Source organism: Sprattus sprattus (assembly GCF_963457725.1).
Source record: "Sprattus sprattus genome assembly, chromosome: 4".
In the NCBI taxonomy this organism is placed as follows: domain Eukaryota; kingdom Metazoa; phylum Chordata; class Actinopteri; order Clupeiformes; family Clupeidae; genus Sprattus; species Sprattus sprattus.
This window is the reverse complement of record NC_137923.1, coordinates 47,975,314-48,047,402: the sequence shown is the minus strand read 5'-3', so window position 1 is coordinate 48,047,402 and position 72,089 is coordinate 47,975,314. Positions and strand designations below refer to the sequence as shown.

Below are 72,089 nucleotides of genomic sequence, written 5' to 3'. Positions count from 1 at the left end.
CACAGTTTGCCAACCTGAGGAATGAAAACTGGGGCGAGGTGCAGTCAGTCAGAGCAGCTGAACAGCACTAGATCTGGGGGCCAAATATGGGCCAAGATGCTGATGTCACATGTCTTTAGACTAGAGTAACCATAGTAACTAAAGATCCATAGTAAAGAAATGCCTCTCCCATCACAGTTTCCCAATTTAAGGAATGGACACCGGGGAGAGGTGCAGAGGTGCTGAGGTGCAGTCAATGAGAGGAGCTGAGCAGCACTAGATTGACTTTTCTGTGTTGTTCAGAAGAAAGGGTTGCAGAGAGACATAGAGGCAAATTAGGGGTCAGGATGCTTTAGAGTGAACCCCTTCATATACACGTCAATGAGGAGACACACAGACACACACAGACACACAGACACACAGACACACAGACACAGACCAATACCCATATATCACATCATCTATCAAGAAGAGAACCCAAAAAGAACCATAGCAAAACAACTTTAACTTTTCTGCCAATAGCTCTGCCTTGGTTCACAAAAGATATGCACTTCTCTCACAACTCTAAACACTATTCACACATTTTCTACTCTACGGTCATTCAGTAAACACATGCAGTGAATACAATTCACTAAAGGCTTCAGTAAACACATGCAGTGATTAAAATAAACTCAAGGCTTCACCATCTGAACTCATCTGAGCAAACCCTTTGCAAGGTGGAAACACTAAGCCACAAAAGTATATCAATACATCAATCAGAATTGCAGAATCAATAAATAAGGGACATGGGGGGGGGGAGACACGTGTAGTGTATGTAACTACTTTATCTACACCTTAATCTTAGTCTCACTGTGTTTGATTTACAGTATTGAGTGGCTTTTCTGTAACAACTGAACTGAATTTCCTTTGGTAGAACTGAAAGGCAGACACCATCTGGGGGTAGGCAGACACTTCTTCTGTTGATGTGAAAGAAACTGCTTGTCAGCGGTTAATATCAACAATGCCAAACCGTGCACTCCCATTGTGTTATCATTTGGAATAAGGTCAGTTTCCATCAGACTGCTTTGGTTTGCATCTGGTTCAGTGACCATCCCAGGTTTGACCATGTCTTTTCACTCAGTTGCATTTGAGGATATGTTCTCAACATAGATTACACACACCGGAGCGTAGTTACCACTGTATTTGGCCAAGGCAGACATCTTCTTTTACTGAGTCAGTCCAGAGATGAATTACATCCTGTGATCTGATGCAGAACAGAGAGCAGTTACAGTATTGACATTGTATTTATATATATAAATATATATTTATTTATATTTATACAGTATATGTATTTTCTGTATATGTACAATTGCTACATTTGTTTATCTTTTCATATAGATCTGTCAATCAGCACATGTTGGAGATAAAACATTCAGAAATAAGTGTGACATTGCAATGTTATTCCTGTAAGGGTAATCTTTATCCCGAAATAGTAAAGATTGTCTAGAAAATAACCATTTTTGACTGCTTGTGTGAGTCGTCTAAGAGCAAAGTTTCATTTTAACCTGGTAGTTAGATGATTGTACCGATGCGAGTATCGTTTTGATAATGTGTGGTGGCCACAGGGAGCATGCATTTATCAAATGAAGGGATCGCAAAAGGGAATCTTTCATCTAAACAATACACCAGGCATCAAGCATTGCCATTACCAGCAAAACAAAATCTTCAGAGAGATAAACTCCATTCCTCTCCCTAATTCAATACATTTGGGATCATTGTTTTTTTTTTCTTTACAATGACTCCATCTCTGTTGAAAGCACAGAACAGAGCAATTGTGTGTACTTTAGCTCAGTTGGCCAATTTGGTTGGTTATGAAACTGAAAGAATAAAGACTCTGTGGCGGTTCTGTGTGTTTGTGTGTGTGTGTGGGGTGTGTGTGTGTGTGTGTGTGTGTGTGTGTGCACGTGCGTGCGTGCGTGCATGCATGCGTGTGTGAATCATAGGCAGGCCCCTAAAGGCCGTAGTAATAACATTATCCACCAGCATTACAGTACCGCAGTGGAAGTCAACTCATCTGTCCAGCCACCCCTTTTAAAATTGGTCACAGAAAATGACTGTGATTACGACATGCCTTCTGAGAGTTTTTCACGTGTCAGATAAGAAATCCCCTGACATCGTCTGGGCAGTCATGCGTGACCGACAGACACCTCAAACTTCAGGCCTGAGTGAACGCAGGTGTTGTGTTAGCAGCCAAGAGCTTAGCACACTCACTCCTCTCAGAACTCCAAATCCGTGAAGTCTTCTTCTCTGTCTCATCAACTGACTTCACTCTTTCTATTTATAACCCTAACCCTAGATCTAAGTTAATAAATATTATTGTGAAAATGTTAGCAATCAATTAAAAACTGACTTCACTCTTTTCATTTATGATCTAAGTTAAGAAATATTATTGTGAAAATATTAGCATAGTTCTGTTAGCAGCGCTATCCACTCTGCAGGATTCTCTCTTCTTATTGACCACATGCTGCTTACATTATGCAACGCTAGTTAACAAGTATGCGAAACGTGTGTAAGAAATTATGTTATTATTTTCAATCATGGGTGGAAGGGCTTATTATGAGTAGGTAAAGTGTTAAGAAGAATCACACAGCTAAAGTCTTATACAGCTTTGCAGTATAGGATACATGTCTACAGACCTTGCTAACCTTTACTTGAGGAAAATAGTGGGTGTGTTTGGGGGTTGGTAAGGGCAGAACGACTCTGTGCTTATGCCGCGGCTGCCAGCTATTTTTACTGTCTGAAAATGTAAGAAAGCCTACTCCTCCGAGAGGCTCTGGCTCAATTTGTTAAGAGGAGTCAGAGTTGCAACTCCCTGCTGGGCCAAAGTAAATCAATGTCTATCTGAACCTCAAAATGGTCGCATCCGCACAGGAAACTGTGATGCCGTCAGACCCTGCCCTGAAGAGCACAGCTGACTCAAACAATTCAATCCGGAGTTGTTGTAATGTGAGCAACAGGGAGGCATTAACATATAGATGGTCTACATGTGTGTGTGCATGTGTTTGTGTGTGTGTGGATGTGTTTGTGTGGATGTGTTTGTGCATGTGTGTGTGTGTGTGCGTGCGTGTGAATGTGTGTGTGTGTGTGTGTGGGTGTGGGTGTGGGTGTGGGTGTGTGCGGGTGTGTGTGTTTGTGTGTGTGTGTGTGTGTGTCTGCTTGAGGACACACAAAATTAAGTTAGACTGACATGATTGGAAATAAGGTGCATTCGCCTTTTCAGGTCCAACAATTCTGTTACAATTACTACAGACGCCAGTATAGTGCCTGCAGGGTTAGATTCAAACACCCCTCTTGAACCTCCTCTAAACACGGAACTAAACAGCTAAATGGATGATGAAAAAAAACATGGTAAAGAAAAGGAACAAGTTGAGTCTTCATTAAGAGGAAGACCACTAGAACCATGGGGTTGCTAATTGGATACAAATTTGGTTGTGGTCCTGAGATAAAGACATCTATACTGGCGAATGCTCTCTTTTGCTTTCTTCGCCTGTTTTCCCTTAGAGACACACATACACACACACACATATATGTATATATTATATATATGTATGTTTATGTGTGTGTATGTGACTGTGTATCTATGTACAAGTGCAAAAACACACATACACATACTGTATACAGTACACACAAACCTTTTCTCCATCTCCAATGCATACACAAAAAGAGGAGAGAAAAGGAGAAATGGAGAAAAGAAATGTCATTCCACCTGAGCAGAGCAGTCTGGTTTCCAATTAAATGGGGTCATGTTCCTGGCACCGTGACTGTGCACTGGGTGGTAAATAAGAAAAATTAAACGGCCACGTTCTCCCATTGCTTGGTGGCCTGAAAAATCACGCAGCTTACATCTGCCGCTTGACTAATGCTGGTCATGTAAGGTTTTCTCTTGTATTTGTCGGCGACTTAATTAGATATTTTAATGAGAGAAGGCTGGCGAATGTTATAACTGTTGCCTGTGTGCACAGCATGTCAGGCGGAGAGCCACTGCATGTCAGAGAGATAAACTTACATCATAATTAATCCCACTGGCGTCCTCAGATGTCGCCAAAAGTGAGGGGCAATCAATTACCCCTGATCCATTTTGCGCGTTCTTTCAACGGGGCATTTTTTAGGTAATTAAAAATAATCATAACATAACCTTGCATTCCTGGGATGTTTTCAGCCATTCTTCGGGGCTCTTGCACAGACTGCAGGCAGGGGGAGATAGCTTATTACATTTGCAATTGAAATGTGATGGTGCTTTGGTAATTACAGTATGCATGTCTGTGTTTCTGGAAGACCCATGGCGGTTGTTCTGAAAGCCCATGCAGAGACATCTGGAAGGATATTCTTTTATAGTGGGCGGCATGACGAGAATGTGTGACGACCGAAAGTCAAAGGACCAGCCTTCTGTACACTGGGTTATAGCAAGTTGTCCATCTTCTTTACTCCTTTCACCGTGAATATGGATTGCTTTTGATTGTGTGGCTTGTGGCTGACAGCCAGATGCTAAGAGTAATTCTAAATGGAAACGCTTTGTGCCTGCTTGTCTTGGTGAGACCAAACAAAATCAAAGGACACTTCTGGAATCAACGTCTTAGTGGTGTGCAGGACTAAAAACACTTAAGTAAAAACTCAAGTAAAAAGTATCCACAATTAAAAATATCAAAGAATATTGTTGATTGCATTTTAGAACATTGTGGAATATTTCATATGGGGTTTGGTTCTTGGATGCTTATACCAATATGGACTGCTAAGTGTCACTGTATTGGCAAAACCGATGTTGAGATATTCGAATGTGTCAGTTGCAGCACCCTGTATGGAGAAAATTCACCAAATTTGGTGTTTGTCCAATAAAATGTGCCAGCAATGTAGCATGTCACATTTTGTCAACTTCGACAAGATATTGGCTATGGAGCACTAGATATTTGCATTGAACAGTAGTAATAAAGTGGCACTACTCCACAAATGCATTGTAATGAGCTGGAGTTATGTGCCTCCTAGAAGTCAACTTGAAAATTCCATAATTTTTGGTAAAAAGTGCTTTGACCCTCCCCGCCTTCAGGGGGCGCTAGCATAAAGGGACACGCCCACCTAGGGACACAAAACATATATTCTGTATTACCCATGTGATTACAATCATTGCAAGTTTCATGAGGATTTGTAAAGTGATATTAAAAAAAATGGTGAAAAAAAACCTTGACAAACTGCGGTGCATTGGCGGTCATGATGATTCTAACTCTGAAGTCATTTTAATGTAAATTGTCAGGCTACCGTATATTTTTTCAGATTGCACTTTAATTCAATTCCATACCAATTCAATCTGCGTGTAGCTGTGGGTGCATGGTCATATCCTCCTCTGAAAGCAGTTCATGCGTCTGAAAAGAGCAACCCAAAAGTGAATAAATTGGTGAAATGATGTGTTTTGGGTGAGTGGAATTTGCATCCTAACTTAAATGAAAGGAAAAACGGAATAGAACTTGCTGACATCCTCTCAGACAATTACAGTCTCGGTACGACTGCTGCCTTGTCTGGGAATTCCCTGCCCCTTCACTGCATTCCATTTGCTCAGTTAGTCTGGCCAACTACTCATTAGCGATCCACTTCACTCACGTAATTGGACACGCCTTTAACCAATCAGACCAACGATACTATACAACGATACAACGATCGGTAATAAAGCAAACACATATTTTTTCTGTATGAATTGTTCCAGGGCAAGTTTCTGTTCTGTTTTCAAAGAAAACTTGCCTTATCAAAGTTTTGCGGTGCTTCGGCGGCCACCATGTCCAATGTTTAAAAACTCTCCGTGCAGTAGATTTTGTAACGTAGCCGTGGTAAGTTTAAATCCGCCAATGGCGCGCCAGGTAGCCAAAAGCCAGTTTGTGATTGGCTCCAAGGATTCTGGAAATCTTGAAATGAACGGCTATCCGAAGTTGACCAGACCCACTGCAGAGGCAAAATCAATTTGGCCGGAAGAAGTGGGGCGGGACTTCCCAGACTAACTGCTGCCATGATGTAACCATATTTACAACCCCTATGGCTCATACCTCATCAGACTGTATGAAGACAGACTAAAACGTGTTTACTTGACCTGCCCAAAAAACCCAAATTGATTGATATATAAGTGGCAGCACGGTTATTTTCTGCCTTTGTATTTGTGTGGCTTTTCAGTGTTCCTCTCCTGTAAAAAAGTTTTTTCCCCCTTTTTGAGTGAAGTCCTTCAGACACTGCTCCCTCACCACTGTCAAAGGTTGTGAGGCAAAGAGGTGTATTCTGTGGCTCTCGGGCGATGTTTAGTGTCTAGGTGTAATTCTCTCAGCTAATAGGCAGGTGTGACAGCTGGTGTTATATTTGACATTCGCTCCATTCACCCGTGAGTTGAACAAAAATGGCAGGTAGCTGTTTTCCAAAACGGTATGTAGAAAATGCCCTAGACTGAATGCAGTTCTTAAAAATGTCTTAAATACGTTTTCTTTCTTTCTCAGAGACACCAGCAGGGAGATCGTGATAAATGCTGAGACTGTGTGTGACTCCTTTGTCAGCACACAGACATTGAGCTAACAGGTCATCTGTATGTGCAATCCGATCAATGGAACACTTCCTGTAAGGCACAAGCCAGCCAATTAAAAACTGCTGTGTCCTACAGGAGGAGTAGTATTTGGATTTGATGTTATGTGCCTTCTCACCCTTTTAAAGTTTTTATTGGGGGATGAGATTGCTTGAGTTTTTATGCTTGCGGTATTTTCTGTGACAGTACTGACATAAGTACCTTGGCAGTGGGTCTCCGGTTATTACTCAAGGCCCAGAGAACTCACAAGTGATACTGGACCTAAAGGTTCTGTCCCAAACAGTAGATTAACTTCCCTAGCATACCGCCAGCATTTAAACCCAGTATTCACATGCTGTATGTGTCAGGTTCTGTGCCCTGTGAGAGCAGTATACAAGCATGTGACATACTTGCAAGAGACTGTAATGTCACATAGCCCAGTTCGTACGCTTCGCAGACTGACAGGTTGCTTGCAGTTTAGTAGTGTTTAGATACAGCGCAGTGCGATTTGATGGTATACAGAGGATTAGACTGTGTGAATATGCATTATTCCATCCCATACCTAAGTGTTTTGGCCTGGATGGTGATTCAACTCTGTGGTTGTCAAGGGCATTAGACCTACCCACACTGATGTGTGGATAGTACCCTTGTGTACTCCCACAGCACCTTACATCTGCTGTCTCTCTAAATAGCCTGGGGCAGTTTAGACGCAAGGAAATAAAACAAGCAGACTTGGTTGCCTCGTTGTAAACACAATAAGTTACTTTGCAGTTTGTGGGTATGGAAACATAATGGCAAGAAAACGTTGAATCGGGGTCAAATTACGTTGATGCAAATTTGTTTGTCAAGAGCCCTTGAAGAACCAAAGGGGTAGAGCTAGAAGATTACGTGACTGTCTAAATCATGTATTTCCCTTTTAGACACAAGAAAGAAAAATACACAGCACTCTGTCTCAAATATCTGTGTGTGTTCAAACTCCACTGATGCATTTATCATACATATTTCATCATCATAGTCTTCAGAATCATGTTGTGATGGCTCAACTTAGTCTGTCTGATGCCTCTAAAACAATCCTGCTGATTACCAGAGAAGTAGAAATTCAATGTAACTCTATGACCGTAAACAACAACATAGCTATAAACATGCTTGGATTGTGGACTCATTATCACAGCATGTTAATGCCAGCCTGTGCTGTTGTGTCAGTGGTTAAACAGCTATCTTGTGGATAATTCATTCTTTTAGGCTTTCTTTCTGCAGATCCTCAGGAAGAAAAAAAAGTGTCCCTAAGCATTTCAAAGAGCAGACACAGATCAATTAACTATTCCAATCTGGTCTCAGTCTTTGAAGTGATATGGATCATTTTTTTCTTTTAATTGAATGCCAATAATAACCCAACCGCTCCCCATGCTATGAAACACACACACACACACACACACACACACACACACACACACACACACACACACACACACACACACACACACACACACACACACACTCACACACACACACACACACACACTCACACACAAACACACACACATACACACACACACACACACACACACATACACACACAGACACGCACGCGCATGCACACATACACACACACACACACACACACACACACACACACACACACACACACACACGCAGACACACACACACACACACACACACACACACACACACACACACACACGCACGCGCATGCACACATACACACACACACACACACACACACACACACACACACACACGCAGACACACACACACACACACATGCAGACACACACACACACTTACACACAAACACACACACACGCACAGACACACACATACACACAAACACGATCACAGACGCACACACACACACACACACACACACACACACGCAAGCACCAAACATCAATTTGCTGTTCGCCGGTACAAATACATTTTGGGGCTCTTTGTGGGTTCAGTCCTGCTTGTGGATTCAACATGTGCCTTTCATTTCACACAAAGAGAGGCCCACATACTGAGGGGGAGAAAGATTTGAGATTCAATTTTCCGAGTAGATTGAAACCCAACATAGATGTCAGCACAGAAAAAATCACTTTGAGAGGCAGTGGATGAGGTTGGAGGAAGTATGTGATGAGGGGATAAAATAGCCGTGTGAGATGGAGAACTGAATGGATGGGTGGGTAAAATGGCCGTGTGAGATGGAGAACCTAATGATGACAGAAGGACTGTTTTCACACTGGCAAAACAACACTGTGGCCAAGAATTGTAAACTCTGTTTGAACCAGTTAGTCTTTCTGTATCTGCGGCTTCTTTCAAATTCTTTGCCTGCAACACTTTTCAAACTATAAATCTGATCAGACATGTCATATACAGTGTGTTTCAAACTAACCCTTCCAACCATTTGTAAACATACACATTAAAGATCAAAGTGAAGATGGCATATCAAACAGGCATACAGAATATAAAATCACTAATTCAATTATAACTTTTGACCCCCCCCTGTGTGTACCCTGCATTTACAGTAAGTGGCATCTTGTTGACATGCTGAAATGCAGATTCCAGCACTAATTCTAGACAATGTGGATGGGCACCTGTGTAATTGCTGCACTGCAGAGGGAGGGGCTGAGGAGGCCTGAAAGCTCAAGCTGCAGGCTGACAGCTTAATCTCCAAACCTATTTCTGAGAGGACAATGGGCAGGGAGACGTGAGTGACAGCCACTGTGTACAGGAATAAAAACGAGTTCAAACTGCACTCTCATTTTCTAGTTAATTAATTCAAAGTATAGTTAAAGATTGGTGCTGGATAATTGTAAATGTTTAGAAGAAGACGACAGACATTTTGATAAAGCCTTATTAACTTGCTATGGATTTCTTTGTTTATCGTCAACCTCTGAGGTCTTAACAGCGAATCTCTTAACATTCTGTTTTTCTTGCGTAGGCACTTTCTTTATGCTTCTGTTTGCTGAGGTCTCTCTGTGCTTGCAGAAAGGATTTGATTTACTTTGACTGTCACGTCACAAACAAGTACAAAGTGGACGGCGTGATCCAGGGTGAGGCCTGCCTGAGACCTGCCTTTTCTTCAGCCATGTCAGGAAAATCACCGGCTTCATGCAGAGGGCTTTCATATCATTGTGTTCAGTTTTAGGTTTAATTTGCGATGCTTCATTGATCTGAGGAGGTATGTCTGTTTAGAATCTTTTTTTGTTATCTGATATTTGAATTAAATAAATACCCAGTCATCTCCTGCAGAGAAATAACTCACTTAGCACGTTTTTATTTTTTATAGCACGTCTCTCTTTCAGTCCCTCCCTGTCTCTCTTTCTCTCCCTCCCTCTATCCCTCTCTCTCGCTCTCACAGTCTCTCCGCACCCCTCTTTCATGTTTCTCATTTAATTTCAGAGATAATCAACCATAAATAACCAACATGCACATCGCTCCTCTCTTTATGAGTTTATTACAGTAAATTGCCCTCTGCATAATACGGTTTCTTTTCACAGCAGCAGCATAGATATACCATTTCACTTTGCTTTTCTGTCTGGGATTGTACTCAGCAAAGCCCATATGATGTAACCACTTCTTCACAATAATTACGTATAAATCCATGCAAGGTTGTGGTTAGCTTACTTTATAAAACAACACACCCATAGCTGCATTACTTTCAAACATGCACAAATGATTACTTAAATCTTTAAGTCCGATATTAACATAGCTAAGCATTGGTTACTTAAACCTTAAATCTTAAATCTTTCCGTCAGACATATGAAAAATTAACATAGCTATCAAACGCGGAATGGTAACTTAAATCTTTACATTAGACATCTGAAATATTACATACATACCTATCAAAGGCAGAACCACTATAAGGGTGTGGTCAACATGTACAGTGGGGAAAATAAGTATTTGACCCCCAAATGCAAATCAATTCATACCTTAATGCAGTTTTATGGATGTTTTTGTTGATATTCTGTCTCTCACTGTTAAAATAGACCGACCATTAGGAATATAGAACACGCATTTCTTTGCAAGTGGGCAAACTTGTGAAATCGGCAGGGGGTCAAATACTTATTCTCCCCACTGTATGCACTGGGCTTGTCTGAGACACTCTTTCTGCCGCCACTTCTGGCTTTTCTGTGGCTTTGCCCTTCACTGTCCGAAGGGACGGAATTATTATGTAAATGGCCATCTCCTTGGCCAGCCAACCACACCATCATCAATCAGGCACATGGGGAGGAGGGGTGGTGGTGGTGGGATTGGAGAAGTGGGTAAATAAGGCTAAAAGCAGGGATTCTCAATGGGCTTCCAGGACAAGTGGGGAAAGAGAGTGAGAGTGATGGAGGGTAAGAGATTGCCCGAGGGCCTTGAGAAAGAAAGGGAGATAGAGAGAAGGGGGAGGGGGGGTGGGAGAAAGAGGGTAGGAGTTTGTGATCTGGGAGATGACTTTAGCAGGCTCTGACACACCTGTCCCCCTGTGATTTAGAATGATCTTTTCAGACAGGGGATGAGGGTGTGTGTGTGTGTGTGTGTGTGTGTTTGTGTGTGTTTTCCCATTCAACTTTCCAAAGCAGAGAACAGAACAAATGCCTAGTTACCTAAAAGCCAAAAGTGAACAAATGCCTAGTTCCCTAAAAGCCTAAATAAAGCTAAAACATACAAAATGCTTTGTCCCCCCCCAAAAAAGTACCATGGAGGCTTCACATGTTACACTTTGTGAACTGATTGAACCTCGCCTTATGCGTAGCACTTTTCAAACGCTCTGGTTTGAGAAGAAAATAAGCCAAGAAGACAGCCGCTGACTGCAAACAACACAAAAAGGCAAGAGAAAAAGAAACTGCCAAACATTTCAGCACTGAGAGAGATCTCTTCTTTTGCAAACTGGCAGCCCAGGCCTCAGACAAAGACAAAAGCACAACCTCAGTGCCGCTGTCGTACCAGAAGCTAAATTAATTTTTACACACAGCCTATATGTTTCTCTCCGTCTTTCAATTAACAGCAGGCCCACTCCAGTCTGCCCCACTTCTCATGCACCTCAATGATGCTCTCGCTGCGGCGGAGTTGCTAACTAAACCCCTCAGGTTTTGTTAAAGCAGTCAACACACAGCTGCCACTCTCACAAGAAGACTTTTCAAACCATTGTGACCTTTTCGTGATTGCCCAGCAGTCCATGTAAGCACCAACCTCACAGTTAGGAACTGTTAACCCTTGATGTGCCATATACAGCACATGGAGCAATAGTGGTTAAATGTACATGGCAAATGTGGCAAAGAACAAGCACAGTTAAAACAATTATGAATTAACCATAACCTAAGTTGCTCTATTCAATTCAATTCAATTTTATTTATATAGCGCCATAAGAATACATTTGTCTCTAGGCGCTCTATAGTTATATTATATATATATATGAGTGTGTGTGTGTGTGTGTGTGTGTGTATGCTGTATAGGCTTCCTCCAAAACATATGTATTGTAATGGATGTGTATGGTAATGCACTTGAAGAGAAGAAGAGGGCTGAAACCCGTCCTAGTTAGCAGCTCCAGGAGAGTTAAGTCATTGGGAGGTCATGTCTGCAAGCTATAACCTCGGCATGGTTGAGCGATAATATTAATTAACCTTGAGATAAATGCTTGAGATAAAAAAGAAATCATGATATCCCCCACAGAAATCAGTTTGCCCTCTAGATAGTCCACAGGGACCTGCATTATTGAACGAACACTTGAAATTTGAGTTATGGGCCATAGTTATGTTTTCAGTTACAGGCCTTATGAATGCTTGTATTCTAAATAGTCAAAAACTGTGTAGCCTGCACTGAAGTTTCCATCACTACGGTTCCTTGATATTCATTCTCAAATGTCCTTCTTTTTGTGGCACATAATGTATCATGGACATAAACACGACTGGAGCGGTCATAACAGTCTGTCTGTCTGGACACGATGAGTGCAGTAAACAGTAAACAGTTTACCCAGAATCCTGCTGCTTCGTTGGATTGGCTGCGCTGAAGCCAGCTCCTCAGTTTGTAGGTTCCGTGTGGTTAACGAGCATGACCCAATCTGAGAAGCAATCTTCCATGGCTATCTGAAGCGCAATAACGCTGCTATCATCTAGTTATCTCTCAACAGAGGCCCAATTAGTGTCCATTGCGCTTATTTACGAGGTAATTGCTGAAGCGACACGCAATTGAGCGTAAATGAAGGTTAAAATGGCATGCGTGCATCTCGGTCGGCCTGTAACTCAGCAGCTGAACGAAAAACAGATTGAGAGAGGCAGAGAGACGAGACAGGAGAGAATAGAAGAGAGAGGGTGGGTGAGGGATGGAGTGAAAGGGAGAAGCCGAAATAGAGGGCTGTAACAATGGTGATGAATATCGTGAATAGAACACGATCTGAGCTTTAACAAGCCAACATTGCCGGAGCCAGGACCTCTTAGATAGGCTACTGAATAATGCTGTCATCTCTTTGAACCTTTTATTCATAGTTTAATATCCGATGGTTTAATGCACTCTCCCTCTCTCCCATTTGCGCACACACAGACACACACACCAATCAAACACACAGTAGACATACACAAACTCTGCACCCCCCCCCCCCCACACACACACACGCACACTGTTCTATTTCGTTTCTCTCTCTCCCTTTATTACTTAAGCATGTAAATTGATTGAGAACAAATTCCAACTGGCAACAAAAGCCTGGCTGAAGCGGATTAGTCAGTCAAATACTTGAATAGCCTCTCTAACGCAGAACACTGTCGTTATCTTCAAAGGAGATGGAGGTCTGTTTTCAAAAGGACTCACCTTGAGATAAAAGCATTTTTTCCCCCCACCATCACCTTATCTCCCAAGTCAATTTAAGCCGAGGATACATCCCTGACAAATCCCTTTTCATCTGAGAACACATATTTTCTGATTTTACTGGTGGCTGACAGGTTGTGGTGAAATGTGTTTTTAACACCGGTTGAAATTGGAGTTTTGCATCCTCGGAAATGCCAGGAGAGATGTGGTCCCGTGAAATTCAGCACAAACCTGCCTTGGAATTGTCTTAATCTGTTTTTATCTCTCTCGTGATGCACCGGGTTAAAAATGCATGGATGGCAAATTTGTTATTTATTGCCATGGTGATTTCTCAGTCAGGCAGCACATGTGACAGAGAAGAGAGTAGCCTGAGGAGAATAACGCAGAAGTAATAATAACATTTCCATGGCTACTTATCAGTAGCACTTCAGTTCCAAGAAGTTCCACCTCCTTCACCGGCCCTCTTTTAACCTTAGCTGTGTCTCTGAACATAGAGCTATTTCAGTGTCGACGTCATCTTCTTGGAAGGGAAGGCGCAAAGTTGTTTTGCACAGACTTCCATAGAAATGAGTATACAATAGCTGATTCGGGTAGTGGGTAGATTCGAGTGGGTGCTTTTTAAAATGTTAAAAAAGGGAAAATATTTTTGTCATGCAAAAGGTGTTTATCTGCAAATATATAAGAAAATATTTATTATTGTTATTTAACTATTTCCAAAGCAAACCTAGTTTCACTAGTAACTAAGTAAATGGTTAATTAAGCATGTTCTCTTAACTGCTTGTTCTTTGCCACATGTTGCCATGTGCATTTAGTCATTATTGCTAGTTCTGTGTTTTATTGCAGTTCATACTGTACATAGGCTACTATTCCACTATACTTTCCCACAGCGCAGATAGTGTGAAAATGTTTATTCTAAGTTAATTTAAGATTTAAGGCAAAGAACAATAAATTAAACATTAAAACAAGCAGCATCTCGACAGAACAGTTACAGGGAGCCAGCCTCACACTGTGTGATGAAGCTGGATGCAATCTTTTCTAGCCTCCTGGAGCGTGGCTCACGAGGTTCTCTTCTCGCTCTCTCGGAGCTAAGCGCCTGAGCGCTTCTCCGGCTGAGGTCATCCTCTCCGACAGGATGTTCCCGCTAACGGCCATGAATCATATCTGGCCTGTCACTCAAACACCCTCCTTCCCTTTACCAGACACGCTTCACGCCCTCACATACAGAAAGCCACAATCCCACCCCACCACACACACACACACACACACACACACACACACACACACACACACACACACACGCACACACACCCTTAACCTTTTCCCGGCAGTCCTCTTCATTTGAGGCCCGGGTCAAAAAAGACCAGACCACTAATCTGACGGGTGGGGGGTTCCATCCGAAGTTTCCAACCTTCCCACAGTGCAGATCCCACTCAACAGAAATGGCTTGTCCACAACCTTTCTTTATGATCATCTTGATGTGTTATTAGACTATCTGCAGCAATATGGCCAAACTCCTCGGAGGATCATCATGAATCCCTGGGTACTTGTGTGGCCTAGAATGGGAGCATGTGACGTGAATCATCCAGACTGGCTCACAGCATGCTGGGATACTGGAACTCCGTGTAGACGCAGTGAGAGGGCTCCCTGGCATTTTGGGTTGTTGGCCAATGACCAGGCAATAGTGCTGAATTCAACACCAAAGTCCTCATTTTACAATCAGAAAATGTGGTCCTACAGAGTTTTGATTAAAGATAATGTCTTATCAGTTAATACTTTGAATGATATCACCAAGTTAGTTAAAATCTGATAACCTTCTTATTGTTAATCAACTCATTTGGTATAGTTGCCATTCCTAGTTTTGTCCTGGCTTTTCAAATCAAAAGTTGATGTTTACCATAACAGCTAGAATGCTACATATCGGCTGGTGGTACTGATACATTACCTTATTGTGGTAATCAACACTTAGATTTGACAGATAATACCATAAGCCATTAGTCTGGGAAGTCCCGCCCCACTTCTTCCGGCCAAATTGATTTTGCCTCTGCACTGGGTCTGGCCAACTTTGGATAGCCGTTCATTTCAAGATTTCCAGAATCCTTGGAGCCAATCACAAACTGGCTTTTGGCTACCTGGCGCGCCATTGGCGGATTTAAACTTACCACGGCTACAAAATCTACTGCACGGAGAGTTTTTAAACATTGGACATGGTGGCCGCCGAAGCACCGCAAAACTTTGATAAGGCAAGTTTTCTTTGAAAACAGAACAGAAACTTGCCCTGGAACAATTCATACAGAAAAAAATATGTGTTTGCTTTATTACCGATCGTTGTATCGTTGTATAGTATCGTTGGTCTGATTGGTTAAAGGCGTGTCCAATTACATGAGTGAAGTGGATCGCTGATGAGTAGTTTGCCAGACTAACTGAGCAAATGAAATGCAGTGAAGGGGCAGGGAATTCCCAGACAAATAAGCCATGGCATCGTCTACTGCTCATCACTGACAGTGTGAAGACCACAGGTGCGCTGCCATACTGAGTTGGCATATGTGACATAAAAACTCACAGGAGCTTGTTTTTGAACAGCAGATGCATTTCTCACTTCCAATGGCAATGACCGTGCTCAGACAGTATGAGTGACATATCGCAGGACCAGAATGCCATTTTCACTATCAACACTAACACAAGGAAGAGCAGAGGCATCTGTCAGTCCAACTGTCTGTCAGTTTATCTTCCTGCACGTGGTATCAGAAGTCGGAATCACCCAGGAAATCCACAGGCACGCCAGCTAGATTTTTCGTCTGAGAAAGCCCCATATGTAAAGAGCGGAGCCTCCACCCAAGGTCATGGGAGGATGAGTGTAAGGATTCTGTTTCATATGCCCATCACTCAGAACAGCTTATCCTTTCAAAAAACCACAGTGCTCCACTCAGATCGTCGTAAAGCACTCTACCAGCACTGAGACGTGACCCATTCTTAGAGCAATGGCTATATTGATCTAGTCTTGAGGCCAGAGTCACAATGGGAAGCTGATTCTGGGAAGGATATCACAATGACGAATTTCACACACCAGACAAGATTTAAAGTAACAAATCAGATTTATGCTTCTGTCCCACAGCGGCAAGACAATAAATTGGCGTATCCCAAACACTTTGTTTTTTAATGATTTCCTATGTTTGAGGAAAGCCGTAATAATCTTTGACTGGTCTTGGTTTGAGAGACAATCATATTTATCTGGATACAGTAGATTTTTTGTTGTAATTACACCTTCACCTTTTCACATGACATGCACAGCCCCCAAAAGATCAGTGGGGTTGATTAAATGTTCAGTTCAGCTGTCTTTCAGGCACACCATTGTGGGGGATTTCTGAGCAGGTATCTGTGTCAATATCCTTACAAATGAAAAGCAACAGTTTTTGACACGTTACAGTTAACACAGAGCCACATTCTCTTTACATCATGAAGTTGGGCAGGAAGTCAATTTCCTTCTGTTAGTAAGTGCAAGTGCAACCTCTCAACCCTATTTAGCACATATTTCTTTGTTGACTTCATGAACTGTCTCACGTTATTTAATGTATTGAGTGTCTGTCCATGTAAAATGCTTTCTTCAGACAGGAAAAAAAAACCTGTCTTAGAGGTTTCACATTTTTAATTTGAAAGGTATTTCTGAGGTGGTTCTGAGGTCTTTTCACAGACGTATCCCTTGTCAGTGCCAGCTTGGTATCTGCTGTAATTGGGAGGATGTAGAGAGGTGTGATAAGACACACAGCTGGATAGGTATCAGCAGGTGCCTTGGGATTTCCACTCTCAGAGTCTCGACTAGAATGGAAATTAGTTTAGCAAATTAGCAAATTCCCACCATTGTAAAAATAAAAGACATGCAAATAAAAAAAAGGCATGCCATTTTTTTTGTTTTTTTACTCCACCTTCCAAGCGTTTTGCGGATCTCAAATGGAAAATTAGCATTTTGGCAAGCATTATCATTAGCAAGTTTTGTCTTAAAAACTAAAATTACAGGCAATACCGTGTTGAACATAACACTGACACCATGCTTGTTATCTAGTACATTTGGCTCTGAAGTTTCCCACTTTCATGAGGCGATATAAAGTTTCCTTTACACAATGTGATGTTTATGTTTTCCCATCCACAACCAGTATTTAACAGAAACACAAATCAATGAAATAAATATGTGATGGTTGTTGAGGGGAACATATATTATTACTTTTCACTGCCCCTTTTTTGAAACCACAGCTGCCTAATTAATGAATTTATCACAGTGCAACTCCTGAACCGAGACTGTTTTATCTCTCTCTTTTCGAAAGTTTTCTTGTGTTGCCTTTAATCTTCCTCAAGCCGAATGCATCTTCCCAGCGTTTGTGATTGGACTGCGTATCGGCAGACTCGGGGCTGAGGCAGCGGAGGAGGCAGCGGAGGAGGCAGCGTTGACATGCGGCAAGACGGGAGTTAATGGTTCTGCCTCGGCGACACAGGCTGTTGGTTTTTGAAGGGCTGCGGAGGCTCATCTGTTTTGACTGGTTCTCATGTCGGCGTCGCTTTTACTTATGCCAGGAGGCTGTTTACATGCTGTAAAACAGATCATTTACTTCCTTCGCCGCACCCCCTCCACCCACCTTGATGCTCCACCACCACGTCCCTGGCCTGAAAGAGGTAATAAGGTGTCTGTGGAAGGCAGGGGGGGGGGGAGGGGTTCAGCTCCTACGCCACATACAGGATGGCACTGAGAGGAGCAGTGAAATTGGCTGTGGGAATCACCTGTGGGTGCGTGGGTGTCTTCAGGTGTTTTTTTTTTTTGCTTTGGCGTGCCTGTATGTTGAGTGCCAATTACTGTACCCGTGTTCAGTGAAAATGTGAGTGTTTTAGGTAGACCAAGGTCTGCAGCAGAACTAAATGTCTGACTCTAAAGCCATTAACAAAGCTGTGGAACTCTATGTTTGTGCACTAGATGTTCTATATGGATATGCTAAGTGATTAAAACCAGGACAAGCTGACTCAGTTTGAGCTCAAAGTGTTAACACAGTAACAGTCTTCTCTCTTTGTTCTGAATCCTTGTTTTGAGACACACTCCTGACAGACTCCTTTATGAAGCACCACAGAGGAAATGGCTAGAAGTCTCACTGAAACTAAACATGGAGTGAAACATTCCTCTGCAAATGAGAGATGAATGCTTCAGGCAGCTGGCCTCCTCAAAGAATAGGTGCATTTCCACAGCAGGAATTCAGGGCACTTCCCATTTGTGAGCCATTTGAGCCTTTTTTGCTGCAGTGCAGGATCTACAGATCTAAAACTGTCATAGCCGAATATCTTGCTCTTCAATCACAATGTCAATTCCAAGCACGACACAATAATGACATATTTCTCCAGTGGCAGCACCAATACACAACGTTAAACTAGACATTTTGTACTCTCCATCGTTTTAAATTAGAATAATCTCACCACATATCCTATGGTAAATTTTTTTTTAAATGACGCTTGCTACTGTCTTCTACTCATGTCGTGTTTAACCAATTAGCATCAACAATCACTGCAAGAGCCACTCAGCAGTTTCAGGGCTAGCAGAAGTCCATATCCTGTAGTAGATACACATTTCACCCCCTTAAAATGGCCCTGAAAGAGTTCCTACGGGGCAGTTCTGCCTAAAGGTGTCAGCCCCCCTAAAGCGGCCCACAAATTCCTGCAGTGGAAGAGCGCCCTTGAGGTGGGAGTGTCTGAACTCTGAGCACAGATAACACAAGATAACACAGATATCCCGTCACGGACATGGCAGTGTGTGCTGGAATTTCACATGGGAACAGACCAGCACACTGCATAGCCCTGTCTGTCAAACACCTTCATCGCACTGATCTGACCAGGGAAAAATGTCCCACTCGGCAGCTGAACAGGCAATTTTACATTAACACACACACACACACACACACACACACACACACACACACAAACATACACACAGACACACACACACACACACACAGAAGAGAGAGAGAGAGAGAGAGAAAGAGATTGTGTTTTGTATGTTCCATTAAAACAATGGAAAAGAAGGCACTGGTTGATGTTGATAGAGCTGAGAGACTAAAACAGAAGAGGAGGTATTACATTAGATTAGTCATTCCTGAGAACGGAGGGAAACTGTGTTCAGTACAGTTTAAGGCAGTCTAGTTTATTACCCCTCTCTTTCTCTCCCTCTCTCCCTGTCGTTCTCTTTTATACCCCCTTCCCACACACACACACCCACGAGCGGCACATCATCTCTTTCTCTCCCACCTACCACGACCCACAGGCAAAGAGACAGGCACAAAGACAGACGGAGAGGGAGACAGTCTCAGCACAAATTGCACAGTATATGCTGACAAATCACAGGATGAAAGACCACCGGGAGTGAGATCTAAGTGTGACTCCATCTCTCCCATCTCTCTCCTCTCTATCATCTTCCTATGCGCATGCACTGGTCCCATGATGCTGCTCGTTAACAAAGACATGATAGAACCATTTTACGTTTTACCAACAACTATGCTAGAAGCTTGGTATACTGAACCCCTGTTTAATCTGTCAGAAAAATGTGTTTCTCAATACTGCAAAGTGTCACCCGGTAAATGTTTTTTTTTATACATGGTAATATATGACAGATCTGTTATACATTTACAGTGGGGAAAATAAGTATTTGAACCCCTACAGATTTCGCAAGTTTGGCCACTTGCAAAGAAATGTGTGATCTAGAATTGTATTGGTAGGTGTATTTTAACAGTGAGAAACAGAATATCAACAAAAAAATTCAGAAAACTGCATTTTATAACATTAATGACTTTATTTGCATTTGATGCAAAAAATAAGTATTTGAACCCCCAAGCAAACAGCAAGAATTCTGGCTCACAATGACCAGTTATGTGCCCAAGAAGCACACAGATTAGTCCTCATTAGGTCTAACAAGGTACACCTGATCTCAACTGGTGACGTTTATAAAAGAAACCTGTCCAAAGAATCATACTTCACACCTTCAACCTCACCACCATGGGCAAGACCAAAGAGTTGTCCAAGGACGTCAGAGATAAGATTGTAGACCTGCAGAAGGCTGGAATGGGCTACAAAACCATTGGCAAGCAGCTTGGTGAGAAGCAGACAACTATTGGTGCGATGATTCGTGTGAATGATCTCAAGGCAGCTGGGACCACAGTCACCAAGAAAACCATTGGCAACACACCATGCCGTAATTATTTGAAGTACTGCAGCACTCGCAAGATCCCCCTGCTCAAGGAAGCGTATGTGCAGGGCCATCTGAAGTTTGCCATTGCACACTTGAATGAAAGGAGGATTGGGAGACAGAATGTGGTCAGATGAAACCAAAATCAAGCTCTTTGGCATCAACTCGACTTGCCGTGTTTGACGGGGGGGAATGCTGAATATGACGAGTAAAGGGTCTTAGTCGAATCAGTCAGTAAATGGCTAGGGTGCGTGAAAAGGTTAGTAGTCTGCACCCCCTGCTGTTCAAGCGTGTCAGGTGGTCCAGTTGCTAGTATTGTGGTCCTCCAGGCAGTTGGCCTGGGTTTGGTACCTGTCAGGTCCAATTGTAATTAATTGATAATGGTCAGTAACTCGAATCAATTGATGATGTCACAAATTTGCTGACTGAACATACGGCTGACAATAAATAAGTCGTGCCATGGAAGCATGCCAACATGGGGCCATCGGGCACTGCCAGGTGAACGCCGGAGGTGCCCGCGCCAACTAGGCACCGCACTAGGATTCATCACAGTGGGGGAGGCGACCATTCATTTGACTCTCTCCACTGACGATCACCATGCTCCCTAATGGTATGGAATGGGAATAAACCATACAGAATTAAATCTATGGAAAATGTGTGTGTGCCAACAGTAGATATACTACTGGCATGGAAAAACCAGCAGAGTTTTTCAGAGACTTTGAAGTCAAGAAAAAGGCTTGTTTATGGGAAGAACCGTTACCATTATGACATGTTTGTGTTGCGACTGATACACGTTATGTTGTGGTGTAAGTTGGATGTGTTTTCACTTACAATGACACTTGACCCTTGCCACTGCTTGACCTGGGGGATCCAAGTATGTGGTTTAGTGACAAACCCAGGACAGTTAACTCAGAGTAAGGGGTTAACCTTCTAAAATAACCTCCTTTAGCTTTGCTTTGCTAGGACAATGCAGCCATAGGGCTCTTCTTGGCTCTTAACCAATCACTGAGCATTTCTTCACCACCCACCTAACACTTGACCTATCAGGTCTACCTAGAGGTTTAATGTATGTCTGATGATTGTTATCTTGTTCTATTTCTAATGGTTTGGTATTTTTATATACTGTAGACCTATGTACATGTGTGGTGTTGCCATAGTATTATTTCTTATGTGCCTTAAGTCTGTCTGTAGGATGTATACGGAGTTTGGTAGCTTGGTCTTCACTGCTGCAGTACTTTTGATAAATGGCCTCACTTTTTTGTTGTTTGTAGTATCGTTGTGTGAAGGGAGCAGTTGAGGTGTGTGGTCACCCTGGGGCACCAAATGGTGTTAATCTGGGCCAGGTTTTGAAGTGGTTGGTTGGTTTAAAAATAGGCTGCAAATTGTCAGTCTTGGTTTCATTGAGTGTCTTGACTGGTTGCGCAACCGCCATCTCCTGTAATGCAAAAATCCCACGGAGAACCAATGCCAGATTTCTTTGTCTCCCTCCCCAGAAACCACCCTGCTTGAAATGAATTGACGTCGCCTGTGCTGTGGAGCCCACAGGCAGAGAGGGTTGCTCATCCAGTGATGTTTGTGTGCGTGTGTGTGTGTGTGTGAGTGTGTGTGTGTGTGTGTTTCTGTGTGTGTGGGAGTGGAGCGCTGGGAAATTAAGCTTTATCTTGTGTCTGATGAAACCTGCTTTGTCAAAATGCATTAGTTTGGCGAGGAGGGGGTGTAGGTGGCACAAATGGCAGCGCTCGTTACAGTCGGAGAGGCAAGTAAAAAATGTGCCAGCTCTAAAATCTACTGGGTGCTCTGGTCTCGCACAGAGGCAAATAATGCAGGACAGCAGAGGAAACTTTTATTGATCTCTTCATTAAATCTGCCGCCACAGGCTGATGTAGCAAAATGACACGCAGCATAGCAACATGGACGCGGGGTCCCTTTGTTCTTGTGTAACCGAAACACCTGTGTTATTCTGCCATATCAATTCGTAATGAGATGAGGGAATGGTAACCACCGAGGACACAGGACAAGCACATGAATTTAGGATTCTGACAGTTTGGTCATGGTGGTTCCGTTATCTTTGATCTCCAGTAGTATTTTTTCGCTCACATAAAAAAGAGTTTAACATTCCAAGACAAATCAGCCCATGGCTGATATTATAGGATAATCATAAATGCAAAGCGCGATATGTCTGATATGCGCAATATCTCCTCTAACAATCTATTCCTTCCCAATGAACACAATCATGAGGACCTTTCAAGGTGTTACTTGAGACCTTTAACACCTTGTAGTGTTGATGAAAAGGTCACCAGACTAATGCAAGGGCATTTTCAATCACTGCCTGAGTCTTGATGACGGACTAACATTTCATACTATTTAAAACTTCATCTTTCTGGATCATGATGTAAAACACATTAATCACTAAAGACTGAATACTCAAGAATATGGAACATTCCATTAACCGCCTCGCTAATCAATCACCCACTGTATGAGAGTGTTCGCCCTATGCTGTGTTCAGTTGGGTCTTGATAGTTCACCCGGTGTTGCTCCCATCTAAAACCACTAGCTGCTTCCAACATAAGAGAACACACACACACACACACACACACACACACACACACACACACACACACACACACCAACACACACACATACACCGTTAGCAAATTCTCTTTGTGAGAGAGAGTGTGTTTGTGTGTCAGATGTGTGAGTGTGTGTGTGAGAGTGTGTGCGTGTGAGTGCGTGTGTGTGTGTGTGTGAATGTGTGCCTGCGTGTGTGTGTGTGTCGGTGTATATGTGTGTGTGTGTAGCTCAGCTCTGTTCTGCTCGTGTGTTCAGCAGAGACAAGCTGCTGTTCGGTGTCTCTCTGAGGGGCCTTAACACTGACTCCGGATGAAGCCCCCTCTCTCTGTTGAAAATATGGCTTTTTATTTGATGTGGCAGCCATTCTTTTGGCTCTGGCCACCCATTTTGGTTGCGCGTGACTCTTGAAATGGAGCAGTCGGCAAGGGCACTCAGAGCGGCCACTGCTGGGCTGTGTAAACAATTACATGGCCACAGTTGTATTTTTAACAACAAAAGACTTCCTCAGCTGTGATGTCTGTATGCACGGCACTCAGCATTAGATCCATATTTGTATTGTCACACACGTATAAACAATGTCATATTTATATTCACACATATTAGTCACATATTAGGTTTCAGTGCTTCAATGGAAACAGAGCTCCCTTCTTTCCTTGACCTTGAGTGTCCTTGTTGACAGAGGTTGAAGCAGATTTGTATATCAAAGTCAGGGATAGTTTGATTATTAGCTGCAATGTTCAGTAAGGAGATGAGTTGAATCTGTCTCCAAATTCAGATACCTTTAAAACACATAGAGAACTGTGATTTTATGGGAAATTAAAAGTAAATAACTTTTAACTATAGATTTCCATGGACCGAGTAGAAAGCCAGCAATGTCATGAGCTGTTACAGCCCTTAATACGGAGAGGCCAACAGAATGAATTTCTCAGTGCAACAAGTAAACAGAAAATAAGCCATAAAATCCTACTGATGCTGCAGTAGAATTTTTTTTTAAGAAAGGATGTACTAACCTTTAAGGTGTATGTGTGAGGTGTTAAGGAGGTGACACACACAATTCTAATGACCCCACATCTGTTAGCAGTCTTTTGTCATTTGGTCGTCTTTGCCATCATTCACTCTTACAAGACTGTCAGCATTCATCCTGTTCATATTCTTGATGTCCCTTTTTCAAAATAGAGTTATCACACTCTGGCACATCAAAGGAAACACTCTATGCATGTCAGTAGTGTGGCAACAACCATAAAGCAAAGGGAAGCCAAGAAAAAAATGTAATGTTGCAACCGTCAATAACCTTCACTGGCCTCCATTTTCCCTGTTTCTTCACCATAGGCCTCTCTTGCCTAAATGACATTACAAACCCCCTCTCCGAAAGACCAAGGAATGAATAAAAACTCGTGGTTACACCTATGATGAATGAGCGGTATTTGGGGAACTGACAAATGGGAGTGCTCAGAAAAGCCTCACCGACAACTCCATCAGCCCAGGCGATTACATCAGCATCCATCCAGCTTGCAGCAATTACACTATCACTCATCTCCCTCAAGCAATTACATTACAGCTCATCAGGGCCAATGATGGTACCCCCATTCACTTGTGGCTCCAGAATCCGCAACCGTCGTCACGGAAACGGACTCCATGGCAACCATTTCATGTATGTGTGTGTGTGTGTGTGTGTGTGTGTGTGTGTGTGTGTGTGTGTGTCTGAGCGTGTGTGTGTATGTGTGTTGTGGTTTGGGGCTGGGGGGAGGGGGTAGATTGGAGTTGAGATTCTGTGACCCGCAGACAACACTAATGACAGCCTGGGACCAGACGGTCCTTTTCCGGATGGACCACACAGAAGGACAAATTACATGTTAATTAGGGCTCTGTGTGTGAGTGTGTGAGGAGTGTGATTTGTGTGTTTGTGTGTGTGTGAAAAGATGTGGGTAATGCGCAAGAAATAAACAAGTAGCCTACAGATAAGAACTTTCCCTCTTGGAGAAAAGACTATTTAGAGATAAGTATGTACTTCTTGAAAGACCTGACAGTGAGCTGGAACATCGAGCCAGCCTTTTTTTTCCTCGTACTCTGTCTGAGTCAGTGAAAGCCAGGTTGTCTTTCTGGCCAAGAGGAGGCAAGACATGCATGATTCAGGGAGTGACATTGAATCAAGCACTGAATGACCTTGCCACGAATATTGAGCAAATGCATCTTTGAGACCAGCTACCTCTATGCTGGTGGCTCCTTAATGCTTTATGTTTGTTTAGCCTTGCCTTTGAGAGACAGACAGGTTCTCTATGGAAGTGAGGACTGAGAGAAAGCTTAACCCCCGCTGTCCTTGCTCAGTGCTCAGCCTAGTTAAAGGCTCCAAGGGAAACAGCAGCACCATGGTTCTTCTGTTGGACTCCAACCTAGAATTAGCTGTTAGGCAGGCAGCACATCCATCCATTACAGCAACAGCCTTTAAAAGAAGCTTCCCCAATCCTTAGCCTAGCAATACCATAATGTAATTATAAAATGAACTATACAATTATACTATTTTTCCAAATTAAACCTTTGGAAGATTATTTAAATAGATATTTAAGGTTTTTAGATTTTTAGGTTTAATTTGGTGAAATGGGCTCTCATTCTGTTGTTATTTTCTTTGTTAAACTTTGTTATGTAACTTAAGCCTAATTAAGAATTTCGATGGTTCTGGCCATCAACAAATTTAGAACCTGTGGTTTAGAATCCACTAAAAGGTGGCACGGTCTCATTATGGGCTGAGATGGAATGTGTTCGCTACAGAGCCTCAATTTGACCCATTTAGGTAATTTTGTAGGTCTGAGTTACTATCCCTGTTTCCCCCCTATTTCAGTTTGCTGGTGTCTCTCCCAAAGTAGATGGTTAGACGCAAAATGCTAAATTATTGAGCCAGTATTAGTTTTCCAGGAATAAAATGTAACACCGCCACCTAAAGTCATTAAACCTACTTTTTACTTGGGACTAGGGAGACAGACTTACTGGGTTATTGGAAAATGAGGGCATGAGGGATGTTTTGGGAAGTTGATCAGGGACGGGAATAGCAGTCCAAGAAATTCAAGCACGGTGATATTGATGATGTTATGTTGTATTAAGTGTCTACAGTGTTAATATAATAATGGTGTTTTTATTTTCATCCTCGGAAAAATACTCCAATTTTGCTCTCCTGCATACATGCATAAAACATAAACTCCTGCATACATATACATACATATAACATACACTCCTGCATACATACATAAAACATACACTCCTGCATACATATAGTACATACAGTATAACATACACTCCTGCATACATACATATAACATACACTCCTGCATACATATACATACAGTATATAACATACACTTCTGCATACATACATAAAACATACACTCCTGCATACATATACATACAGTATAACATACACTCCTGCATACATACATAGCATACACTCCTGCATACATACAGTACATAGAACATACACTCCTGCATACCAGGGACGTGCAGTGAGGTTCGGAGCTGGTGAGGCACAGAAACCGGAAGTGATTACGTCATTTTGAGCTCTAGTTTAAACTATATATATAATGTATATATACATGTATATATGTCTATGGTTTTAAAATTGTCATCTGATCAGAACTGAAAAAACGTTGTTTTATTGTCTAATACCATTATTTTCAAACGATTGTTTTTTTATTGTGTTATGATGAGTTATTAATAAGATATTAATAGTTGCAAGCTAGTGTATGTAGCCCTCCCACCAATGATATGGCTCATTTCATTTTGTCTGGAGAAAATATAACTACGGTTATGCTAATTTAAATGACCATTTAACCAACTCGGACAGCTTCGAAAAAACAATTCCATATTTATTTACACAACATATTAAAGGCACCCAGTGCAACTTTATGTAAACATTCAATGAAAAATAAACATTACATTTCTAGTCTTTTTAACACGTAGTAAGTTTCAATAACTCCATACCATTACATATCGACATTCAAGGAGCAAAGATGAGACGTCGTTGTGTGGTGAGAACTGATAGAAAATCGTAAACAACAACAATCGCCGGTGGGGAGAAGCCATTTTTCCATTGACTGGAAGCCTGCTTTATTTATTGTAGGTTACAAAATATAAAGAAAATGGCGGCGATTGTTGTTGTTATCGATTTTCTATCAGTTCTCACCACACAACGACGTCTCATCTTTGCTGCTTGAATGTCGGTATGTAATGGTATGGAGCTATTGAAACTTACTACCTGTAAAAAAGACTAGAAATATAATGTTTATTTTTAAGCCTCGAAAGTTGCACTGGGTGCCTTTAACATGTAAACAGTTAAACACCGCATACATAGCACACAATACCAAAATGTTCTACTGGCCAGTATAATTTAAAGTTGGTGCACTTTCGTTGGAGCTCATAACCGTCAGTTTGAGGTTAAACAAATTTAATCCACTCACGATTATCAGTATAGATCAGTGGAAATCCGTTGTCCTCTTCTTGAGTGAGTGCAGTCAGTGGCTAATTTAGCTCAGGATTAGCACCTACCTAGTCTGCTCACAACTTCAAGGCAACTTTCCTGCATCAACAGCCTTTAGCTTCTTTAGGTTCGTGTTGCGCATGAATATGTAGTCCCGTTGGGAAACGTGAAATACTCCAATGCAAATGTGTAATACTACTGTGTTAACTTAAAATACTTAAACGTTCTTAGTTAATTCAACATGCCTCAGGTTAGCAATGCAATCTTCCATTTTCGCTGTCAAACTCAAGTAGAGAAGTGAAGAAGAAAATCCAACGTCAGATTATATACCCAACAAGTGCCCTCTCGCTCGCCACCCTTCTTGAATCCGTGGTAGTGCGTGCCTCCCTTGCAATATTTTTCAATGCGTTTTCAGCTCAACTCAAAAGGTTCTACGCTTGCGCACGCATGCGTAACACCCAGTTTGGAGTGATTTCGCAATCCTAGGGGAGGCACTGCCTACCATAGACATGTATAGGTAGACGCCGCCTCCACTGCTTCAGCCCGTTGCCTCGGCGAAACGCGTCGCCGCCATATTGTTACAGGAGCGCTCTGACGCCAGAGGTCTGTCAAACGTGTTAAACAACCGCAAGTTGCCAGGAGCTGCGGTTTATCTGGATACAAATCACGATAACCTTTTACATTTCGCAACCAATTTCATGGAGTATTCAAGGGTTTATGCTCTACGTGAAGTGTGTGAAAAAGATTTGCCTCTACATTACTTTGAATCTCGCTAGTTAAATCGCCAGTCATTCATGTGCATGGGTCTATGATAAACGCGCACCTGTCTTGCACAGCTCGTGCACTTTGAAAATACTGAGAAGCTCTATAAACTATCGAAATAGTGCTTCTTTAGTTACTAGGTATTGACCATCATTAAGAGAAAGAGCATACATCAAATAGTGAAATACTGGCAGTCAGTGTGTTTTTCATAGTTTAATAGTTCCTTAAAGTATGTGCATTAAGAAATGAATGACTGTGCATTAAGAAATTAATGACTCAGTATAATGTGCAATGGAATAACATATATATGATATATATAATATGTGACACAATATAATATAATATATTTTAAGTATAGGTATATATTCATATTCCACAAAATCAGGCTGCACCACATTGCAAAACTGAGCACGCTGCAATTACAGACTGGCAACAGTCGAAAAAATACGATACTTTTTAAAGGGTTCTAGCCTAGATTAAATTATTATATTATATCATATATTGTGTGAAATTCTATATTGTGTCAATTGCACTGCATAGATCTGAAAATGTTATGAGCATGATTGTATATGTCAAATTGTACAAATGTACAAATATATATATATATATATTATATAATATGAATATATACCTATACTTAAAATATATTACATTATATTATATTGTATCACATATTATATATATCATATGTTATTCCATTGCACATTATACTGAGTCATTATATTATATTGTATTATATATATGCTATGTTATTTATATTACAGTTCAACTATTGAGATGTGTATGTCTATATTGAGATGTGTATATTTTTACTGCTATAGAAATATATAGCTTTTTTTGTAATGTTGATTTGTGAAATAACTGTGTATTGCCAATTGCACTGTTCAAGGTTTCTTAATGCACATACTTGAAAAGGAACTATTAAACTATGAAAAACACACTGACTGCCAGTTTCTCACTATTTGATGTATGCCCTTTCTCTTAATGATGGTCAATACCTAGTAACTAAAGAAGCACTATTTCGATAGTTTATAGATCTTCTCAGTATTTTCAAAGTGCACGAGCTGTGCAAGACAGGTGCGCGTTTATCATAGACCCATGCACATGAATGACTGGCGATTTAACTAGCGAGATTCAAAGTAATGTAGAGGCAAATCTTTTTCACACACTTCACGTAGAGCATAAACCCTTGAATACTCCATGAAATTGGTTGCGAAATGTAAAAGGTTATCGTGATTTGTATCCAGACAAACCACAGCTCCTGGCAACTTGCGGTTGTTTGACACGTTTGACAGACCTCTGACGTCAGAGAGCTCCTGTAACAATATGGCGGCGACGCATTTGGCCGAGAAGCAGTGGAGGCGGCGTCTACGTATACATGTCTATGCTGCCTACCCTGCCCATAGACTGCAATGCATCTGCCTCCCTTGACCGCACGTCCAATGTTCATTGGCTGATCACTGGAAATGCTCAAATTCAGCGATTTTGATAATAAAAATGCTCGAAATGATCGGAATCATGCAGAAATGACACTCGTAACACAGATAACTAGAGAAATATGAATATTTATAATACATAAATATATATGATTATTATACAAAAACATTTTTTTTTTTTTAATATATATTTTTTTTACTTTTCAAAATGACAGGTGAGGCTCTGCCTCCCCTGCCTCCTATGACTGCACGTCCCTGCTGCATACATACATAGAACATACACTCCTGCATACATACATAGAACATTCACTCCTGCATACATGTTGTGCCACTTGTGTATGAATATATATATTGTGCCCGTAATTTCTTTGCTGTTTGAGCTGCACTGTTTTTATGAAAGGTGCTTTACAAATAAAGTTTATTATTATTTAATATCATTTATATATATATATGCTTTCTTGTTGTTCTATCACTTCATTTCCCCCATTCTTTCCTGTCTCTTTCCATTCCATTCTTCTTATTCTATCTCTATCCTGGGCTGGCCCCAGGCACACGACCCCCCTCTGGCTTCATCTACTTCAGATTTTCTGCCCCTGAGTGAGAGCTCTTCACTGCCACTGTGTCTCAGTGTTTAAGCCCTAGGGCTCTGTAAAGTGCCCCAAGTCAATGTTCACAAGATACCAGTCATATATAAATAAACGCAACTGCATTGAAAACTGACTGACACAAAGAAACAAAGAAAAGCTGACACTGACAGATATCTTGAGCTAGAACCCAAATCACGATCATTAGTTTGAAAAGCTTGAACATAATTTAAATGTTTTAAAAACATAAATGGCAGAATGTATGTGTGCATGAATACATGTGTAAGAATGAACAGTAAGTAAGCAGCAGACGAAAATATAAACAAAATAGTCCAAAATAGAAGGTGAGCGGTTTTGGATTTGGTTTGGATAACAAGGGTTTAGTGAAGCCATGTTATAGGGCTGATATATAAGTCAAATGATTGGAATCAAAAGAAGATTTGATGTATCCTGTAACAATAGTGTTACAGATAGGCTGCAAAGGGCAACTGGTAAGGGGCAAGTGCATTTGAGAGGAAAGAAAATCTCTTCTTAGCATTCCAAGCATTGTGAAACCGTTGAATGAAAACGTGAGGCATGCAAACTGAAGACTGAAGACTGAACTAAGCAGAACTAACGCCCGTGGCAGGGCAGGCTGTGAAAGCACACCCCCACTCAAACACATGAATCAAAACAAACAGCCAAAGTGACTCAGAAGGACAAAAGTCACAATACATGCAAACAGTAACCCAGGCAAGTGAGACGCCCAGAACAGTAACACCCATATCAACACAGTGCCTCCACTCACTAACAACAAGTTCCAAGTTCAAAGTACTTTATTTGTCATTGTCACAAAAACAACGAGACAGACGAGGCAGCATCAGAAAGCAAAAAACGTTAAAAGTTCAACACGGTAGTGTGTCAAAATGCAGCAAACAGAATGGTCTTTTCAAAAATGTCCTTCTGATTTATTTAATTGTATTTTCTTTAGTGTGTTTTACACTCATCAGATTTAGGTAGTGAAGCTAAGCGATCATTTCCAAGGATGCTATGGGGCCATCAGGGTTTATCCCAGTGTACTGGTTTCACACATGCAGGCAGTGAGAAAAGATGCACATGGTTTTCGTAGTTAATTCTAGTCATGTCTGTGACTCTTTGGGTAGTTCACTGCCTATGAAACAACACCTTTAGAAAAAAAGGTCTTTGGAAGAACTCCTGAAGAAAAGCTCTGTAACCCTAAGGATTCAACACAGAAGCCTTCAAATATTAAATATGGAATCTGAAAAACATAATTCATAAGATAATTCAAGATAACCTCATAATTAAAACCATTTGAGGATTACTCATTAATTTAAAGGCATCTCCTTTCCTAAGAATGTAGGGTGCAGTTTAAGACAGACCCACAAAGACGTTATCGCCCTCTAGCAGGCAGTAGAGGAAGCAGCAACCAAACTCTCGACAACAACCAGATCTTTTTGTTGACATTTTTTTATGATTATTTATGATTAGCTTATGAGAAAAACAAGACAGATGGTATTTCAACATTTGTTGTGTATGCAGCGCCAGGGCCAACATGCTCACAAGTTCAACAACTAAATGACTTCTTCTCCCCCGCCATACTTCAGAGATATTTATCCTTTTCTGTCCTGTCATCACAGGAAGAGCCTGGTAAACATCCCATAACCTCGCTCACATCCAGAGCGGTCTGGTGATGTTTGGAGGATAGCTCTCCAACTACGGGGTGGGTTGGCAGCCAGGGAGAGGGATGTGGGGCAATGGGGCAGCATCATGGAAATTACATAGCTTTTACTTGGCAGATTATCAGTCTGTGCATGTATGGAGCTAAAATGTGAATCTACACTAATACACGCCATTACATCAGAATTCATCTAGGAAGAAACAGGAAATGAACTATAGGTTGCACATTCAGCCTTGTCGACGTGTGTGATGTTCAGATCAATAAGAGAGGTGGGTTATTCTATGGCAACACCAGATCTTTGGCGATATACTATATATTTAGGCACATACAGACATTTGTGAACTCACACTTCCTCTATCGGTTCTCGATCTTTTCAAAGGTAATTTCATGGTGACACCACCAGTGAGCTTTTCACTCCAAATTGAAAACGTTTGTCATTTGTCATCATCATATCAGGAGGAGCTCATATCAAGTTTAGCGGTCACACTTCATTTGGATTGTCCCCTATAGACTATCTTCAGATGCTCAGATTATAAAAAAAACTATCTGTTCAAAGTCGGCGTTAAGGTTGGGGTAAGTGGTTGGGTTTGGTTAAGGTAATGAACAATTAGAAAGTCTCAACTTGAATTTCAACAAGGCTCTGTAGGCAGACTAGCCAAATAAAGACTTAATTTTCCTTTGAAGTGAATGTCGACCAGTTCTCATTGGTAATGGATATTCTGCTGGAAATAGTGTACTGTACTGTACTAACAAGCAGAGCCTTTGGTTTCTGGTTACTGTATGTTCAGTAGATATTTATTTTTGTGTTTTGTTTAGTTTCTGTGGAAACAAACCTTTTCAGAGTTCTAGAATGTTCCCTGTTTTTTTAAGTCCAGGGAAGGAGAGGAGAGGAGAGGAGAAGAAAGGAGAAGATAGGAGAGGACAGGAGAGGCATGCCAATACTAACAAAGCTAACTCCGTTCGACCAATGAGGTTTAAACACTGTGTTTTGCCAAGGCCCTTTCCAGGCTCTTCAGCCCTTTCGGGTCTGCTTGCATACCCTTCTCCCCATTACCTAAAAGTTGAGATATTTTTTCAGAGCCATGATCCATTCTCAACAGTATCTTTTCAGTTAAGGGGTGAACTTTAACAGCAGGTCTCTCTCAGCCCTTTGTAATGTGTTAACATGGAACAGTGCACTTTGTAATTGGTGGAATTTGCATGGTACGGTTCAAACCGCTTGATCCATTAGGATTAGGCATTTTCGCATGGAAGCCAGATACGGATCACTGCTCCAGGTAGCAATCCATTCGGCAGTGTGGATGCAGCATTGTGCTGGGATATTATTAAAAGGGGATGAGTGCCCTGCATTCCATTAATCTTGTTTCTTTGTTTGTTTCAAGCCTTTTTCGCATTCAATTAAGCATTTCCAGGGGGAAAGAGTGGATGCAAAATCCAAAACAAAGAAATATGATGCAAACACGGCACTGAGACTTTAAGATGCTCTACTTATAGCGACTCTGTTGAATTATGTCTTAGCTGTACTCTCTTACTTTCTTACATTTAAGTACATCAGTTGATACTTTTGTCTCTACTTACAAATGACAACATTATCGCTCCATTTTTCTCTTATACAACAATCCTGCTCAGGTTAAATCAAAATGTAATCTCTGTAGTAAAGGTGAATAAGTGATTCTTCCAAAAGCAAAAGCGCACCACACATTAAATCACACATAATCAAAATGTCCTTATCGATCTCTTCAACTCTCAGATATTTAAAAAAAGAACAACAATTTCACCACAATGGTGTGTAACCTTTTAAAACACCAAATCACAGATTTTTGGAAATGCCCATTTTAAAGACAGGGTTTCAACCCCCTGGACCTTTAAGGGCTCTCACTTTACATTCAAGTGATTGAGTTGAACTGTAAGTGCATAGAGGTAAGGACTTTTAGGGTAAGAAAACAGGATAAACAGCTAATGAAGACATACATTTTCCTTTGTCCAAGAGTTCCCTCTGGCTTTTCCTCTTGACACCCTTTCTCCTGTTTGATCAATTTCAATTTGCCATCCCAGTGCTTTTGAGAGGGGATGTATCTGGTCACATAAATAACTTCCAGCACAGACCGTCTGCTTCACACTCCAAGAGGTTAGCCTTTGGGTACGGAGAAGGAGCATAGTTTTGACTTCGCTGAATTAAGTCCAACTTCTTACCTGGATATTGACTAGTCAATGTCTGACACTGCATAAAATGAACACTATTAAAACAAGAAGAACCATTAGTTAAACAGCTAATTGTTTTGAATGAGTAAAGGTTTTTGACATTTCTGTGGTACTGTGAAATGGGACCTGGATGCATTGTGCATTGATACATTCTGCACTCCTGAGATTAAAACTACATACTGTACCTGTGAATAAAAACCTGTGTACATTCAAAATATGTTGCCTCAGCTGATTACTGGTCTTTGTAATGACTATTTTATAAGTGGTACATACATCACCCAGGCAACCTATATATATCATATACTAACAACATGTACATTGCTGTGTGTACCGAAGGGAGAGAGCAGGCACTCCACCCAGCCTCTATAGTCTAAAGGGGACCAAACCTGCACTCTGACCGCAACGCCAAAGAGCCAGGGTGAATTGTATGGCAGTCAGAGCACACACTCATATGTACGCTGTATACTCCTCTACACTGTGTTTGAATAGGTAATATAAGTACTTTGCCCGTATGAATCTGCACAGAATGCCTTTGAAGACACATGTTCTTTTTGTGCTATTCCCACACAAGGCATGTTCTATTTGCACATGGAAAAAGGCACACAATGCATGTTCTCTTTGCACATGGTAACACAGCTCTCCTCTCCCACACACTCTTTAATCACAGACCTTTGCGTGCCCCCCCAGCCTTGGGTCGGGTTATCTGTGCCCTTTGACCTCCCTCCCCCCTGAAGTGTTCTGCTATAGAAATAAATACATTGTTTTGGTACATTCTCATGGTCACTTTAATCTCTCACAAGGAAAGAGCAAACATGTCCACAAATAAGCACTGAATAGGGAGAGCAGTGAGAACTATGTTTACTTTATATATTGTACTTTATAAGTCTCTGATTGCTTTTAAGTTCTGAATTGCATTGAGCACTAAATGCATTCAAAGAAAATGGCTTCTAATGCTTTCGGACAGGGGTTCACGAGGGACAAAAAGCTATATAAAGATGTGGTGTTTGCATGTCGTGTCTATGTGTACATCTCATTTGAAATTGTTCAGTTGCATTCATTGAAATGTGGCTGGCTTTACACTGGTGGTCGTGGATGGGTATACTAATAGAACAGTAACAGGTCATTACAAAGCATTCGCTTTCCTTAATGATCACGAATAGTGTGACTAACGTTGATACATTTCTATCGGTTTTTTTTCTTTAGTTTTTTTTTTTCTTTAAATGTAAGTTAGTTTTTAGCTTTGTTTTAGTGTTGCAGTGTTATGTGGTTAAATGTAGTTACATGGAATCGAAAAGAGCCCAGAGAGGAATAGGCTAACTGATGGGAGCAGATTGTGTCATGTTTTAGATAGATATGGATAACATCTAATAGGCCTATTTGCTTTTACTGCACTGGTATTTCATTCAAATCTAGTTTCTCTCCTTCATTATTTAAACTGATTGACTGAAGACAAAATCGGTGTAGGAGATGTAGAAGTGTGTCCATTCATTTTACTCACAGGTATGTGTTTTATTTTTGCCTGCTGTTGTATTCTTTACAATTAAGTTCGATCTAGTAGTAGTAGTTCAAGACTGGCTCATGACTGTTGTCATAATGTGTCATTCGGTGTTTGTACACACAGCTAACCCTAACCCTAACCCTAACCCTACAAACACCGAATGACACATTATGACAACAGTCATGAACCAGGCATGAACAAAAATAACGTGTCATTAATGTGTATGACATGTGTCATGTCATTCTTATGACAGTGTCATGTCACCCTTATGTAGACCCCTTCAAATAAAGTGTTACCGGTTATTTAAGCGATTCTGAATGGTTACAAGGAATATCTCAAAGAATATGATTTTTTTTTAGGACTATGTGTTCCCTGGTGTAAGATTAGGATGTTTAAAATATGTGTATGTCTTATTTGCAGGGGTAACAGCCTTCTCATGGACAGGTAGAGAGGTTGACTGTAGAGAGGCTGTGGATAGGCTACTCTAAATCATTCCTGACAACGAGCACTAGGGTGGAAGGCCAGATTGCTGCAGGGCCTTTTCTATGGGGGGAAAATCTGGAATCCTGAGGAACTCTCACTGTGAACCTGTGATCGATGTCAGGGAATTTGTCCTGAGGTGAAGAGGCAGGGAAGAAGAAGATGTAAATCAAGACCAGAGGCATCACGGCCACAATTTCAGCAAGTCAACAACATCACAAAGTACTGAAGTCATATGTGGCCACACTACACTAATGCAAACACTAATAGCACTCTCCCATCTTACCCAGCAAGGTGAAAAGACATCACATTTTATGAATAAACTTTCACTGTGTTCATACATTGCATATAAGTATGATTTTGAGCTAATTTGCTACTAGGTTCCTGTAAATTAATGCAACACTATGCCAGTTTTTGAGGAATAGGCAACTCCCTTTGGTATCATCTTCAAATTCAATTAGATAATATACGACCATGTGAACATACCTGCCTAGCTCTGTCGCTATCATGGCTGTATTTATCTGGTCAAGCACATTGGGGTAAAAACACTTTCCATTTTATCTTCAACTCTTCAGATAGGGTCATCACACAAGTAGGATAAACCAAGGTTCTACCATTATAGCTTTCACAGCCAGCTATATTGCCAACATACACCAAAAGGCTTACAGTAAATTGTAGAACTTTCACTGTGAGCTACAGGCTATGTCACAAAAATGGACACATAGCTTAATTCACTATGAGTGTTTGAGTGCCTCTTAGGCCCAATCTCAATACTTCCCCTTACCCCTTATCTTACCCCTTACCCTTGAAATTGCGTTCATGTGAGAGCTAGTGGTGTCTCAATACCCAACTTGATCAAGATTAAGGGGTAAGTTTAAGGGGTGTATGGCCCTCGTTTTTGAGATGATCGGAGAGCTACCTTACTCCTCCAAGGGCTATCCCAGAGCACACCGCGAAACCAGCTCGGGAATTTTCAAAAAAACATGGCTGCTTGAAGCGAGGAATATTTTACATGAATAAAGCTATCTACACAACTTTTTATATGTTTATAATGACTCGGTTTGATCTGAAATGTGCTACTCGAACGATGCATAGTATTGTCGGTCTTAACTGAAGCTTTCAAACGGTAGTTTTAGGATACAAATTAGCGCGTATACCACCACTCCATTGGCTTATATGGTAGCTTGCCAGCTATCATGCTACATACACTACATGTAAGTATTTTTGGCTTATAATTAATTTAAAAATGACGACAGTCTTGTTTCGTGCTCTACACAGTTGTATACATATATATTTGCAACCATGTTCTTCATTAGACTTTTTTTAAATCGCTAGTTTCATAGCTCATACAGTCACGCATGACGTACCCGAAACCGAGTGGCGTCTCATTTCATAGTGGAAAGATCTCAGCCCTTGGCCCTTACACTTGCAAGTGCTAGGGTTAAGACTAAGACAAGACTAAGCAAAAGGGGCAAGGAGAAGAATCGAGATTCGGCCTTAAACTACCTGTTGACAACCGATAAAGTGTTCACACTTAAAAGCCAAAGCTGTTTAGAGCAGAAGGAGATTGTGCCTGAGATCAAAGTGACTGAAAGAGTGCCATTGCAGTGGAATGACATCAATAGCTGTTTACTTCCCATTAACTTGTCAACAAGACTTTGTATCATGGCTGTATTTATCTGATCAAGCACATCGGGGTAAGAACACTTTCCATTTTATCTTCAACTCTTCAGATAGGGTCATCACGCAAGTAGGATAAACCAAGGATTTGAACAGGATGTGAGATCAAAAACTAGTAAAGACGTGGATCAAAAGCTACGCATCGCATCATCTACCCTGGAAGTGCTGTTGATGTTGAGGACTCCGCTCACTTGGTGGTGTTTGCCTACGAGACCCTGGATCTGGAATGATTGATTCAAGTGTTCACTATCCACAATGTCAAGCAGTGAGAAGTGCTGGCAAAAAAAAATCTTAATTTTTTGGGATGTTTGTTTACTAACTGGGGGGCATTTGTAACAGTGTGCTTTGTTATATGCTTTATATGTACCAACACAATACCTAAATACCTTAAAACACCTGACAATATAGCCTGTAGCTTTAATGTCCTCAAAAGGTTGTATTTTGAGGTGCCCTTAAATTAGAAACAGGCTCCCTTAATGCCTCCTTCATCTGTTGGTGTATGGCGATGGTAATTATCCCAGAATCCATGTACAAACCTACTTGATATTTACTTTGAAAATCCCTGAGAATTCTGACTCATTATTGAACAGTATGTTGTTGTTGGATCTGACAGATGTGTGAAGAATTGAACAGAACACATGAATGATGAGTTGTATTTCCTTTTATCCCATACTATACTATACTACCTACAGCCATGTGAAGTCAACAATAAAAGCAAATGCAAGCTTGGTGAGCCATTTTCAGTCTTTTTTATTTGCACCAAATAATTTCAGCAATAAGTGGCTTTGGATGAAACCTAAATGGACAAATAACTGATCAATTTGTTTTACTTATCAAATATAATGAAAAGGGTCATGAGGGACAGCGAAGAAAGGCTAAAAGAGAGGGACGACAAAACAAAAAACAGAAACATAAAAATATCACTCAGCTATCATATAGCACTTTGCTCTTTTGTAATTCTGCATTGTGAAAGCCGATTACACTTTGTCACATGACAGTCAAGATATTAAATGAGCCGTAAGCCTCACAGAACTGCATCCCCTTCCTGTGATTCCCAGTGGGAATCGTACTCATGCAGACATCTGCTTCCCTTCTCTTTGAGACAAAAAACATCTAAAACATGTTTTTGGATGATATCCACTGCACATGTGAGAGTATATAGAATATACTATACAGAAATGCACTTCAACTTCACATCTACTTTCAAACATTGAAGCACAAACTTTTATATCAAAATCTCAGTATGATTCGGTGAATTCAAGCTATTAACTGTACATCTTAAAATATGAGTATGAATGTATATGAACAAAGGTTGGAGTCAATATTTCAAAGTTAAGTAATCTATGACCAAAGATGATTAGGTAGATTAGTCTGAATTCTACACTTGTCATTGCTTGTTTGCCTTAAAGTCACCTGGTTTCTTCTGCCTCTGCTCAAGTGATGGTTGTTAACCCCAGTTTCATGAAGTATGAAGCATACAATTTGGCCGGAAAAACATGCTAACTATCCATCCACGGGTTTCATGACTGTTGTTCTGCCTCTTCCCATCTGTGACCAGGGGAGCTGCCACCATTTTATGTGCCAAGGTGGGCAGGATAACTAAAGGTGGGTATGAGAGCTAAAGGGGGAACTAAAGGTCGGTATGAGAGCTAAAGGGGGAACTAAAGGCGTTCTAAAGAACTAAAGAGGTTTTGTCTGTGTCAGAAGTAATTTGAACCAAATTACTTATTAAACCACAATAGGATTTCAGTCTGTATTGTGTCCACACTAAAGACGTTTTGTAGCTGAATATGGCCTGAAGGCATCGTTTGCAGCACCAATTTTGTTTAATGTAGGAGGGGCAGGGTCCCATCACAGGACATATATTTTTACTGTAAATATGCTTTGGCCATGGAATCTAGGCCTCCATAGGTTTACATTGATCGCTTTATTCAGCTTCAACCCCCTTGGTATTCTCAGTAGAGGCAGTTATTGTTGACAAACTTGGTTTGACCAAGAATAAAATACAACATCTGACTGTGGGGACTGTGGGCTACCTACCTAATTAGCTTGCAAGCTTGTTTATGCTAAATTACTTCTAGTTTTTCTAACATTTTAGAGGACCACTGAACTACAAAGTGCACAGCCTGGACGGCTAGTGGGAATGACAGGTGTATTTTGTTGTCCTTCACATAACCATATACCATCAAATTAATTTGAAGATGATGCCAAAAGTATTTGCTCATAAAAAGCAAAACTAAATAGCGGAAACATACAGCAATGTGTCCTAAGGGCCTCTAAGTGAATTCCGTTTTATCCACTTCTCACTATAGTGACCACATTGCTGTTACACATTCCTGTATAGTCAGTGGGAGGCATTTCAGCACCCTGGACAGAGACTTTGCCAAACTCAGTGGCCCCTGTTACCATAAATCCTGTTGATTCAACTCCTGACCTTGTCAATTGCAGCTTAAAATGCCAGTTCATGGTGAGGGCAATGGAAATGCAGGGTTTCACTCTTCTCCCATATCTATTTCCAGCGCAAAACAGCAGCTTGTGTTTTCGTTGCTCCTATGACATGTGTACATGTTCATATTACATTTCTGTGCAATAACCCTTTACGCTTTTGCATTTAAGACCTTAAAAATGAAAAGACAAACGTTTTATTTTATTGAGTTGACCATACCTTGTAGACACAGGGAATGAAGAAAAATGATTTTGATCATGTGGCACTTTGAGAATAGCCCACAAGATCAGACAAGGAAATACATATCTTATAGTTCTTACATTCTTTTAATTCCTGTTCTTGTCATATTTCTGTTATTCTCTTAATTATTTATGCCACTGTTTATTCTAAGAGAATGACAACCTTGAATGCACAACCCTCTGAGCAGACTCCTACCATGTTTTCATCAGGTCACTGTAACACATAGCAAACTGTTTAGACTTTTGATCACTTAAAGGGTAAATGAATCTAGCTAAGAAAGCTTGAAGTGCCAATCTCATACCTCTTAATAGAATCATATGTATGACAGTAAATGACAGATACCTTCCTTTCAGGTCTGAGTGTTTGGATTTGGAGTAAACAAGCGCGAAGACTTGGATCATTATTTTGAGGAGATCCCACCATCCTTTCAAACTGGCGGACATGGAGGCAGTTTGGAGTAGGACACAATCAAGGACGTCAGCAAAAGTTTCAAAGCTGAAATGTCCCGAGGATAAGGGCCATTGATCTGGAAATACCCGCAGGTTTACTGCATGGTCAAACAATGAGAAAAACACTGTAGGCTTACCATAAGGCTTACCATACAATTGTGTGCTTGTTTCACGGTCATACATGTAAAAAATGCATTACAAGATAAATCAGATGTACAGGAACACTTTCTGAAGCTTTATTACTATTTTATTTAGGCTTTAAGTGGTCACCATATCCTCTTCCGTTGTTAATGATCCTGTGAACTAGTTTTCAGGATTCATATCAGCTATACCTAGCCCATCATTCAAGAGACTGTCAACTGAATAGCCTAGACTCTGCTGTCACATACCACTTTTGAAACAGGGCATCAGGTTATGTCCAACTTAAGAGTTTGAAGCTATGCTGTTTTCCTGTAAAGAGTGGCAATTGTTGATAAGTTGTTAAAATGGCAAATGAAGACAAATGAATCCCTGTGATGTGATAAATGTCAACTTTTATCCTATTTCATCAGTTAACCTTTGGCATTTACCAGAGAAATGCAACTTAATTAAAAATAGACTGCAGGGGAGACCAAGGAAACTTCTGACTAACTGATTGAAGTGTTATTACTGTATTCTTTAGAGATTAAATTAGTTTAATAAGAGGGAAAAGGGGTTTGGCCCCAAGGCTCCCAATCACCATCCTGGTACTGCATTTTCTGAACGTGAAGACTTTATGTTTGATACGCATTTTTCTGTCTAAAGTGATTCCCTTGAAGTGTGTATGCTGTTACATGTTTAAGCTGAAATAAAAGCAATCTGAAAACATTGAATAAGGATGTGCAGTTCCTGAACTCCATTAGATGCTCCTCTTTGGGTCTGATGATGAAAAATGACTTAAATGGCATTATTGAACAGAAATCTCCCCCTGAGACCGCGAACTTGGCATCCTGGTGCACCTTTAATTTTGACAGCATACTCAATCAAACACTGAAAGCTACACTAGATGATTGAAGCTGCACACTATAAATAATTGACTCCTAATGACAGGGTGTGTTAGCCAGAATAGAGAAGAGGTTTGGTGTTGTTAGAATGAGAAGAGTGGAAACTTCTATCCACTGTGATGCAGGATCATTCCAAGTTCTGTTAGATGATTTACTTAGTCAACCATGTCCCTTAACGAACTTTTGAAGTGCATCATCACATAATTTTTTGAATGTGCTGTAGTATATTCTAATATGATTCAGTTGATTTTACATATCTTATGTAAATAGAGTCAAACATTAAAAGGGAATTAGCAGTCCTCTTCTCCCAAACTCCTTTAATAGCTGACTAGTGTGGCAGAACATTAAAGCTGAAGGCTGAGATGGAACGCTATGTTTTACCTGCAATATATATCATAGGGTGTTGGTGCATTATTCTGTAATGACATTCCATTTTTTGTGGCAGTATCTTCCAATATGTGTGTACATGTGTATGTCTGTTGGGTATTGATGCAAATCTGTAACTTGTAAGAGAGATAGAGAGGTCACAGGGAAATTCCATGTGCTAAAGAGGCTCACATGATAGATCATGACAACACAAGGGCATATCCATAACACCTGTAACTCAAGGTCAGGATATCAAGTATGAACCAAGAGGGAAATAGTGGAGGCCAAGGTTATGCCTATAGCTAGTGGAACGAGCTGCCAAGCACTACCAGAGCAGGGGCGTCCCTCTCTACCTTTAAGAAGCTCTTGAAGACCAAACTCTTCAGAGAGCACCTCCCTTCCTAACTTGGACTTCTACTAGTACTTAACTTGCACTTACAGCAATTACATTCCCTCCCTTGTACATCGCTTTGGACAAAAGCGTCTGTGAAATGACTAAATGTAAAATGCAATAGATTGTATGTTTCCGATGAAATTAAGATTTTGGGGAAAATGTTCTAAACCATTTCCCTTAACCTAGATCTGATCAATACATCTGAAGTCTTGGACCTAGGGATTGAATAACTGTCTAGTGGTGACATCTAGTGGTGGAGGACTCCTGAGCTAACATGCAGATTATTCAGTTTCCATAAAAGTGGGTAGTGAGTGTCAGAAGATTTGCCTCAAAAACCACCAAAAAGTCACCATTAAATAGATTCATTGTTAGTTTAATAGTTTTTATTACATGTATTCTATTTCAGTCTTGCATTAGCTGCATTATGTAATAAAGAACTGCATCTATGTTAGTTAGTATTGCAGTACTTTCCTTAAGTACTTTGTACTGCATCTATGTAAGTATTGCATTAGCTTACAGTACTTTTCTATAATATTTAATAGTAATATAGTAATAGATAGTATAGTCATAGATAGTAATAGATTTTATTGAGCTACATTAAGAGCTGAGTAACAGTAGGCAGCAGTTAGAGCAACTCTGGAAGTAGAACTCCAGAGGGCAAGAACAAGCAGCTGAAAATCCAATGAAGGCCATGCACACTTAAAGAAACAGCTAATGGATGCCATGCACACTTAATGAAACAGCTAATCTTGATGAGGGCCAACACTCACGAGGAACAAAGCATTTCACTCACACCACAGGCTACTTATGACAGGATATAAATAATAAAACACAGCAACTGTACTCTGTTCAACTGAATTTCTTTTATTGTTTATAAATACACGGCCCTTCAGCACATGCCAGGAAGGAAGAAACACATCTTAGCAGTTTCAAGGTTTAAGATACAGCTTGTAATGACCAGCAACCACGGTCTATGAATGCATTTATTAAACACCTTGAAGTAAAAACTGTTATGTCACTGGAAGCAGCAAGTCAGCAATGAATAGTTGCCTGTCAAAGACGTGAAAGAATGTGACCAGTACGTGCTGAAACCCAATTGACATGGATTTGGGAAAAGAAAGCCAACGGACTCTTTCTCCAGAGCTTGTCCAATGGGTCATTTTATTGAAACGGAGTTGCCACTTTTGAACGCCAAAGCGTGTCTAATTGTCGTATGGAGAGATCGCACAAACGATCTGGTTATAGGCAGTCTGTTTACACCACTGATGTAAGCTGCATTACCCACTCATCATTTTCATGGTGTCATTTTCAGCAAATGGCATTCAGTTTCAGTCAAACTTCTTGGCTCTGAGGTGCAGGAATACCCTGTGCCATGCGAGCTTCGTCGAGCCAGTGAAAGTAAACAGCCCTCTCCCAGCCACTGTGCCAAGTCACAGCCGAGTGTAGGGTGTTTACATTTACTCAACTCCCAGTTCCTTCTGTTGTCTTGTGTATAACATTTATGTGCTCTGAAATGTATCTATACATATATGATCATGACACCAACTGACAGAGGATAAGACTTATACCTCATCTGTTAAATTTGAATAAATTACTTTTATTGGCAAAATGTCCTCCCGGATTTGAAAACAGGTGGGTTCTTCAGCTGTACGACTTCTCTAAGCAAAGATCATTGTGTCATCATCAACACACTCAAGGTTAATTGTGTCACCATCGTCATCCCATCACACTGCTACAGCAGACATGCTGTGTACATTAGCTGTTGAGAAAGAATACTGACTTCCTGGAGCATTATCACATCAAGTACTATGACATTTATTACAGTTTAACTATTGAAATTGCTGAATGGTTCAACACTCTAACTTGAAAAAAAAGTCTATCTATGATAAATTTAGTATGGTAGAGATAAGACCATTGTTGAGAAACAAACAGAGCGCTGTATGACAAAAATAGCTGAAGTTGTTTGAAGGAACAACAATTTATATATATAAAAAAAGAGCTGCAACAACAAACCCAAGATACAGCACAACCACTCCAAAAACTTGGTTAGCATTTCAAAGGGAGGATGCACTGTGGCTACGGAGCACAGCAGGCGGTGGGGACTGTTGTTCCACGAGGTAAAACAAGCCACCGGCAGCCGCAAACATCTGACTGAAAGCCAAAGAATGCGTGACACAGCTTCCAATCAGGGATGTTTACAGCCACAGATTGCCCAGAGCCAGCGGGGATCTAGAACATGTTGACATACTATTACAGCAGAATGTCGATATGATACATTAGCAATGTGTCAAACACAAGCCGCTCACTGTGAGGAATTTCACAGACAACAAAGACAGGTTGCTCTCATTCAGAATCATCCAAGGTACATTAAGGTTGTGGGTTTGCCAACTTAGAAGTGACTGACTTGATTAGGGCAGATTCTCGGAGTTGAATGAATGAGTGAAAGTGTGAAGGGGGGTGCAAGGACTCATATGAGCAATAGGTTCTCAGACTTGTCAGCACACTAAATTAGAAAGGAAAGTGTTGGTTGTCAGATAACTTTGGAATGTAATGGTAACTGTGATTTCTATGTGAATTTCTTATAGTTTTGACATACAATCTATTCATTTAAAACATCTAGGACACACAGCACACTGGGAAATAAAATCCTGCAGGGTTGAGGCATCACTCCACAGACATCACACATGTGTGTAGGGAGAATTGGGGAGCATCCACAACAGAGGTGAAAATTTGATTTTAAATGTTAACTGTATAAAGACACACACATATATGGTCAATAAGTCACTTTTTTGTTACATAATTGTGACATGGGCCCTATTGCATTTATGCTCAAATATGTTGTAGCAGTGTCACGGCCAGATTCATTGAGGGTTAATTAGTTTAATTTTAGTCTAAATTTAGTCTGAACTTTAGTCTAAAACTAGCGAACTAACAAACTAAAAGCCATCAAAACTTGACAGCAAGCTAACTAGCCTGCTAACTGATGTGTTCTGTCTATGGACTATCGTCCTGCTGTGAAGGAAGAAAGCTACATAGTAAATGACAGAGAGTGAAAACAGGTGTTGACCAGTTCTTCACATGACCATATACCAACAGTATTAATCTGAGGATGTTATAGTTACCTAGAAAAACATATCTTTAAAACAGTAAAAACATTCATAATGTGTCTTTAACTAACAAGTTACCAGGCTGGTTTATGTCCACATCAGATTGGCCAAATACAGTTTCAAGCACAGACCATCAGCTTGTCATCAACTGACTCCCATATCTACGCTGAATAGGGTTTGCTGAGTACCATATGCATGACTTATCCAAAAATTATTATTATTATTTTGTCATTTTTCCTGTACTCAGTTTGTGCCAAATAATAGTATATGTAGTACTTCGGGATCAATCTGTTTTGATGGGGGAAGAATATGGAATGTGAAGGTGACTACCTCAAAGATGCCTCACAGGTCTAAGCGTTAAGTCCATATCTTTCAGGAATTCTGCTTAATTGTATGACTGACTCATGTCACGTATCAACGTTCTGGCCATGTTGTTCAAGCATCTGAATGCACGTCTCTACAAAGCAGCTTTGACTAAATTAGGCCTGTTGGCATTTTATACGTGATGCCAGAATAAAGTTTACCTGACAGCCTTGCTGTACGCAATAGATATCACTGTGGTCCTAAACAGCAATGAGAAGCAGAATGGGAGTGGCGTGTTCCCACAGCCATTGAGCTCCCGAGGGAATTGAAAAGGCCTTTCTCTCGGGGTCAGGAATGGACATCTAGGCCACCCAAAACACAGCATCTGCAGCTCCATTTGATTACTGGTCCCCTTCAAGAACTTCATGTCATATCATATATATAGGTATTTAGGCTACTGATATACAAGAACATTGATGTGCTAAGCTGTGTGTATGCTAATGTTAAATAATAATAAATCAGATTTATGTAGCGCTAAAGGCCGCCATAAAGCAATAAATAACAATTTGGGTAAAACAATATTTGTCTAACCAACAAAATACCAATCAGCAATCTGATGGGATTGTTACTTTGTAAACTTTGTCCTGAAATGTCTTGTTTTTCATAGCCCACCATTGGAATAAAAAAAAGCTGATTGATTTGCTTTTGTAGTAATGTGTATTGCTGTGTTCAGGTTGTTTCGTGAGTCAAGGGTGGCCATCCAAATGCTCTGCAGTAAAAATGTAAGCCTTCAACCCATCAGCACATTAGAGACAGCAGCCCTGGGCTGGAGGTCACGGAGGTCACAGAGGTCCTTAAGAGCCTTGTTGCCGCACAATGCCAACCCAAAAGCCCATCAGTCCTGGGCAGATGGCCTTTCATTTGTTTTGAGCCCAGGCAGAGGCAGTGTGAACTGACCCTGTGGGGTCTGCAAGGTTGGAGTAGGTCAGGGCCAAAAGAGGGATGAGGACCTGTCATCTGACCTTTCACTTCTGACCTCAAACTGGCAGCTGGAGGGTTAGGGATGCACACATCGCAGTTGGCATATGGAGATGAATTATTTTGTTAGATTAAAATACATTTCAGAGATACAAAATTGTTCGTAAGAAAGTACAACATTCTAATAACTACTGGGAATGTTCTCTACATCAGACTGCATGACAGAAAACGTTTTTTCCACGAAAAGAGAAAACTTTTAAACTTGGTCTTTTTAGGATACAGAAAATGCATTATCATTTTATTGTCTATATTTCTCATTACTGATCAAAGACTGGTAGTGAACAACGGAAGCACATTTACTGGTATTCTCAAGCTAAGTTATATGCAACACCTCCTGTTTTAGAGCAATGTCTTTCATCAAAAGGACACTGGCTGATACGTACGTAAAAGTTTCAGGTAATAAACAAACCATCGAAAAAGCAACAAAATGTTGCATCATCGTACATAACGTTGCTTAATTTAATGCAACACCTCTGTGCAACTTCATGTTAACACCACAGCCAGCTTACTGTATACCCCAGGCCATACCAGCTTATCACATTTAGAGTGGTAACAAAGAAGTGATTTGAGTCAGAGTATTTTTCTTTTTACCTTTTTAACTCCACAAATGGAAAAAGTGATCCTAGCTTTTGAGTCCTACAACTTCTTCAATACTTCACTTAGCTAGCTCACCAACATTAAAAAGAGTACAAATAAATAAATTTAATCTCGGTTTAAGTCTGATTATTTGGGAATAATACAGCAGTCATGCAGTATTCTTAAATGAAGAAACGTCTGGAACTTTTCAGCTGCTGTAACCAAGTCTTTAAAACTTGACCCTGAATCGACTGTGTTAGCCTAATACATACCTCAGTTGGGCTGCCAACCATTAGCATCCCCGCTATCCTTTGCTTTCAGTCTGTGACACGTTAGCATAAACAGTGACCTCAATGACTGCGTTCAGACTTGAGAGAATGTCATCTGCCACGGGAAGCGCATGCTGAATCATCAGAGGGAATCTCTTAAAATGACAACACCGTTCAATCTCTGGGGTGTTCTTCGGTCCACCGTACTTGCTTCCGTCTCTCCTCTCAAATATGACCTTTAGCCATCGCGATTAAACACTACAGAGGCAATGGTGTGACGTAGTCTGATGCAGCTTCAGGAACCCGGAAGAGGTATCCACCAGTGTCCGTCATGATATTTATGGACAGTGACAGTCCCCCAAGGGCTGTTTCATTGTAGGAATGATCTTGTTATAGAGCAGCTGCAAGGTGAGTCCTTTGAGATGTCACTGCACAACTTTAAATGGGGAAGGCGATTTGAGATTAAAGTGAATGATTGAAAGTTTTTTGCAAATACTTTAGGTTTTAGGGTACTTATTTGATTTTTAAAAAGTAAATACTGTTTCTGTACCTGTCCTTGACATCATGTGCATAAAATATTCCTACAAATACAGATTGGCCTTATCTTGTAGATTCCTCTTTGAAGTCATTTAAGTCTGCATAAAAAGTATTATCGAAAATTATCAAAAACCAAAATGTGGGTTGTATGGCCTAAGTTTAGTACAGTGATTATTATTGTTGGGTGTCCTCATTTGGTTTAATTTAGGCTTTGTTTTTTGACCAGTCATTGTAAAGTGTTTAAGCCTTCTTTCACTTATTTTACCTTCAGTTTTAGCGCTCATGTTTTAATGGTATTTTCAATTTGTTCCTGTACTTTGTTGCTATTTTTAACTATTCCAAGGTGATGGCAAATTAAGTGATATAAAAAATAAATGGCATTCATCCACATCTCACACTTTTGCTGCAGGAAAAGTGTCAATGGAATACAAGGCCAAGTACATGCAAGTATTTATCGCCATCCGCAGGCGCTTTAAAGGAGTGCAAGTTACAATCCACCTTTCACTAGACTCAGTTTCAGTGTAGGACAGCAAAAAATAGACACACTACTTCAAAGTGACAATTCAACACAGCTGTTGTAGTGAGGCACTTGCATTGTATGTACTCGTGTGTATTCACTGCAGATCAGCAGATATCACTACACTAGCAATGCATATGTTTGAAATGGGTCCTTTGGCACCCAAAGTGCTAGTATTCTAAATACATACATCACACCAATCAAATCAGTCAATACCACCAAATGTTGATTGCCACTGCGTACGTTTAGCTAATGATTAGCAAACCATGTTCACAAGAGAAACAAGCCACTTTGAGATTTTTTTCCTTATAGTAATTTCAGACAGGGCCAACAGAAGTTCACAAGTACATGCTTCATGTACCTAATGTCCTTATACCAGACTCTTAGTTTGACACTCTAATAAATTAGAAGGCCTGGACAGAGAACATGGAAACACACCCCTGCTTCATCAAAAAACATTTAATAAGTGGGGTGAAAACATCAGCATCGCAGAACATTTGTTTTGTTTTGATTTGTTTTACTTTTTAGATACTGTCTGCTTTGTTTTAAGTTTTAAAAGACAACAGAGGCACTTCCTGCTTATCACACTTCCTTAATGATAGGGTCCAGTGAAAAACAACGCAAGCATGATGTGTAGAGATATTTTTAGAATAATCACAAAGCAAATTATGCCTACTGAACTTCAATGGCAAAATATACATATATAAAAAATACCCTCTCTCTGGAATATAGCTATTGTGAATTGTCTTGAAGTTCATTTAGTATATACAGCTTGACTCCACATTTGGCCCTCCTGGAAAAGCATGGAAATAGGCCATTGCAATGCATGCATAACAGCATTGCTTGAGAGAATATAATGAAACATAATGAACATAAAAAAATTGAAAGGCTAAGTGTGGAATTCCAAATCACAAGTTCAGTGCTTCTGCAACCTTCCTCTCTTCAGGAATACCATTTACCTGTAAAAAAGCACAAAGCTTTTGTCTATTAAATGACGTAATAGAAATACCTCACAGTATACAGTACAGTACAGTACAGTATATAATATCATATATTAATACTATTACATTAAAAGAGAAAGAGTTTGGAGGACTAAATTATACTGTGTGCTCCACTTCCTTTTTAGACAAACTAACAGGTATTTAAGTCGTGAAAAGCAGCCTGACAAGCTGAATTAGTATGACTTATACTTGCCTCCAGCCTTCGAAACGTCGACATACAATAATTATCTCCTTGGTTAGCAGTAAATCAATGGGTGAAAGTTCATGTTAGTGACAGTGTTTCACAGCTGGTATAACTGTAGTTTGTTAGTTCACTTTGATGCAGATTAGCAGAGCAGAGCAGTTCAGACCATACCAGAGAAGTTATCAAATATGTCACGTTAATTCTATTCTGGAAAAACATTGCCATTACAGTTACATTTCTACACACAAAGTCATATATGCTGCATCCAAAACACTAATGCTTGAGTTTTTTGAGTTGTTTTTCATTATTTCATTCTTTTAATTCACCTGGAGGTTGCTGTTGAGGTATTTGGACTTGGTTTTGTAAATTCCTGAAAGGAAAACAAAAAGTATTGATAGTTTTCTAAATTAATATCTCAGCCTAACATTTTTAAACTCACTCATATAGTCATTGATGATTTTCTACCCAAATCCATCATTTTTTATCCAAATTCTGTCATCGGATATCAATAGTAGCAGCCTACATTAGTAACCTACATTTCTACCTCTTCCCATGTTAGAACCTTTCATCCCGACAGCTATGAGCGGGTATTAAAGCTCCAACGAGGTCACAGGGACCACGATACCCTAGAATAAAACTCCAATTCCCACAATCCCACGGGGGGTTGCAAGTGACACTCACGTCTGCGTCTGCATGAGGGGCATGCTGGTGGTCTCGTAGTTGTCCGGGTGCAGCGGCGGCACCACCTCCCCGCTCACAGGGTGGAAGACAGGCAGAGTGGACAGAGGCCAGGAGATCTCGCGGTTCTTGGACATGCTCCTCAGCTCCTTGCTGGACTTCTGGATGGAGCCGTGGTGCACTAGCTGGACACTAGAGAGGGAGAGACGAGGAGGTGTGTAGAAATGGAGAGATGGGTGGGGGAGGAGGGCAAGTCTTAAGACACCTGACGACTGAGTCAGCAGGCACCCTACAGCACAGTACAGAGAAAAAGGACAGAGAGAGAGAAAGCGGGAAGAGTGTGTGTGTGTGTATGTTTGTGTAAAACAGAGTGTGAGAGAAAGACCGTGTGTATGTTTGTGTAAATCAGAGAGAAAGACTGTGTGTGTATATGTCTGTGTAAATCAGAGAGAGAGAGAAAAAGAGCAAAAGATGATGCACAAAAAAGAGAAAACACGATAGAGAAAGCAAGAGAGAAAACGAGAGTACAGAGGGAAGACAGAAAGAGGACAGGACAGAAACAAGCAGAGGCGAGCAGAGCCTTCTCCTCTCTCTATCGAGCCCTTCTCTTACATCAGCTAGCTCCGGATGGCGCTGCAGCCATTTCAACAGCAGCACTTACTAGGCTAAACCTCTCGCTTTAAGCAGCTGTCAACAGGATGGCAAGGTGGAAACACAGATTTTTATGAATGATTCAGATGGATATGAAGATGTCACCACGAGGAGGTTTGGAAATGACGTAAATGTATAAAAGGTAAAATAAATAAATAAAAACACCTAGAGATAACCTATCCAAAATGACCAAAAACGAAAATAAAAATAATATTACTAGGTCAGCAAAGAAGAAAAAAATAAATAAATAAAAGGAGGCAGAAGCCACAGGAGAGGCAACACTTACTCTGGTGTTTCAATGTTTCTTTTTTCCCTAGAAACAAAACAAAATTACTGAATTAAAATACTAATATTAATAGTTGAAAAAAGACAACTACACAAAAGTGAATGAATGAGGAGGAATGACTGGATGCCAGGTGTGGTGTCAGACAGCATGGACACACTGAGAGAGGGGTGAGGTATGGTTTTTTTTTCTTGGAGAGCTATCTCCAGCCAGTTGGGTAGATAACACTGAAGATGTGCAGATGCATGGGGCTTACTGAACCCAATGGACTGTTCATGTATGTGACAGTGATGATGCTAACCATTGAGATGAAAATGTGATTCACACAGCCATGTCTATACTCTCAGAAGACTCAAGCAGACAGGCACGCAGACTATGGCAGGAGGCTGGATGGGAGTGAGGAGCTGCTTTCCTGTGACATTACTTAAATTATAACCCTCAACCTGTGATCATGGTAGTCCTGGATACTCCTAATATTAGTCCACAAACTCCACATAAATTCCTTCTTTCTCTCGAACATTGTATCCATCTTCACATGGCGTTGCTAAAGCTAGCTTTGTGTAATTTAGAGCCCCTAGAAACATCCTTCAAAGTGTATCATAAGCATTTCACCTATTGCCAGTATTTTTGTCAACGGAGTGTTACTTTTTGTGCATGTGAAGGCTTGAAGGCTTTTGAAGCATGTACTTTGTACGTCCCCCTCTATATGTGTATGTGCAGCTTAGAGTGTCTACATGGGAACCTGTGTGTGTCTTTGTGAGTGCGTATGTGTTTGTATTCTTATCATTCTTTTGTGCGTGGGTCAAGGCTTTCATTGGTTCGATGTTTGTGAATGGTTCAGAAACTGAGTGTGTGTGTGTATCCTCTCCACCCGAGGCAGCATGGTGTACTGAGGCGCGGCCCACTTACACCCCCTCGCGGCGGCAGCACATGGCGTAGCCGAGGACAGCGAAGAGCACCATGGCCACGGCCGAGGGCACGGCCAGCGTCACCACGAAGTCTGAGAAGTAGTCCCTGCTCTGCATGGCCTCAGATGGGGGGTCATACCCCCACATGTCCGGCAGCACGCCTGGCCCAGGGTTGGGCCGCTCCCGATACACCGTCACCACTTTGGTGATGTCCACCTGACAGGGGTCAGTGAAGTGAATGGAGGGGTCAGAGGTCAAGGTCTAAAATGTCCTTCATTAGATATAAATAGAAAAACAGGAAGTGTATGTGTGCGTGTGTGTCTGGGTGTGGTTGACTTCACACACATTTTATGCGTGCTTAAGTGCATGTTTGCATGCATGCATCACTGCACAGTATGGTTCAGTGTACATGTAGACGTGTTTGTGCATGCATGACTTGTGTTTTGCATGGTTTTGTTTGTGTTCTGCGTGTGTGTGTGTGTGTGTGTGTGTGTGTGTGTGTGGTGTGTGTGTGTGTGTGTGTGTGTGTGTGTGTGTGTGTGTGTGTGTGTGTGTGTGTGTGTGTGTATCTGCTCACCAGATTGATTTTGCACCAGTCGATGTCGAACTGGGCGCGAAACTTCTTGTCGCAGCTGATGGACGGCTCCATCTCCTGACTGCAGCGTAGCTGGTTCTGGGGCGTCTCCACCTCACGCAGGCACGACGAGAACGGCACGTCAGCCCCCACCATCACATACACACTACACACACACACACAGATAGGATCGTCAGTGAACCACACACACACACACACACTATCTCCTGACTTTTAAACACAAGGCCCCTCCACATGTGTGTGACATGAAGTCCCGTCATCATATATCATTCACCATAGAAGGAGGAGAGGAGGATAGATTCTGAGAAGCATCTGTAGTCATGGATACTCAGGGAATAAACAGAAAACTCGCCGGCCACATACAGCACATCAGTGCGACTTCAGATCCCATCCCTAGCCATGCAGAAACAGAGTGGAATGCCAATGTACACACACCCACTCACTGTCACATTCACACTGAGCCCAGAAAGAGTGGGGTGCAAGTAAATACACAGACACACTCACACAAACACAAATACACCCCAGGCACAGAGCAGGATGTCAGTGCACATGGGTTTTGTTCTCACTTAAGTCCATGCCTGCCAGTCCTGCTCTGAAAGCTTCCCAAACGGCAGTATGAATAATTAACGGACAGCTTATTTCAACCTGTCTGGGGAATTCCTCACTGAGCCTGTCACACTGCCTCTGACTGCAGCAAGCAGTGTGCCGGTTACATGCTGGAGCAGCTAGCACAATGCTAACTTTAGGGACTCACCAGTTACATGCTGGCGCAGCTAACACAATTCTAACTCAAGGGAATATCATATAGAATGTGTTATGTATGTATACGACTCTGTAGTGCACCATTACTGACGCTACTAAAGGCAACAACACTGGTGTCTGGAAAGCCTAATCAGAACTGATCTGTACTGTACTGTAACAGAACAGTACTTTTGTGACTTCCATATTTTTTTCCCTTTGTATTACTTAAATGGTCACATCCCACACAGTAAGATCTCCCCCTAACCTCACCACTGTAAGTTAAAAGGAAGAAAATGGAACCTTTTTGAAGTTACATTAACTGAAGAACTACTAATTACATAATTATAACTTACTCAGACTGGTACATTTCCTGTGTGTGTGTGTGTCTGTGTGTGTGGAGGGGGATGAGTCAATCTTTTGCTGATGACTCACCCCTCCTTGAGGTCGTTGATTGGAAGCGGCACGCGACCACCACGGTCCAGCGCCGAGGTGATGTTGATGGCGTTGAGTCGCTCCGGCTGCCACACATTCTTCACGGCGCCCAGGAAGTCGCCAAGCACCTCGCTGGCCAGCATCTCCTCCACGTTCATGTTCCTGATGTAGAACTCTGCCTGGAAGGGCAACGGGAACTCTGCCAAGAGGAGAGAGGAAGAGAGATTAGCGAGAGAGGAATGGAAAGAGAGTGAGAGGGAAACAGACAGAGACAGGAAGAGACATACTGGCAGTGAAAGGAACAGGGTATTAAGATGTGCAGTGGGGAAAATAAGTATTTGAACCCCTACCGATTTCGCAAGTTTGGCCACTTGTAAAGAAATGTGTGATCTAGAATTGTATTGGTAGGTGTATTTTAACAGTGAGAAACAGAATAAAGAAAATTCAGAAAACTGCATTTTATAACATTTATGACTTTATTTGCATTTGATGCAAAAAATAACTATTTGAACCCCCAAGGAAACAGCAATAATTCTGGCTCACAATGACCAGTTATGTGCCCAAGAAGCACACAGATTAGTCCTCATTAGGTCTAACAAGGTGCACCTGATCTCAACTGGGGGTGTTTATAAAAGAAACCTGTCCAAAGAATCATACTTCACACCTTTAACCTCACCACCATGGGCAAGACCAAAGAGTTGTCCAAGGACGTCAGAGATAAGATTGTAGACCTGCACAAGGCTGAAATGGGCTTCAAAACCATTGGCAAGCAGCTTGGTGAGAAGCAAACAACTATTGGTGCGATTATTCGTAAATGGAAGCAACACCAAACAAATGTTAATCTCTCTAGGTCTTGGGCTCCATGCAAGATATCCCCTCGTGCGGTATCAGTGATCATTCGAAAGGTGCAGAATAACGCCAGAACTACACAGGGGGAGCTTGTGAATGATCTCAGGGCAGCTGGAACCACAGTCACCAAGAAAACCATTGGCAACACACCACGCCGTAATTATTTGAAGTACTGCAGCACTTGCAAGGTCCCCCTGCTCAAGGAAGCGCATGTACAGGGCCATCTGAAGTTTGCCATTGCACACTTGAATGATTCTAAGGAGGATTGGGAGACAGAATGTGGTCAGATGACACCAAAATCAAGCTCTTTGGCATCAACTCGACTTGCCGTGTCGGGATGCTGAATATGACCCCAAGAGTATATCATACCCACCATCAAGCATGGAGGTGGAAACATTATGCTTTGGGGCTGTTTTTCTGCCAAGGGTACAGGACGACTCCACCGTATCAAGGGGACTATGGATGGGGCCATGTAACGTGGAATATTGGGCTTGAACCTCATTCCCTCATTCCCTCCCATTGAAAACGCAACCTTAAAGATTTGGAGAGGATCTGCAAAGAGGAGTGGACCAAAATCCCTCCTGAGATGTGTGTAAACCTGGTGACCAACTACAAGAAACGTCTGACGTCTGTGCTTGCCAACAAGGGTTATTCCACCAAGTACTAAGTACATTTTTGTCAGTTAGTTTTGCTAGGGGTTCAAATACTTATTTTTTGTATCAAATGCAAATTAAGTCATAAATGTTATAAAATGCATTTTTCTGTATTTTTTTGTTGCTTTCTGTTTCTCACTGTTAATATACACCTACCATTACAATTATAGATCACACATTTCTTTGCAAGTGGCCAAACTTGCGAAATCGCGAGGGGTTCAAATACTTATTTTCCCCACTGTATGTCAGCTAGACCAACAGAAGAAAAGAGAGAGAGAAAACGAGACAGAGAGTGATGGAGGCAGCGTATGCAGATGCAGTAGAGTAGAGATACGGTTCAAAAAGGCTATACAGTATGTCAGCTGCTAGCTTGTAACTCGACTTTAAACAACTTGAACTAAAAGGCTTATCCCTCTTTAAAGGGGAGAAGGGAGGCCGGCTGATCAGAGTTTGCTGAGTTGGCAGTATTCTTAGTCTCAGCAGTCATGGGCGATTTTCTGTGCCTCTGCCTGTAATTGCTACCATGTCCCTGCTTACGCGCGGGGTAACACACGGCCATGGGCTGTCTGACTCGCTTTTCCGATTTTCCCATCAGGCGCACTCAGTCTTAAATATCAGACAACCCGGCCTTTAGTGGGGCTGGATCAGTGGGGCCAGCGAGACGGGCGTCTGTCCGGAGCGTCTGCCGTCTGTCGCGCAGGACCCTGATGTGACGTGCGGGCAGCTGGCGGCAGATGGCTGCTGACGTCAGAGCGATGTAAGGCTTGGCATATCAACAGCTGGTCAGAGCAAAGCCACCGCTCCGCAGTACGGCGGGTGCTACACATCAGTCATTAGGGCTGGGTCTTGACATGATACGTTACGTGATACATAAAACAGCCATTAATGCTCTTTTTTTAATTCTTCAAAAATAACAATAACCCAGCTCAAAGGACTATGGTGTCTGGGGTAATAGCTGTGTGCCGCGGTAGCAAAACCACTGTAGTACGGTATGGATATCAGTTTCAGTCCCGAGGAAGTAGTGCAGTGGGCATTTGTGTTGACATGTGCATGTATTATTAATTAATGTGTGAGCAAATGAACACGTCGGCAGACAGACGGTCAAGAGAAGGTGATCACAGTGATACTACCTTATTAGTCATGGCATACATGACACCCTATATGACCCATGAGAAAAGAACTAGAGCAGCTCAATGCAACTGTGAGGGAAGGGATAATGGTATCAGGTAAAAGACTGTGCCTGACGGACATTCTGGCACATTTCCCATTCATTGATATATGAATCTATAATATTTTGATATTATTATGCTATTATATTTATTTATATGTAATTCATTATCTGACATGAACATACATGTTCCGGTGAACTTCTTGTCTTAATATAATGGAGTAAATACAAAAACCCTGAGTAGCTGCATGATTGACAGCTGTGACAACAGATTATTTACATAATAGAAGATGGCTTATCTGGTTAAATCTTCAGGAGCTATAAGAAAATCCTGAATATCTGATACTGGTGGGTGAGCACAACACTATAACTCTCTAGAGGGATAGTAATACTTTACATTATGAATCCCTTACCTAACATGATCTGAAATCATTACCTTGCTAAGCATTATATTATTAACATAATATCATGTGGTGATGATAAGGTGAGTAGCTTGTTTGTGTGATATAATGCACAGAATGGTGACATGTGAAGGATTCTTTTAATGGAAAGTGTTTCCAGCGCCATCAATAACTACATAAAATGAGCCAAAACACCAAGACTCTCACCTTCGTTACCCATGATGTTTATGACCAAGTTGTTCCTGGCTGTTTCGAAAGTGCGTCTGTTGTAGGCTGTAATCTGCAACGCATAAGGGTGAAAGTTTAAGCCCAGATCAGGGCCAGGCAGATTATAGTGCATGCGTGGGTCAGGTCGCGGGCCTCGGCTCAGCCAGATGCAAATATGTCACGTCGAAGCCGAAGGAATGAGAGCGTGACAGTTTTAAAGCTTGTGGCATGCCCTCCGAACTCAGTTGAGAACACTGGTCCACAAAAGACCCAGACGCAGAAAAACTCTTCTGAAGAAATGTAACAATAAAAGCCACAAAATGTACATTTAGTAAACTTTTGTCCTAAGCGACGTACAAGGGAGAGTCCTATATTGACTGACAGGATAAAAGCTTTGTTATAACACATGGATCTGCAATGTACATAGAGGAATGTACATATAATAACTTTATCCTTAACTGTGTTTCGCCACTATAGTCGGCGGTTCTCCAGTCCAGCTCTGCGGCTCAAAATGGAGTTCTGGTGTTCGTCACTACTGGTGCTTTCTAATCATAGTGTCCCCATATCAGGCTCTCAAGTCAAGGAGATGCATGGCAGTCTGCATTGGCTGGACCTCCAGCATTTACTCACACGCACACACACACACACACACACACACACACACACACACACACACACACACACACACACACACACACACACACACACAGACAGAGGCATATATGCTTCTACGAACACACATTAACATACACACCTCAATGATGGTGGGCCTGCCGACATGCTCAGCCGTCGGTGAGCCGTAGAGCACTCCGTCGCTGTGGGGGGTTCTCTGGATGTAGCGCAGCCACCCCGGCCTGTCAGGGTAGCCCCTCAAGTTGGTGTTAAACGTGATGGGGTCGTTACTTGAGTCACCTGTGTGCACTGAGTCATGAAAACCATATAATGCCTCAAACATGATCTACCATGTCCACAGGGTTGGGGGGTCACTAGTTACATGTAGTAACAGTTACAGTTACAACTAGTTACCCCCTAACTAGTTACATGTAATAACGGTTACAGTTACAACTAGTTACCCCCCAACTAGTTACATGTAGTAACGGTTACAGTTTCAACTACAGTAGTTACCCCACAACTTGTGACATGTAATGGACTTACCTAATTAAATTGGGGGGGGGGGGGGGGGGGGGGGAGGTAATTGTAATCCATTACAGTTACTTAGAAAAGGAGTTGGTGATTACAAAGGGGTTGTATCCGAATATAATAATAATTTACTGTAAAAAGTTGCAACGCTTATATGTAGACTATAACATTCATTCTGTTGCTTTGCATCTTTTCCCCATTTAGACAGGCTCCAATCATTTAGCAGTATGCGCTAAAATTTGGAGCATTGTTTTTTATTGGTTCTCTTAAATTTGCACAGCCTCTCGTCTGCCAATCCAAAAAGTAATCCAAAGTAATTCAATGTTATACGTTACATTTCTTTAATGATGTAATTGAAATTGAAGGGTACTTATTTCATTTTAACAGGGTAACTAGTAATCTGTAACCTTCTCGATTTAAACAGTAACCTTCTCAACCCTAAATGTCAACATATCATATTTCATGTACTGAGGCACCTGAGGCATTCTTCCCATGGAAACGGTGTGACATTTAGACTCTTACTGAACTTAAGAGGACATTTTGTAAATACCATCTTTATAAGAATGAGTGAGTAGCTCCAGTAGTAAATACTGTAAGCAAGCAGCATTGCTTCCAGTATTTCTAGCTGGACAAGATACATAGAGATTCTGTATCATAAATATAAAGCTAATATATTAAACATTTCCAGTTCCTAAGAGAATAAAAATGAGATTCATCCAAAGGCCAGGCAAAGTGATCTGAAGAGCAGTACCCACCAGCTTTTATGTAGGGAGCAAACTCGCCTTTGAAGTACTCTCTCTCTAGTACGTGCACAAACAGCACGCCGGCAGAGGGGTAGACGTTGCGGTCTCCATGTGACCTGGACAGGATAGTGACCACTGGTGCAGAGAGGGAGAAAAGGAAGGAAGTTAAGTACAGATATGGCACCCAGGTCTCAGTTTTATCAAATCCAGTTACTGTACTACATATATGTGTATGTATACTGTATGTGTGTGTGAGTATATATATATATATATACTGTAGTTTATCAAATCCAGCTACTGTACTACATATATACAGTATGTGTATGTATATGTAAATATATACTGTATAGTTTATCAAATTCAGTTACTGTTCTACATATATATGTATATATTATTATTATGAACATAATTGCAAATATATGTGCATACATGTATTTGCAATTCTGTTCATAATGTAACAACATAATGTATGTGTCACACCACTGTACAATACTGATACTGAATTAGGATTAGACTGGATTATATTTTTAGCGTACCTCAAATCTCCACTATTCAGAGAGAAAAGTACATAGTCATGGGAACAATGAAGGCTTCTTTATTTAAGGGTATGCAGCAGCGTAAGTGTGTGGGCGTGTGCACGTGTTGGCATTGTGTCTTTCAGGTCACTGGCTGGCAGTGAGAAGCAAAAGGCAGCGAACAGCCAGGCAATGAGTCACACTCTCCAGACAGGCACGCGTGGTGCGCGCACACACACACACACAAACACACACACACACACTCGCAAACACACTCCAAAGCCAACTACTCCTCCCCAACTCACACAGGCGCCCTGCCCTCTATTACACCCACTCTCACTTGGATGTGCTCCATTCAGAACAAACGCACATGCAGACGCACTCAAACACACATGCATACACACTCAAACACACATGCATATTGCATACACACTCAAACACACCTACACATACACACACACACATGCGTACACACACAATTATTCCTTCCTTATTCAATATCTGATTCCAATGATTCCTAGGCTAAGACTGTGTTTGAAACTGTTGCTTGACATTTCACTCTCTCTTTTTCCCCTTCATTTTTCTGGCCCAAATGAAGATATTCTTCTCTGTAGTAGATGGGGGAGAAATATATCAGCTCCACTGAAGGTGTGTAATTTTGTGTGTGTGTGTGTGTGTGTGTGTTAGGAGGATAAGGGCTGTGGCACTACTGCACTGCTGTAGGAATATATCAACTCCACTGAAGGTTTGTGTGTGTGTGTGTTTGTGCCTGCGTGTGTGTGTGTGTGGGGGGGGGCCTGTGTGTGTGTGTGTGTTAGGAAGATAAGAGCTGTGGCACTCATGTGTGGCTGGGCATCTGACTGTGGCTGCTGCGGCTGGGCCCACTGCCTCCAGCCAGCCAGTCTCATTACTGCTCCGTGCCTGAGTGCCCTGCTGTGGGGAAGCTGTTTCCCCAACATCTCACCCAACCCACCATACGCACACACTACACGCACACACACACACTTTAACATACATACATACCACACAGTATGCACACACTACACACACACACACACACATACTGAGGAGTGAGAAGCAGCATCCCACTCACAAGTGTTAAAACACACCAAGGAGATTAGTTCTGGAGGCTGGATAAGATAGTATGCGGAATGCAGCCGCCACCACCACACTCTTTTCTAATTTGTAAATCAATGGGAGGTTGTTTTTCTTCTTCAATGTTGCTCTGTGCTATGCATTATCTTAATCTTCCATAGGGGATTCACATTTGAAATTCCAACAGGGGAGGCTTCTACAGATAGCCCATGTTTTAAACACAAACCACTGTACTGTAATGACTACTGATACATGACTGATTTCATTCTACCCACAGTTATAATGGCTACTAACATAAGCTCTAAAGCATTCCAGGGAGACAAGGGAAGCACTAAGCAGTAAAACCCTATCAGTCTGCAGAAGGTGTGGGACAGCAGTATAATTGCTCAAGATGAAAGTCCACGTGGTCATAAACCACATAGCTGAAAAGTGAAAATGTTGACAAAACATAAATGCTATCAAATCAATGAGTACACAAAACTCCTGGTCCATAGAATTCACTGGAATATTGATAAACATGATCTTTACTGCCTTCAAACGTTAACAACATCAGCGTTGTATGCATTAAACCACTTGTCATTTTTTTTTAAGAGAAACTATACTAGGATCCAAAACAAAGCGATGCCCCATCACAATTTTTAAAAACTAACTTGCGCAAAAGTTTGTATCCAGTAAACAAAACTTAAATATGAAGAACACCTTCAGCACCAAATAAAAGAATATGCTGATACAGTGCCACATATTTAGTACTTAATAAACGTTATTAACAGCATTCCATAACAACATATAATAAAGATGTGGCTCCATGTAAACCAGAACCCAACCGACCCTCTATGAAAGGTTATTCATACAGTTAATTATCGTAGGCAAGGCTGGTTATTGATCCACATCAAATGGTATGGGGGTGGTGGACAGATGTGTCCCGTCAGGGCTGGGCAGGGCATATGGTGCCTCTGTGATTGCTGTGACACCCAGCTGGCCCCTTGATGCTCCAGGCAAACCTCTCACAAACACTATTCAACAGAGGATGAAGTCATTATGCAACACTCTAATAACCCCATGTAAGAGTTCCTTGGCTTTCTGTGCCACCCTTTTTGCTATTTCTTCTACTGATAATAACCTTTGAAGAACTTTTTTTGTTTTGGTCTGAGGAGGGTTCTATGAAGGAACTTTAGAAAAGGTCTGTGTAGATCCCTTAGGAAACCCTTGTGTACAAAACAACAATTCTATGCAGAACCTGTTCCACAAAAAGAGCCTATTGTGAGCAAACTCTAAAGAGATGTAAAAGTTCTTCCGTAGGGACAACCAAAAATAAAATATTTTTCTCAAAAAGGGGCTTCAAAGTAAAGCAAATAACACCTTAAACTGTGTGGTTACAGTCTACCTACAGGTGACCAACTCAGTTTGCCTAATGGGTCATCCATTAATGGTTAATGCTCAATCTGCACAAACGGCCAAGGCGACTGGGTGAAGGCACACGCCTTCCTTTTGACAGATTTCCCTTCAGGACCCAACACTGGGAATGGCTAACCCCAGTTTATGCCTTTATAGGACTGACCTTGGACAGGACAGCACTCGGAGAGAGAGAGAGAGAGGGAGAGAGAAAGAGAGAGATGTCGGTGTAGAAAAGGAACATCCTTTGAGAGTAGGGATGTTCCCCAATTGAACTGTCGAATCAGCTGGATGGTGGTTTCTCTTGGCACAAATGCGGTGGAACTCATGAACCAACTGCTCTGAGGCATCGTGAGACGGCAGTCTTTTGTCTCTCAGTCCAAAGTGCCTTTGCCTGGAAGTGAAACTCACTAGGCTTTGCTGTGACTTGTCACAGTGACGCAACGAAAGCAGTTGCAGGCCAAGACGAATGCAGATGGCAGGAACTGATTTTGATCATGGACCAATGGACCTAATAGGCACACTTTTTTTTTCATTGCTAATGAATATCCAGGTAAGAGTTATAATTCTTAAATACTCAAAAGAGAAAAACTATTCAGAATACTGTATGATGCTGAACCACTGTGACCTTTCAGTGGGCAGTATGAGGGTTTTATGGGATTAGTTGTTACGTTTTACCACACAGGAGGTCTCATTAGATTTGGTCAATCAAACGGTATAATTCCAAACAGTCTACCATAACCAATTTTCCAAGTTGGCTGTATATTCCATTAAAGGTTTTAACTAACTGCAGCAAGCCACCAAACAAAACGCCTTAAAAGAGACTGATTATGAACTGACAGCAAATAATGTTAGCTATTGTAGTTGGGATTGGGGTACGAGTCAATAGAGGCAAACTGTCACCACTCACCATCGGTCTGCAAAGGAGACCTCTGCTTATACTCGAGTAAAGGCTGTATTTGGCTTTTCCCCCGCGACATAACGCCATGTTTGACATCAGACGACTGTACCATGCAAGCTTTTGTTTTAATACACAAGACATAAATCACCGTAAGCAATACATTTTCCGTTACCACAATTACGTAAAATTCGTTAATGGTTCCGCTGAAATTGCAATGACATCATGTAATTTTGTACCAGCAAACATGTAGCTGGCAATGTACAATATGCAAATACGCTTTATCAAAAGAGAGATAATGAATGCTACACTTTAAGTGGAAGACAAGCTAGCCATAATTAGCAAGCTAATGAACCAAATTACATCGAATTAACATAACGTTAGACCACCTGATACACGAGATAACATGCTTTTCCAAAAGACAATCCATGTTCTTGTTATTTAGCTGACATCATTGTTTAACTAAGCTCTGTTGCGAAACAAAGACAGCATGCAATGTGTTTCCAAATTATTCACTGTCAAGCACTGTAGCTGGCTGATGTTTCTCGGTAGCTAACATTAGCGAGCTACTGAAAACTAAATGATGACTGGCAGCAAGCTCGATGGTGGCAGCTAGCTAGCTAGCTGCACAGAACGATAATAATAAGTCTATGATGTCGGTCCAAATCGATACATACCAACATAAAGCCATACGACAACGCCAACGGTGTCCATTGTTTATTGAGCTCAGGAAATATTTACACTGCAATCTATTCGAACTATTCGTTGAGGACCATTATTATTTTGACAACGATACACATCCTCCTTGAGAATTCCATCCACCGCCCTCTTCCCAGCGCAATGTGTGGGCAGTACGCGCTCTGGTTGGCTGGAAGCAGTAGTGGAACATCTGGCGCAGATGCTGATGTGCACAGGGCTGCAGGATTCCTACAGGAAAATACGTTTTTTTTAATATTCCTGGCAGAGCATAGGATAGGCCTACGGGCAACGCCTAGATTTATTAAAATGGGTAGTCGAATTTGCCATTAGTAACAGTGACAGTGGCTTGGTCTGTTGGGTTACCTGCTGAATTATCACATAAAGTATAATGCTTCTTGATAGTGATGTTGAATAGGCAGTAGACGGAGGCCCACACCCAAAAGGTATGTAGCCTGCAAACTCCCGCTTCCTGTTAGTCAGGAGTAAACAGGACAGCTTGATGAAGTCTATTAAAATATTTTCAACTCCCTGTGGCGAAAGCTGAACAGACAGATGGCCATGAAAAGAACATTAGCTCCCAGATGATACGCCACTGGTTGGCCCTAGAGAATCCCGCATATTTGCATTCAGATTTAGGCTAATACTCTTTGCACTGACCATGAACATCATCCTTAAGGAGAAAACATCTTGTAACATTTTCTGGTTCTGTGATGTCGGGAAATTGCTGTTTGCAAGGAAGAAATTGCACCAGTCTCCTGCTGCCAAACCCCTTTTCCCCTTCCCAGATTATTTTTAGGTTGCTAAGCAACATACCAGGATCTAATTTTTCTGATAGAAACAGAGTGGGCTACGAGTCAGTAGGTTATCTTAAAACCTATTTGAGTATGGAATTATATCTGTCTGATGTTACTCAGTTAGGCCCACCCCATGCTGGGTACACACACACACACACACACACACACACACACACACACACACACACACACACACACACACACACACACACACACACACACACACACACACACACACACATTCACACACACTCACACACAATTGCAGGCTTGCTTATATAACAGATTTCAAACCCCTCTTGGATAGCCTACTGCAAATCTATTAACTAAAACAAAAAGCTTGTCATATCTGCTGTAAAGCTTCCTACACATTTTGTTTATTGTATGTTCTGGTTTAACTATTTCACAAAGATCTCTTTTATTTCACTCCACTTTTTCACATGTTCAGTCAGCTCTTTGCCAGTAAGAAAGGTTGTTGTTACAACAGAGATCATGTAAGAATTCCACTAGAGGTGATATTCAGACCTAGGTCAGATGAGTGCTTGTTATTCCACTTTTTGTATGTGCATGTTAAAATTAGCCTATTGTATCCTGTCTATCCAAACAGACGAAGTGAATTTAGTATATATTAAACTATAAATAGGCTATATATTGTAACCACTGGTTACAACACAAGATCTCTTTGCTGAGCGTGTGGATGCGCTCCCATCATTTGCCAAATGATTGATATCATCATGCAAAACACGTGTTCTGTGTTTTGCATGTTAACCTGTCGAGGAAAGTTAATGTGCTGGTATTTTTTCATTAATTCATTCTTTTTTTTGCCAGACTGCAGTTCGATGCAACCCCCTCCGTGCAGATTAATGGAACGAACCATCTTTAGAAATGGGGTTAAACACCTGTCACATGGGCTAAACTATTTCGCTCAGTATCCTCGGTGGTAGAAAACCCGAATTGTTTGATTTCTGTAACAAATTAGCTTGTATTCAGTCATATGAAAAATATTTTGTTAGTGGAAATTAAAAGTAATTGACGATGTTTCTGCCCGAACACCCCTATTACTAGAATGGCAGCATCACCCATTGCCTGCAATGGCGTTGTCTGGCAGTGTGTAGACCCCGGCTTTTATGTCAAATTGTTTCAATACGATGGTGAAGTATCGAAGCAATGGTCCAGTTCATCTGGCTAGTCTGTGAAGAAATGGGTTCTAGAGGAATGTAGTTAAACAGCCAAAGGAGATAATATCGATGAATTATGTGCAGAGCAATGTTTCTTTGCATCAGGCATTGGTCAAAACATCAATTTTTAACGAGGCAAGGTAAGTGACTCTTTTGTTTTGAACATTGTAGCAACAGCTATGGCGTGGCATAACTGACAACTTCTGCTATTCCACATAAGGTTTGTTTATCGACTTGAAGGCAGTTCGTATTATTTTATTTGTGGATGGGGCTGTCATGCCATGTCCTGTGCAGACGATTGGGCTCAGACCCTGTGCGGCGCATAAGCTTTACCACATGATGCTAAGCGTTGCAGTTTTGTTATACTTATTTCATTCAAGTCAAGACTTGCCCGGTACTGGTCGAACCTGCAGTGAACAGACGATTTTGCTGCTGTGGTTAATGCAGGAAATAGCCTACTTGTAGGGTTTTGTACCAAGGATTTATTTGCCGCATTTGCTGATTCTTGCAATTTGACATTTCGGTGACACGCATCCTTGAAGTGAACGGTGGCGACCAGTCTGCCAGTTACATCTATTTTCTTCCCTAAGCCTTTGTTTCCAAGTGAAATTCAAGGTAATGTTGTGTTCCTGATGTTGGATAGACGCTACAAACCTTAAAAACAAAGGTAGGACTTGTTCCTTCAGCAAAGCTTGCTGTTCCTGTCTGTTGGTATTAGTGGAATTCAACTCCAATCTAGTTATGAAGGCAGTGTTGATACTAAATATTAAACTAAAAGTAGGCCTGCGTAATTTACAAATGCAGGTGTTGTAAACATTATCTCATTGCGACGTTACCCAGTCAGAGGAGATGTATCTGCGTTGAAATTTCAAACCGTGGGTACAGACATTGTAGTGGTCCATTAATAAATGATATCAAAATATTTGCACGTCGGAAACTACACACTTCTAGACAGTTACAGAAAATATCCACGTCTTCAAACAGTCCAAGTTTGAAACTAGGGTTGGCGATAGCAGGTAAGATTATGGTTTAGAGTCTTATCTGCACTTGAATCATGAAATGTGTGATGACGCCACTTTCATTTGTTACAAAATCTTTTGAAACAGCAAGGTATTATATGCTCCCTGTATTACGTAGTCAATGAGGCAGGCTCGTCTGAAGTGATGCTGTGCCTGCGTGGGATCATTAAAAAACAAACGATTTTATCACCCAAGTACTCCCCTTGACTGTGGCTCAGCCGCTTTTACCACGCTCTACCGAAACCATCGTGCTCAACGTTTGTATCAACGTTTCTGTTTGTGAATGAATGTGTCATAAGCAGATTGTTATGACTCATATTAGAGAGCATCATTGTTATACCCATCTATAACATAGAAGTATGTCAAATATATGCTTAGTTTGTGTTTTTCTGAACGCTTTTTTTCTTTAGAACTCTCCAGTGTTCATACTGCAATGTGAGACTTCACAGAAATGACAGTGATTCTGAATGGTACCACTGAAGTGAGACCCCTCCCTTGAAGCGAACATGCTGAAGACAGAGGCCACGGCGGAGAGGACTACTCTTCGCAGTGCTTCCCCACACAGGAACGCCTACAGGACTGAATTCCAGGCTCTGAAGAAGGCCTTCGACCAGCCTCGTCAGGATGACGGCCCAGCCAGGAAGAAGGACCCCGAGCGGATCCGGCAGCCTCGGGGCCGGCAGTACGGCGCCCATGTCAGCCGGATCAAGGACATGTTCATGCAGATGGGCACAGACACTGTTGGCACCGCCAAAAGCCAGAGAGCCGACCCGTCTCCCCAGAAACTAACCAAGCCCACCAACTTCGTCAACCGGACCGACGGGTCGGTGATCAAGCTCCAGCAAGGCGCGGTGGATCGCTCCAACACAAAGTTCTCCGAGACCAGGAAGCTGTTTGAACAGACCTCCCGGGACACGTCCCAGTCTCCCGTCTCCTCCTTCAGTAGGGACAAGAGGGGCTCCCATGAGCACCTGGAAGACTGGAGGGGGCCTCGTTCCAACCGAGGAAGCACCGACTCTCTGGACTCCTTGTGCTCACGGAATGAGGCCTCCTCCCCTACGGTGAGCCAACTGAGTGCTGTGTTCGAGAGTGTTGACCGCGGCCAGCACGGGCCAGGCATGCTGATTCGCCGTAGCCACAGCGCGGGCCGTGCGCTGTGCTCCCCGGATGGGCAGCACCATCATGGGGATCTGAGCGAAGATGACAGCAGCCTGCGCCAGTCGCCGGTGCGTGGTGTCTACAGGACCCGGATCGGGAGCAAGCTGCCCATGTCCTCGTCCTCCGAGGATCTCCTCAGCCCAAGCCCGTCCACGGAGACAGCGGAGCAGAAGAGGCTGGAGAGGGAGAGGAAGCTGGAGCAGAAGATTGAGGAGGCAGCCAAGGATGAAGAGAACGGGGAGAAGGCCCTCCCGAGCTCGGCTGAGTTTGATGGAGTATCAGACGAGAAACAGGACGGCCAGACTCCCAACACTGAGGCTGTCTGCGGGGACTTCTCTCAGGCGAGCGAGGCTGACGATAGCGAGATTCTCCAGGAAATCCCTGAACTTGTAGCCAGGAAGCCACAGGATGCCGCCACGGAGAACCACAATGACGAAAAGAAGACGTCACGGATTACAGAGGATCTGGCAGAAGAGCCCGATGAGGAATATTGTGGGAACGAGAGGGTGATTTTCAATGCGGATGGAGATGCTTGCTACCAGGGCTGGGGCGAGAGTTGCACGGATGAGGACGCTGATGATGATGTCATCTATGACCCGGGGTCAGAGCTCACTGAAATCCCAGGCCTACCGGAGGAGCCCGAGGATGACATCCCTCAGGGGAGGAAGATTCGATTCAACTCTTCTCCCATGAACGTAAGTTTATCGCCAGCCGTTTACCTTGCCACTACCCCCTTCTCTGTGTTGAGTGCAGTTTGACATTAAACAAATGTGTTCCGGGGAAATTGATTTAATAATTCCTTTGACCATAACCCCTTATCCATTAGCTCTCTCTCTCTTATCCCCTCTGCCTCAGGCTGCGCGCTCCCCACTTCGACATGCAGCGCACAGATAATGTAATCTTCCTCCTGCATTAATGTACCTTTATTGATTTGCTTAACGTATACCTTCAGCAAGTCACCGTATTGGCTGATCATTGCAGTGCAGTTTGGATAATGAGGTGCCTGTATGCTGGACTGGTCTGAGGAGGGCCCAGGAAATGCCTGCTGGGAAGTGTGTACAGAAACAACTGCTCCCTCGGAAGTCATTTTGGCTGAGATCTCGGTTGATTTTTTCAGACTCAGGCTTTGAGCCCTTGCCCAGTGTTCCCCACATATTCTGAAATTCCTACACATGCACACACAGACAAACACTTTTAAATTCACAGACACACACACACTCTCACTCAGGCACATCTCCAGACATGCAGACCAATCGCCAGGTGTGTAATTTTCTTCCATGCACTGTGTTCAGCGACTTTCAAGGTGAAAGAGGGAGATGGTAATTTTCGTCTGTTTGGTTTCGCTGCATTTGCTGAAGTCCTCTGGTGGTGGGTGATAAAGAGTACAGAGCATTAAGCTAATGTTGTGGACAAACCACGATAGTCTTTTGATTTAAGATGCTTGCGACAACACTTTAAGCCCTCAGTATTAATTCAGTCTCACTCTGGCTTTATCGTAATGAGATAAAAAAAATAATAATTCACGCATGTGCTGGAAGAGAACGGACTGTGTTGTTATGGCTTGTAATCGCTTTGTTTTTATTTTAGCATTGATTAGATGATGTTTGTAACCACACCATTACTGTAAGCTGCGGCTCCTGAGACCTAGCATGGCTCAAGCTAATCATAGCAATCAGCCGTTGGCTTCCTTGAGGGCATGGGAAGGAGGGGAGTACAAGGAGGCAAATATTTTCTTCATTGGGATCAATCCCTTTGCTGAAACAGCGCAGAACAATTACTCCAGTTTTCTCTTCTGGGGGGTTGGGGCTAAAGCTGAAAACGTGACAGGAGGCTGCTGACTGCCTTTGCACAAGCCGCCGTCCTCGAGAGTAACTGTGCTGGGTTAGGTTTAGCCCGAGGAAAGGTCAGGCGTTCCTCTTCCTCTCTCTTTTTTTTCTTCCTCCTTATGAAGTGTCTCATATTCTTGGAGTTCCTTAATCAGATCACATCCCCACGCTACGCTAAATTTTAATTCTCAGATTAATCAGCTAATTATAAACTAGATATTTAGGTCCTCCACGCTGCCCGTTTCCTCCTTGTGGGTTGTGTTGTAAGAACTATGATATCATCTGTGACCAGCGAACGTACTGTAGCACTCAGTAAGATCGCAATAACGAGACACCACTCAGCCTCAACCATTAAGCCATTTTTCAATTAGACGTGCTCCAAGTTCAAGTGCAATTTGAACTCTTTATATCCTTTTCAAGTTATGATTTAGGGTGATTCTCAGGCCTTTGGAAATGTCCACTGTGGGATTGCGGCTGGCCGGGTAGGCCGAGTAGTAAGCAGGGCTGTTAGGCGGTTTTCTTGTAAATGGCTTGGCCATTGGTCATTAATAATATGGAATATTTAACTGAGGCTGCACTTTCACCCTCTGAGCTCCCCATGAACAAACAGGGCTCTGTCTTTTGTTTTCCAACTGGAGAAAGAGACAAATATCACTTGAAATGTGGCCCCTTCAGCCGAATAGCCAGGCACGAGGCTGGCTTAACCCCTGGCCTTGGGGGTGGAGACTACAAGGAAGACATTGAAAACATTTCTTCAGTTAATCTGACTAAACATCCCCCCCACCCCATCCCCTGCCAGCAATATTTCTTAGTGCCTCTCAAAGCGGATAAATCATTTCACCATCCAGGCTATTAAACCTTAATTAATCTAGAAATCTTTTTTTCAGAAGCTGCAGTGAAAGCTGGCCTCACAGGCTGGGGGGTATAAGCACTCACTGTAAATTAATTCGTTTTTGACATGGAAAGATTTGTTTGTCAACCCAAAAGACATGACATACTGTATCTCACATTGCACTCTTGGGGCCTGGTAGATGCCATAGTTAGTCAATAATTATCCAAATTGAACTATCAGATAATGCTATTTGTAACGATGTCAGTTACCAGTAATGCTTTTCATATTAAGTAATTAATTCAATAGCTGATTTATGATATAAACATGATATAAACATGTTTTATGATATGGATACTAAACTATCCAGTCTTGAAGGGGGCGCCTTCGAACATTAAAACACTGAGCTCGGTCTATGATGCATTCCTGAATTCAGCACCACACCGCTCCCTAATCCACTCAGACATTTAGCTCCGTTAGTTTTCTCTCAGCACTCTGCTTGGTAATAAGAACGTAATGTACTTCCTTCAGTCTCAGCACACAACGACTTTCACTTGGCAGTCCCTCCTCCTTTTCCAGGCTGCGTATGATGGAGCTGTGGAAGCCTGTTGAAGGTGATTTGGACGAGTCTGGTTTTTCTTTAACGCTGACTGTAGAGAACTTCTAAGACAGAGAACATATGCACACAACTGTGTGTAAGCGTGTTACTGAGGTCGCATGGTAACCTTTAAATCCAGTCGCCAACAGCCCTGTTGCAAAGCAGAGGTCCACTGAACTCCACAGTCACGCATGATATTTTTTATATCATAGCTTTGTCGCTTCCTGAAAACGAGTGTGTGGCACTGAGAGAGCGCTCTTAAAAATATAGGAATACCTGATGCACAATGCCAACAGC

The 72,089-nt window shown here is 41.7% G+C and overlaps 2 protein-coding genes across 4 annotated transcripts in view; one reads left to right on the top strand and one right to left on the bottom strand.

Moving 5' to 3' along the window:
• Positions 1–49,601: 49,601 nt before the first annotated feature.
• sgce (sarcoglycan, epsilon) lies at positions 49,602–64,510 on the bottom strand. Of its 3 annotated transcripts, XM_080837866.1 has the most exons (12): positions 64,369–64,510; positions 63,704–63,811; positions 59,804–59,926; positions 58,663–58,829; positions 57,909–57,981; positions 54,631–54,829; positions 53,440–53,602; positions 52,864–53,078; positions 51,958–51,984; positions 51,024–51,212; positions 50,669–50,712; positions 49,602–50,116 (listed from the first exon to the last, which is right to left on the bottom strand). In XM_080837866.1, the coding sequence occupies exons 1-12, from the start codon at positions 64,403–64,405 to the stop codon at positions 50,100–50,102; spliced, it is 1,362 nt and encodes a 453-aa protein (XP_080693992.1). In that variant the 5' UTR covers positions 64,406–64,510; the 3' UTR covers positions 49,602–50,099. The 3 variants fall into 3 exon arrangements, with proteins under 3 accessions (XP_080693992.1, XP_080693993.1, XP_080693994.1); XM_080837867.1 differs by lacking the exon at positions 63,704–63,811; XM_080837868.1 differs by lacking the exon at positions 63,704–63,811 and having other exon boundaries at positions 58,663–58,820.
• Positions 64,511–67,887: 3,377 nt separating this feature from the next.
• The window catches only part of ppp1r9a (protein phosphatase 1, regulatory subunit 9A), a gene marked incomplete at its 5' end in the record, with an annotated part of 45,595 nt that continues 41,393 nt past the window's right edge, over positions 67,888–72,089 (top strand). The window contains one exon of the mRNA XM_080836345.1: positions 67,888–69,234. Coding sequence (XP_080692471.1) covers positions 67,888–69,234 — 1,347 coding nt within the window. The remainder of the gene's footprint in view (positions 69,235–72,089) is intronic.

Excerpts from the sequence above, each read along its gene's own strand:
- sgce (XM_080837866.1), bottom strand. The coding sequence starts at position 64,405 with ATGGACACCGTTGGCGTTGTCGTATGGCTTTATGTTG. Across the intron at positions 58,830-59,803 it reads TGCTCCCTACATAAAAGCTG|TGCACACAGGTGACTCAAGT; the intron begins GTGGGTACTGCT and ends TTCATGACTCAG. Across the intron at positions 53,079-53,439 it reads ACTGGTGCAAAATCAATCTG|GTGGACATCACCAAAGTGGT; the intron begins GTGAGCAGATAC and ends GACCCCTGTCAG.